The 71,463-nt window shown below is 44.6% G+C and overlaps 3 protein-coding genes across 8 annotated transcripts in view; all 3 read left to right on the forward strand.

Moving 5' to 3' along the window:
• Positions 1-404: 404 nt before the first annotated feature.
• On the forward strand, positions 405-13,994 carry LOC146502337 (sorting nexin-9-like). 3 transcript variants are annotated; one of them, XM_085133181.1, is made up of 17 exons: positions 405-534; positions 3,136-3,222; positions 3,299-3,373; positions 5,812-5,923; positions 6,008-6,164; positions 6,715-6,799; positions 6,879-7,004; positions 7,206-7,323; positions 7,399-7,529; positions 7,790-7,893; positions 8,181-8,284; positions 8,379-8,456; positions 8,982-9,058; positions 9,170-9,259; positions 9,505-9,619; positions 13,536-13,627; positions 13,718-13,993. In XM_085133181.1, the coding sequence occupies exons 1-17, from the start codon at positions 523-525 to the stop codon at positions 13,763-13,765; spliced, it is 1,611 nt and encodes a 536-aa protein (XP_084989307.1). In that variant the 5' UTR covers positions 405-522; the 3' UTR covers positions 13,766-13,993. The 3 variants fall into 3 exon arrangements, with proteins under 3 accessions (XP_084989307.1, XP_084989308.1, XP_084989306.1); XM_085133182.1 differs by having other exon boundaries at positions 6,020-6,164; XM_085133180.1 differs by lacking the exon at positions 405-534 and adding an exon at positions 738-2,900 and having other exon boundaries at positions 2,941-3,222; positions 13,718-13,994.
• An 18,479-nt stretch (positions 13,995-32,473) lies between these two features.
• Positions 32,474-38,392, forward strand: ackr3b (atypical chemokine receptor 3b). Of its 3 annotated transcripts, none has more exons than XM_085134375.1 (2): positions 32,474-32,943; positions 35,544-38,392. In XM_085134375.1, exon 2 carries the CDS (start codon positions 35,560-35,562, stop codon positions 36,655-36,657), a length of 1,098 nt encoding a protein of 365 aa, XP_084990501.1. In that variant the 5' UTR covers positions 32,474-32,943; positions 35,544-35,559; the 3' UTR covers positions 36,658-38,392. The 3 variants fall into 3 exon arrangements, with proteins under 3 accessions (XP_084990501.1, XP_084990499.1, XP_084990500.1); XM_085134373.1 differs by having other exon boundaries at positions 32,475-32,876; positions 35,544-38,391; XM_085134374.1 differs by having other exon boundaries at positions 32,875-32,956.
• Positions 38,393-62,893: 24,501 nt separating this feature from the next.
• Positions 62,894-71,463, forward strand: part of mlpha (melanophilin a) — a 17,003-nt gene continuing 8,433 nt past the window's right edge. The window contains exons 1-8 of one of the 2 annotated variants that reach the window (XM_085133713.1): positions 62,894-63,278; positions 64,579-64,692; positions 66,959-67,180; positions 67,304-67,416; positions 67,524-67,568; positions 70,722-70,780; positions 70,863-70,952; positions 71,024-71,126. In XM_085133713.1, the coding sequence (XP_084989839.1) occupies positions 63,118-63,278; positions 64,579-64,692; positions 66,959-67,180; positions 67,304-67,416; positions 67,524-67,568; positions 70,722-70,780; positions 70,863-70,952; positions 71,024-71,126 (907 nt within the window). In that variant the 5' untranslated portion in view covers positions 62,894-63,117. The remainder of the gene's footprint in view (positions 63,279-64,578; positions 64,693-66,958; positions 67,181-67,303; positions 67,417-67,523; positions 67,569-70,721; positions 70,781-70,862; positions 70,953-71,023; positions 71,127-71,463) is intronic. The other variant, XM_085133714.1, reaches the window with a different exon arrangement.

The following is a 71,463-nucleotide window of genomic DNA, read 5'->3' on the forward strand; positions in this document are numbered from 1 at the left end:
TTTTAACAAGTATTTCGTAATATTTTAGCATTTTGTATTTTGTAGTGTTTGTATGTGTATTTTGTAGTATTTTAATGTGCTTCAGTAGTATTTTCAACTGCAGTATTTTTACAGCGTGTAACTGGAGAGTTTTCAGGAGACGCCCCGTGGAATAGCCCTTCCGTGTATGACGTCATATGTACTCAAGGTTTCAGAGCACAAAAATAAACTAACGGAAGCGGACTTTCAAAATAAAAATTAATAAAACTAAGCGAATCTGTGATTTATTTACCGCATTCCTGTATTTTATTATATGAATTCAACTTGCCTGTGTTCACAGTTTCTTCAGACGTCACTAAAGTGTCGTCACTAAAGGTGTCGTTTTATAGGTTTGTTTGCCCTAGAGCTACTGCGGTGCTTTAATTGTGAAACGCCACAGCGGAAGTGCCGTCCTCGCGCTCCCTACCTTGACGCAGCGGGGCTCAGGTCGGTCCGCGAGCTGACGGCAAGAACCGGGATCGAACCTACTCCTGTGACGTCACCATGGCTGCTCAGGTAAGACCATCGCCTGCACGCGTACCTATCTGCGGTGACCTCTGACCCCGCGGCTGGCTCCAATCAGCGCGCTGAACCGAACCGGATTCGGGGAGCAACAGAACGGCGGGGACACACCTGAGACACGGCAGGTGTCAGCAGACAGGTGCAGCGAGCGGCACGAGGAGAGGAGGGGGACACAGGGGAGACACGGGGGAGACAAGGGGGGAGGGAAGAGCCGCAGACACGGCTCGAACAGCCGTGGGGAGAACTGCCAACATCCAGTTGGGAAAATAGGAACGCACAGGCTGCTGCTGCGCATGTGCAGGAACACCAGCCCACATTTAAAAGTTGTCGGAGAAGCTCAGAGGAGGGTCAAAAGTCACAGACCTGCTGCTGAGGAGAGATCGATGAGTGTTATTGATCCCTGTGGTGATCAGTGAGGCTGCAGGCGATATATCAGAAACTTTAGATTCTGAGGAACTCAGAGATCGTCAGTGTGAGGAGGTCTCCGTGTTTCTCACAGCACAATCCTCTGACACCAGTGGCGGTCCTAGCCTGTTTGGCGCCCCGGGCGAACACTCCCTCTGCCCCCCCCCCCCCCCCCCCCCCCCCCCACACACACATACATAAAACATATTAAGGATTATACATTACCATAAAACTGTTGTCGAAACATACTGAATTTTGCCAGAGAAACACACATATGAAGAGAGAGAGAGAGTGTGCATAGTACGCAAACGGCTACCAAACGGCCATCATGATTCGTCATACAATGAGAACAGGACAAATCAACAATTGACAAAGACTAGAATTTTGAAAAAACATCGGTGCAGATTATAAGTCTGTATCATGATGTCTGGTGTTTTCGTGTTTGTTGTTTTGTTTTTATTTTGTTTTATTGCGAGTTGGTTATTAGACGCTGCTCTAGCCGGCCAGTAAATCCCCCGCCGCCCCTCCCTCTCCTCACTGTGCCGAAAGCAGCAGGTGCACCTCGCTAACGGAGGGCGCCCTTACTCCCAGCAAATGGGCGATAGAAAACCGATCGGTGCCTGTGCCATTCCCAATATGCGCTGGCTGATGTCGGGGCAGCATGAGTACGAGCATTTTTTATTTATTGTTGATGCCCGTGATGCCGCCCCCCCACCACGATGCCGCCCCGGGCAATCGCCCGTGTCGCCCGTATCTAAAACCGCTACTGTCTGACAGTCAGAGAACTCAAACTTATTGATTTATTTAAAATAACGCTGTCATGCCTGGGTCTGAGCTATCAGCTGTGCTGCAGATGGAGAGCTGAAGCTCATAAAGACCTCAGATCGTTTTTAAACTCTAAGCGCTTCATGATATGAGTGTACCTGCCCAGCACCCACACACCTGGATGTTGTCCACGCTTCAGGTTTATTACTGGCTGTGGAAATCACGGCTCACTGATCTCTGCGTGCTGCTGCGGATGTTCCCATTGGCTGGTACTTGTCTATGAAGCCCTGCTTGGCCTGCTTCTTTCTTACCTTCGTGTTTATATGTGTAACAACCAACACGGCCTTCGCATTCACAGCATCATCCAAATGATCGCCCCGGGAATCAGACAAAATCAGGAATTCAAATGTGCTGCTGGTGTTTCCAGGAATAATCAAACATCTGTGCCTGTTTGTACTTGATGTCTCGTTACCTGTTGTGTCTGCTGCACCTTTGCTGGTGTGGTGGGAATGAGAGCCTGGATGAATAAATCAATCAGACATCTCATGTTTACTCTGATGGTTTCACTGAAGGATGGCGTCCTGATCGGGGATCAGTGATGCGAGGGATGAAACCATGGTAACAGTTTAACAATGAGGGAGACGTGGTGATGGGTCTGCAGCCTCCACCATCACGCTTGGGGCAGAGACTGAGCTGTGGGCGTGGGTGGTGCTGCAGGAAGTGATGGTGTGTTGGAGTGAAACAGACCTGAGGGTGATGGGGACCGTCGTTGTCCTCAGGTGGGGGTGTGGCAATGGAAAACTCACATGATCATTTCTACTGTGAGTAGAAAGAAGTTGTAATATAACAATCACAATTACTGTAAACAGTGAGAGAGTTTGTGACGGTCTCCACAGAGTAAACTTTTATATGACTGACTTGCAACGACGTAGCGCTCCTGCATCAGCGTTAGTCCTGAACTCAAATATGACTTCAAATTATTTTGTGACTGTTCGGCTCTGCAGACATGTCAATGCGACAAGCAGAAATCATATTTGTGTTCATGAATAAACGTGTGGAGGCAGGAGACTACGTTTCGTCGCTGCACATGTGTGTCTCTGTGTGAGCTTCTCTGGAAAGGAAAACCCAGAAAGCCTGGAAGTTCCTGATATGTGGATGTCAGGAAGTGCTGTGGTCCAACAGGAAGTGCTGTGGTCCAACAGGAAGTGCTGTGGTCCAACAGGAAGTCAGGTTCAAGAGTTTGTAGTTTCACTGACATCCAGACGTTTCCTCTGAGTCCAAACCAGAGCTGGTTCCTCTGACTGTCCCTAAACTTTAGTTTGTACCAGTCTGAGCTCTGTGTGTGTGCATGTGTGTGTGTGTGTGTGTGTGTGTGTGTGTGTGTGTGTGTGCATGTGTGTGTGCATGTGTGTGTGCGCTCTCCAGGCTCTGGTTCTGTACGACTTCACAGCGGAGCCAGGAAACAACGAGCTGTCGGTGAGAGAGGGGGAGACCATCACTGTGACAGACCAGGTAAACACAGGTGTTTCCACTGCACACACTGCAAAGAAAACACGGCTCCACCCCCTTACGTGTCCCTGTTCTTCAGACTGTGGGTGGAGGCTGGATCCAGGCCCAGAACTCCAGCGGACAAACCGGCCTTGTACCTGAGGGATATTTACAGGTGAGCGCTGTGACATTATTTCATGTCGTGTCAACACAAAGAGGCACAGGTCAGCGAATTTCACCTTCATCAGTGTCACACTGCTCCTCTGTCCAACACTTAGCTTTGAGTTTAGTTTTTATTATTATTTGACTGTTTGTTTGAATTCAGCTCAGTTTCAGTGAGATTCCAGAACAGAGGCCAGAAAATCAGTATTTCAGTGAAAACAAGCAGCTGACTCACAGGCTGATCAAACATCAATAAATACGTCCATCAGGGCTTCACCGGGCAAACTGCAATCATTTATTTTACCAAACCAACAGAGACTAAAACTGAGGATATTTCATCTTTATTTGATTTCAAGTTCACAAAGGCACAAACACTTCACAGAGATACTGAAAATCACAGAGTGATAAACCCACCGTGGAGACCATTGGACCACACAGTGTAACCTCTGCAGGGCTCTAGACTAACTCTTTGCCACGGTTGCACTGGTGTGCCTAACTTTTTTTCTTAGGCACACCAGCACAAAAGTTAGGCGCACCCAAATTTTTCAACCGCATCACTTAACACCGCAGTTTTACATGTGCACTTTTTTTTAGGGGGGGGATTGCTGTCCATACAGACAATATTGATTTGTAAATGATTAACTAACAATCTTGTCAACACAAAGTTCTTTATTTGGAGCTCAGTTCTACCAGAAAGATAAGTTACTGGAAAAGTGCTTGAAGTGTTTCGGCACTCTTTGGTAATACTGTAGGCAATGTTAAACCTAATCATCACATCGGCCTCCTCTGACGACCTGTTTGCTGCTGCCTGCTGCTGAAAGGCAGTGGGGAGAGGGGACACTTGGGCAGTGCATTTATTGCAGCATATAATGTGTTTTCTGGATACACTGCTGCTTTTTCAGCGTTCAAAGATTGATGGCTCCATTTCAGAGCACTGGCTATGAATTTCAGACGGATCAGGCCTTAACAAAAAATGTATCAATAGTTCTTTTCATCTTTTCTTATTCAATTCAATTTTATTTATATAGCACCAAATCACAACAACAGTCGCCTCAAGGTGCTTTATATTGTACAGTAGATTGCACAATAATAGATACAGAGAAAAACCCAACAATCATATGACCCCCTATGAGCAGCACTTTGGCGACAGTGGGAAGGAAAAACTCCCTTTTAACAGGAAGAAACCTCCAGCAGAACCAGGCTCAGGGAGGGGCGGCCATCTGCTGTGATTGGTTGGGGTGAGAGAAGGAAGACAGGATAAAGACATGCTGTGGAAGAGAGACAGAGATTAATAACAGATATGATTCAGTGCAGAGAGGTCTGTTAATACATAGTGAGTGAGAAAGGTGACTGGAAAGGAAAAACTCAATGCATCATGGGAATCCCCGGCAGCCTACGTCTATTGCAGCATAACTAAGGGAGGATTCAGGGTCACCTGGTCCAGCCCTAACTATATGCTTTAGCAAAAAGGAAAGTTTGAAGCCTAATCTTGAAAGTAGAGATAGTGTCTGTCTCCTGAATCCAAACTGGAAGCTGGTTCCACAGAAGAGGGGCCTGAAAACTGAAGGCTCTGCCTCCCATTCTACTTTTAAATACTCTAGGAACAACAAGTAGGCCTGCAGAGCGGGAGCGAAGTGCTCTAATAGGGCGATATGGTACTACAAGGTCATTAAGATAAGATGGGGCCTGATTATTTAAGACCTTGTATGTGAGGAGCAGGATTTTGAATTCTGGATTTAACAGGAAGCCAAAACAGGAGAAATCTGCTCTCTCTTTCTAGTCCCTGTCAGGACTCTTGCTGCAGCATTTTGGATTAGCTGAAGGCTTTTCAGTGAGTTTTTTGGACTTCCTGATAATAATGAATTACAGTAGTCCAGCCTGGAAGTAATAAATGCATGAACTAGTTTTTCAGCGTCACTCTGAGACAGGATATTTCTAACTTTAGAGATGTTGCACAAATGGAAGAAAGCAGTCTTACATATTTGTTTAATATGTGCGTTGAAGGACATATCCTGGTCAAAAATGACTCCAAGGTTCCTCACAGTGTTACTGGAGGCCAAGGTAATGCCATCCAGAGTAAGAATCTGCTTAGATACCATATTTCTAAGGTCAGTATTGAACAGCAGAAATTAAGCTTTCTTGTCCAAGGTCATTTAAGTTAAAAAAAAAAAAGAGTGGCCGACAGCGCTGACTATCTCTGATTGGTTCAGACCACGATAGGGGCATAATGTGTGTCTGTTGTTGACCACACGGAGACCTTCAGAGTTGCTGAGGCTTTTTTTTGTTCGTACTCGAACAGTTGGTCACACTGGTGATTTTTTTTAGTCGCACAATTGAAAAATTTGGTTGCATTTGCGACCAAATTGGTAGCACCCTGCTCTGTGATGGCTACAGTAAAGTCTGTATCGTCTGCAGGAGCATCTGTTTGTTAAAGATGTTGTCATGTTTCAGATCAGAAACACTGGTGGTGTTGGAGGAGGCGGGGACCTGGGCTCAGGGGGCGAGGCTTTTGTCAGTCACACACAGGGATGGGACAGTCGAGGATACAATCCCACACAGCACGGTAACATACGCTTGTTTTCAGCTCATTTTCACGTATAGTGTGTTACTGTGAGGAAAAAGGTTTTACATCAGGAATGTCGAGCAGTGTCCCTATCAGCTGTTCAGGATGATGACGGCGAGTGGGACGACGAATGGGATGACCAGTCGGTGAGCAGTTACCATGACAACAATCAACCGGAAGGGGAGGCCGGAGCCTCAGGACGAAGCGCCCATGGACCCAGTGTTAAGATCTCCCTCAATAAGTACATATGTTTCTGAAATATGCAAATATAACAGACGACTCACAGTAGAGCTAAAAGTAGAGTCCAGTAGATGTCGGTCCATAGAGCAAAGTGGTAGGAGTCAGTGGAAGTCAGGGAGTGTCAGTCATTAGATGTCAGTCACAGTGGTTAGCAGTTGGTAGATTCCTGTAGAAGACAGTAGAGCTTACTAAACATCAGTTGAGTTCAGTAGATGTCAGTAGATGTCAGTAGTGATAGTAAACCCTAGTAGATTTCAGTGGAAGGGAGTGAATGTTGGTGGTTGTTAGATATTATTAAAAATTAATGGAAGCAGATGTCAGTGGAAGTTGGCAGAATTCGGTAGATGTCAGTAGAAATCAGTAGAAATGAGTAGATGTCAGTATAATTTGGTAGATGTCAGTAGAAATCAGTAGAAACGAGTAGATGTCAGTATAATTTGGTAGATGTCAGTAGAAATCAGTAGAAATGAGTAGATGTCAGTATAATTCGGTAGATGTCAGTAGAAATCAGTAGAAACGAGTAGAAGACAGTGATGCCTTCTTGTCTTTAGGTTCTCGTTCTCCAAAGGTCCGAGTCCAGAAGTCTTCATGTTAGCCCGCCCTCCGGCTGACAGCAGAGAGAGACTTCCTGTCTACGTGAGTCCAACATTTCTCTCTTGGTTAATGATGTGTGGTGTCGATTGCTCTGATTGGCTCTTGGTCCTCGTCCAATCAGATGGGAGAAGTAGGCCCCGTCTGGCTGTACTCGACGTCTCCTCTGGACTGTGTGATTGCTGATCCAAAGAAAGAGTCCAAAATGTACGGACTGAAGAGCTTCATCGAGTACCAGATAACACCCAATGTGAGCTTAGTAGAACTTTTTTTTAAACTTGCTTCTGTTGATTTCTATTTTTAGGTTTTAGCTTCTGTGAAGCACTTTGTGATTTTTATCTCGAAAGGTGCTATATAAATAAAATTTTACTTACTTTACTTACTCTGTAGTACTTAGTAGTACTTGCAGTATCACTGGGTATCAATCTCAGACTCCTCCCTCTTCCTCCAGACAACCAACAGCCCTGTCAATCATCGCTACAAGCACTTTGATTGGCTGTACGAGCGTCTGCTGGAGAAGTTTGGGTCCATACTGCCCATCCCCTCACTGCCTGACAAACAGGTGACAGGTGAGCCATCGCCATAGCTACCCTGTATGACCCAGCAAACACCTTTGACCTTACCAGTCTGACCCGTGCTTGTAGGCAGGTTTGATGATGACTTCATTAGGATGAGGATGGAGGGTCTGCAGGCCTGGATGACTCGGATGTGTCGGCACCCCATCGTCTCTCAGAGTGAAGTCTTTCAGCTCTTCCTCACCCACAGAGATGAGAAGGTAGGTGAAGCTCCACCTCCTGCTTTACATCTTTCAGGTAACCTGAGAACCTGCTGTCTAAGCCTCTGGGACGTCCTTTTTGTTTACTCACAAACAAATGAAAGACTGCAAACACAAACCAGAAGGCTTCAGGTACAGAACAGACCCACAGGTTATAAATGTTTGTATGGTCTTTTATGGAGATTATGTTTGAGCCAGTCAGGTGTGATGATATCTGATGCTGCTTTCTGATTGGTTAAGGCTGTTTGTTGTTGTTTCAGGAGTGGAAGGCGGGGAAGAGGAAGGCAGAGAAAGACGAGACGGTGGGTCCAATGATGTTCAGTTTGGTTGAACCTGAAGCTGCAGAGCTCGATGTCATCCAGGTGTAAGTCACTCAGTCTGGGTCTGTACCCTGGGTTTGGTCTGTCAGGCTACCTCTGATTGGTTCGCTCATTAGGGTCGTCTAACTCGTGTCTGTCAAATGTCACATGACCAGTCATCAGACGTCAATCCCTTTTTTAGCTGTAGCTCACTGGGAGTGCCACAGGGCGGTGTACTGGGCCCATTACTGTTCCTTATCATAAATGTACTTTCACTGTTCTTCCATCAAACAGCAGCTCAGTTTTTACCTGTGGCTTTTTACCTTTGTGTGACCTCTGAGTGTGTGTGCAGTGAACAGAGGTGTGAACACTACAGCCGCTTTACAAAGTCCATGGATGACGGCGTCAGAGAGCTGCTGAACGTCGGGCACACGCACTGGAAACGCTGCACCGGACGTCAGTGCATACATTTAAAGTTATTCCGTGTACATGTACACAGAATACTTACAGCTGTGATTGGGTGGTAATGTCTTCATCTGTTTTTAACCAGCGCTTCCTAAAGAGTATGAGCGCATCGGCCAAGCCTTCAGAAACCTGTCAACTGTATTCATCACCAGCAAATATCCAGGTGAGCGAGGGAGGAGTGTGGGGGTGGAGGGTGGAGGAGGGAGGATAGAAGGAGGGAGGAGGATAGAATAGGAGGGAGGATGGAAGGATAGAAGGATGGAAGGAGGGAGGGGGATAGAATAGGAGAGAGGATGGAAGGATAGAAGGATGGAAGGAGGCAGGAGGGTAGGATAGAAGGATGGAAGGAGGGAGGAGGATAGAATAGGAGGGAGGATGGAAGGATAGAAGGATGGAAGGAGGCAGGAGGGTAGGATAGAAGGATGGAAGGAGGGAGGGGGATAGAATAGGAGGGAGGATAGAAGCAACACTTAAACAGAAGAGGAGCAACTTTATTGGCTGACCAACGGTTTTGTTTACATTCTTGGAGAACTTGAAGCTCTCCCGCGGTGCGTTCAGGGACTCTTAGCTCAGTGTGTTCTTTCTGAACCATTTTCCTTAAAGCTGGTTTCCATTGTGAAATCCGTAAATATCCAGTAAACATCTATTATGTGGTATAAGTACAGACTTTTAAGTGTCTGCGATGCAGGTGAGGCGACGTTGACCGACGCTCTGACGGCTGCTGGAAAAACCTACGAGGAGATTGCTGAGATCGTCGCCCAGCAGGTAAAAACACACACACCTATGTATAAATACACAGTATACTGTGTTTTCTCAGTCTTACAGTAATATTTGTTTATTTTCTTACTGCATTCTTTGTTGTGTTGATGTTTCCAGCCTCAGAAGGACCTCCACTTCCTGTTGGAGACTAACAGCGAGTACAAAGGGCTGCTGGGATGTTTTCCAGACATCATCGCTGTACACAAGGTACAGCAGAACTACACAGTGACTATACTACACACAGTACTGCTACACATAACTGCAGGTACACACAGAGAATGTCTGAAAACATGAAACAATAAAACAGACTGAAGCTGGAAACTGAGGCTTTTATTTTGGAGGTTTTTATTCAATTGCTGTCAGAGCAACATTAATTGGGGAATGGGAGGGGCTCCAGGTGTGCTGAGGAGGGCGTGGTCTCACCTGTGTGTGTGTGTGTGTGTGTGTTTCAGGCTGCTGTAGATAAAGTGAAGGAAGGCGATCGTTTGGTTTCTGCAGGAAAAATTAACAACAGCGACAGGAAGTGCATGAACCAGCGGCTCAGCTGCATGAGCTACGCCCTGCAGGGTGACAGCACACACAGACACACACACACATACACAGACATACACAGACACACACACACCCACAGACACACACACACACCACCCAAAAATCCCAGCAAACCCAAAGGTCAAAGTAATCTCTTTGATAAAGTTATCAGCCCCTGGTGAAATTTAAAGCTGTCATGCTTTTAGTAGAGCGATGGATTTTCTGCGCAGTGTTTCTGAACATGCTTGTTTTATTTAAAAAGCATAAATCTGTTTACAAACAATGACAGAATAATTTCAGAGAGACAAACATGACCACAGTCAGTTTGTCCTCCTGAAGAGCTGAGCTTGTCATTGACCCACAGCATGGACCTGCTGTGCAATGACCTGCGTTCACTCTGTAACACTCAAAGATGTTAAATTAAGACCATCCATCCATCCATCTTCATCCGCTTTATCCGGGGCCGGGTCGCGGGGGCAGCAGCCTAAGCAAAGAGGCCCAGACCTCCCTATCCCCAGCCACCTCCTCCAGCTCATCCGGGGGAACACCAAGGCGTTCCCAGGCCAGCCGAGAGATATAATCTCTCCAGCGTGTCCTGGGTCTGCCCCGGGGCCTCCTCCCGGTGGGACATGCCTGGAACACCTCACCCAGGAGGCGCCCAGGAGGCATCCTTGTCAGATGCCCAAACCACCTCAGCTGGCTCCTTTCGATGTGGAGCAGCAGCGGCTCTACTCTGAGCCCCTCTCGGATGGCCGAACTTCTCACCCTATCTCTAAGGGAGATGCCAGCCACCCTTCGGAGGAAGCTCATTTCCGCCGCTTGTATCCGCGATCTCGTCCTTTCGGTCACTACCCACAGCTCGTGGCCATAGGTGAGGGTAGGGACGTAGATCGACCGGTAAATTGAGAGCTTCGCTTTTACACTCAGCTCCCTCTTCACCACGACGGACCGGTGCAGCGTCTGCATTACTGCAGCTGCAGCCCCAATCCGTCTGTCGATCTCCGGCTCCCTTCTCCCGTCACTCGCGAACAAGACCCCGAGATACTTGAACTCCTCCACTTGGGGCAGGACCTCATCCCCGACCTGGAGTGGGCACTCCACCCTTTTCCGGCTGAGAACCATGGCCTCAGATTTGGAGGTGCTGATCCTCATTCCCGCTGCTTCACACTCGGCTGCGAACCGCTCCAGTTCGCAGCTCTCCTTTCCAGCACCCTGGCATAGACTTTCCCGGGGAGGCTGAGGAGTGTGATCCCCCTGTAGTTGGAACACACCCTCCGGTCCCCCTTCTTAAAGATAGGGACCACCACCCCGGTCTGCCAGTCCACGGGTACTGACCCTGATCTCCACGCAACATTGCAGAGGCGTGTCAACCAGGACAGCCCTACAACGTCCAGAGCCTTCAGGAACTCGGGCGGACCTCATCAACACCAGGGGCTCTGCCACCAAGGAGTTGTTTAACTGCCTCAGTGACCTCGCCCCCGGAAATTGGCGGGTCATTCCCCTCATCCCCAGACTCTGCTTCCTCCTCGGAAGACGCGTCAGTGGGATTAAGGAGGTCCTCGAAGTATTCCTTCCACCGCCTGACAATTTTCTCAGTCGACGTCAGAAGCGCTCCGCCAGCACTATACACAGTGCAGGTAGAGCACCGCTTTCCCCTCCTGAGACGCCTGACGGTTTGCCAGAACCTCTTCGAGGCAGTCCGAAAGTCTTTTTCCATGGCCTCTCCGAACTCCTCCCACACCCGAGTTTTTGCTTCAGCCACTGCCCGAGCCGCATTCCGCTTAGCCTGTCGATACCTGTCGGCTGCCTCCGGAGTCCCACAGGCTAACCAAGCCCGATAGGACTCCTTCTTCAGCCTGGTGGCTCCCTTCACCTCTGGTGTCCACCATTTGGTTCGGGGATTACCACCACGGCAGGCACCAACCACCTTGGGGCCGCAGCTCAATGCAGCTGCTTCGGCAATGGAGGCGCTGAACATGGTCCATTTGGACTCAATGTCCCCCGCCTCCCTCGGAATGCTGTTGAAGCTCTGCCGGAGGTGTGCGTTGAAGATCTCGCGGACTGGGGCCTCTGCTAGTCGTTCCCAGCACACCCTCACTATGCGTTTAGGTGCACCAGGTCTGTCCAGCGTCCTCCCCCGCCACCTGATCCAACTCACCACCAGGTGGTGATCAGTTGACAGCTCAGCCCCTCTCTTTACCCGAGTGTCCAGAACATATGGTCGCAGGTCTGGTGATACGATTACAAAATCGATCATCGACCTACGGCCTAGAGCGTCCTGGTGCCACGTGCACTTATGGACACTCTTATGTTCGAACAAGGTGTTCGTTATGGCCAAACTGTGATTAGCACAGAAGTCCAATAACAAAGCACCGCTCGGGTTCAGATCAGGGAGGCCGTTCCTCCCAATCACGCCCCTCCAGGGTCCCCCTGTCGTTACCCACGTGAGCATTGAAGTCTCCCAGCAGGACAACAGAGTCTCCAGGTGGAGCACCTTCCAGCACCCCCCCCCCCCCCCCCAGGGACTCTAAGAAGGCTGGGTACTCCGAACTGCCACTCGGCGCATAAGCGCAGATGACAGTCAGGACCCGTTCCCCGACCCTAAGGCGCAGGGAACAAACCCTCTCGTCCACCGGGAAAAACCCCAACGTACCGGCAGCAAGCCGAGGGGATATTAGAATACCCACCCCAGCCCGCCGCCTCTCACCAGGGGCAACTCCAGACTGAGACAGAGTCCAGCCCCTCTCCAGGAGACTGGTTCCAGAGCCCAAGCCGTGCGTAGAGGTGAGCCCGACTATATCTAGCCGGTACCTCTCAACCTCACGCACTAACTCAGGCTCCTTCCCCACCAGAGAGGTGACATTCCATGTCCCTATTGCCAGTCTTGGCAGCCGGGGATCAGTCCGCCAGGGCCTCCGCTCCTGGCCGCCACCCGGCACACAATGCACCCGATCCCTATGGCGCCTCCTGCGGGTGGTGGGCCTGCGGGAGGATGGGCCCATGTCTCCTCTTCGGGCTGTGCCCGGCCGGGCCCCATGGACTAAGGCCCGGCCACCAGACGCTCGCCCTCGGGCACCCTCCCCGGGCCTGGCTCCAGGGCGGGGCCCCGGTAACCCTATCCCGGGCAGGGTAAACTGTTCCCTCTGTGTTTTTTTCATAAGGGTAATTTAGACCAAACCAAGGAATTTCTCCTCACACATCTGTGAGGGTTTGATCTGACGAAGCATCGTCCCAAATCCAAAGACACTTTATAAATCACTTCAGACCTGAGGAGAAGAGTGAAAGTTATCACAGTGTCTCCAAGTGTGGACAACAGGAGTGAGGAGAAACTCAGAGAGAACCACGACGATCCTGCTGAGGAACACGCTGCAGGAGACCAAAATGGGCGTTAACACCACCCACTCAGAGCCCCAACTTTAATCTTTGGCCTGAGCCGAAGACCAAGATCCCCATCAGGACACATCACATCTGGAGGAGCTTCAGAAGAAGGAGGAGAGGCCGCGGTCACTCAGGAGACGAGAGAAGAAAGGACACACAGCTGACCTTTAGCATCACAGGATCATTCAGTGACTTCATGTAACCCTTCAAAATAAAACTGTCTTGCTCTTTCTGACAGCAGAGTAGACGGTCACATATACAAACCCGGTGAGGGTGTTTCCTGCTCAGCTCGCGTCAGACACTCAGCTTTAGTCACCTGCTGCCTTTTCATGATGTCATCGCGTTACCTCATCACCGGTTTAGTTTCAGCTGTTTCTGCTTCACATGTGTATGAAGAGATGATGATGTTGGGTTCATGTCAATCCCACCAGAATAAAAATCCAAGAACGACTGATCTAAGAACTAAATAATAAAGTAAATAAAATGATACGACAATAGTATAAAGTTAATGTTTGTATGTTTAATAAATAAAAACATGTCCGAGGGTAACTCGCCGCTGTCTGCTCTCCTCCAGCTGAGATGAACCATTTCCATAGCAACCGTATCTACGACTACAACCGAGTGATGCAGCTTTACCTGGAGCAGCAGGTCACCTTCTACCAGCAGGTGAGCGCCTGGCGGGAGGCGGGGTGGGCGGAGTCTGGTTGCGTGTTCAGGTTTGTGATGTCGTCTCCCCTCTGCTCTCTGATTGGTCAGATCGCAGATAAGCTGAGAGAAGCTCTGAGCCAGTTCACCACGCTGTGAGGACGCCGCCGCCACCATGTGATGTCACATGTGACATCACAGCCTGAGTCACTGTTAACAAAATAAAAGCCTCATAATCTTTATAGTGTAAATGTTGATATGATAATGATTAATGATGAGTTTCCTTCTTTTTCTGCTTTATTTAAAAACTTTTTAACAGTTGATTTTACACGTTTAATAAAACTTTCTACGCCTCCACCTGGCTCTACCTCGTCTTTATTGATATTATCAGTAGAAATTATTTTACTGTGACAGAAAACTTGTTTAAATGTGTGCGGGATAAGCTGCTCAGTTTCCATCGAAACTGTAAAACAGGTTTTTTTCAGCTGCAGATCTTTTCAGGCTTAACATCACAATTTCCTGCTGACTTAGCATCTCTCTGTGACCCTTGACCCTGACTCAGGAAGCTGCAGGAACACTGGCTATATCTCAATTCAGGGTCTGCAGCCTTAGAGTACGCAGCCTTAACGGTCCACAAGGGCCGCATACTCAAAGACCGCTAAGGCCAGAAGTGCGAGGCTTGTGAAATTGGAAGTTATTTATATTTCCTATCACCTTATACCTTCACTCAAAGACAAGTATCTTTGACAGTGTATATATAGATGTATTATATATGAGGGACAAATATTGTTCTTTTAATATGTTGGCATTACTAAATTTGGCTCAATGCTGACATATATGTGTAAAAAGAAAATGCACGAGCTGTGATAACTGTGTCTGATAGAATGAAGAGTAGACTGATATATGAAATATTCCTTTATTGGGTGAGAAAATCAGACCATGCCATAACTGCTTTAAGTCACACAGAATAGATATCAGAGCCTTAAACAGGCTGACTTCTGCTAAAAGTTCCCGGAGGTACTTGATTCAGGATCGGACAACGACGTGAGTCCTCTTCTGCGCCATTGTCCAGCGCCATAATCTTGCAATTTACCATGAGACACTTTCAGGTCATGACCTGAAAGGCGGTGAAGGGATCTGACTACCTGAAGACAAGGAAGCTCCATTTCAAAGAAGATCTCTCTCCTGAGGACCGAGAGAGATGCAACCACTTATGGCCACAGGTGGAGAAAGCACATAAGGAGGGGAAAATTGTCTACTTCGTCAGAGCCCGTGCTTTCATGAACAGAAAAGAAATTCACTGAAATGCCTTTCAGTCCTGTTTGCGCATGTGCCTCAAGGTCTCTTTTCCTTATTGTTCGAAAGACTTATAGTATGCTGTTGTTGCTAAAAACGTTTTTGAAGCACTCTTTTAGACAGAGTAGTTCTGTTCTCTCTGAAGCTTACACACTCTTCTCAGGGTAAAACATTAATTTACTTTTCAAAATTTCATCTCTATCCTTTAATTCTTTTAATGCTCGAGGACTAAGGGACAATACCCAAAGGAAGGCTCTGTTTTTATATGCTAAACGTTTGAATACTGACTTTTGTCTCATACAAGTATCCCATTCTGAACCTAAGGACGCTAACTTCTGGAAATCCCAATGGGGTGAAGATTTATGGATGTCTCATGGCACAAACCATCCAGCGGGAACTCATTCTGAAAGTTTAAGGGAAAAATATATCTTCAGAAACTGATCCGAAAGGACATTTTATTTTGCTGATGATCAGACCCTCTTACTGGGAAACATTTACGGCTACAATAACAAACAGGAGAGTACTGACCTAATACTTATAGTAAATGAAAAAACGAGTTATTAATGAGTAAATTTGCTAATCTAAAGATTATATTAGGAGGGGACTGGAATCATTCACTCAATAACATAATAGGTAGATGGCCGAGTAAAAGTCAGGAAAGTAGCAATTATATGATGGATTTTATAAAGGAAAGAGACCTAATTGATAACTGGAGACTTAAAAATCCAACAATTAAGGAATTTTCATGAAAAAATAGATCAGATTTCTTACAGATTATTGGTTAATTTCTGATCCTTTATCCAAATGTTTCTATATCAAAAATGTTGCCAACACCCTTGACAGATCATAAAACTACTTTTTTGAAGATATGTTTGTATGCCAGTAATCCGTCTAAAAGAGTGAATTCATATTGAGAGTTAAATAATTCTCTTCTACTGAAGGACTCTTTGGTAAAGGAAATTAAAACAAAAATAGATGAGTATTGGAAAAGGCATGTGTTGAAAATGCTTTTAGTAAAAATCGGGAGTTCATGACATTTGAATTGAGGTCTCTTTTAATGAGAAGAGGAGCTGAAATAGTTAAAAATAGAAAAATGATGGCTCTGTCAAGATCACCTGATAATTTATCTGAAGATAACAGGAACAGACTTCAAATTTACATTAAATTAGAAAATGTATATATTTAAAAGGCAAAAGGTACCTTTGTGCAGTCAAGAAGGAAATGGCTCTAAGAGGGAGAACAAAAACTCAATTTTTTCAAATTATAAAACATCACAATACACTTGGCACCATGACTAAACTTTGTTCAGATGGTGTCATCAAAGTGATTTCCAAGACTTGTGAACTTTTTTATAAAACTTTATATAAATCTATTTTTTCTACAGAAGTCATGAAAATTTTATAAACCTTTCAACTTCACTGAACATGTATTCATGTTCAGAGCACTTGATATTTTTGGTTTTGGAAATATGTTTAAAAAATCCATTCAAACTTTATATGCAGATGCAAACAGCTCAATCAAACTCCCGTATGGTACAACGAAAAGATTTGATATCAACCGTGGGATCCGTCTGTTAGGAGTTGGTGGGGTTTCTCTGGTGTGGTGTCACGGGGTCTGCTTCTGTTTTCAGCTCAGGTAGGCGGGGTGGTGTGTCACGGGATGCTGACACACCGGCGGTGCATCAGACGTCATTTGATGGAGCGTTACTTAGGAGCAGCGCGACTGACGTCTGGTGTCGGAGTATTGCCACCTCCTCAAGTGACGAGTAACGTGTTTAATTCTCCGCGGTGAGCATTACGGTCAACCTATGTCTTGGATTTTGTTTGCTTACCTGTTGTCCTGTATCCTCAGTCGGTCAGGTGTTGTGCCAAAAAGTGATTGCATGCCAAAAACTGATTTCCAATGTTTCCGTGTATTTTTTATGTGTAATATCTTTACGTATGTTGGTAAATAGACTTCGGTGAACAGCGTTTACAAAGGGGTTATATATAGAATTAAAAGATTATCTGTTTTTTCAAGTATCTTTATAACTCTGTGTTATTGTACTCACATTATAAACAATCCGGTCCTTTATCTCCACTTAAAATATTTTTACAGAACTATTGTAATATTTGCTGCCATTTCTGCTGTCCTCCTGGCCAACTTACTCTTACAAAAGACATTTTTAATGTTAATGAGATTTTTTTAACTGCATAAATAAAGGTTCTATAAAAGTCGCTGCCAAAAACTGATTGCGGCTTCTACCTTGTTACACGAATGTTGTTTGTGGCTCAATATGACTTTGTGTCATCCATGAGGGATGCATTTGACATATGTTTCACATATTATAGGCCAACAAGTTACTTATAGCAGTTTAAATACGAGCAATCAGTTTTTGGCAAATACCGGAAATCAGTTTTTGGCAGACAATCACTTTTTGGCACAACACCGGATCCATCACCCGCTTACCTGTCAGCTGTTTGTGAAGCCGCATTTCCGGGATCACTACGGAGATCATTTACAGCGTTTCTCCCACATCCCGAGAATCCTCGCCCGAGCCCGTACAGCCAGTGTGACAAGTGAGCTCTCCAACTCTCCCCATGTTTATTGCTGTTTCTTACCGGTGGTTTGGCATCTTCCTCTAAAGTTTCGTTTTTCTTTTTCTTATAGATCCACCCTGCGTGCGCGGGTAACCCCTTTCCCTCCGAATGCATGTCAGCCTCCTCCCCTGGTTTCCCTCTCTTTGTTCCTCTGTATAATCTCATCCCGTGTAAATAACTTTGACACAACAAATAAAGAGCACTCCCTGCATTTTCTGCGCTTCTGTGTGTTCTGTCATAGAGTCCGTTCACTCAGCATAACACCGTCAAAACACCGTATCTTTTCCTTCTTCCTATGCAGTTACTTTCTATTAATTTTAAAAACAGCAGTGTAATGTTGCTGGCAGAACTTTATCTATTACTCAACTAGCGGATGACTTCAAAGGGATTTATCCATCAGTGGAAGATCCTTGGTAGCCAAAGTTGAAGGCCTTTCCAAACTTTCCCTTTCCATGATGTTAAATATGGACTTTTTTTTTTTAATGGTACCTGGTTTGTTTTCTCCCTGTAAACACACAGGACTGATCACACCTGTGGTTCAGGTAAATACCTGAGTGATGACATGTTTCTGAGTCTCAGGTGAGTGTGAGGGAGCTCTGCTGCCCTCTAGTGACTGTTCACCGGGAACACATGGGCGGTGATTTATTTAAACTTTATTTAAAAAGTGAGTGACAGCAGACACTGATAAACATAGTTGTTAACATGATGTCTCATCAACATGAATCGTCATTGTTGTGTCCTTGAAGATAAAACAGGAAACCCACAGTTGGATCTCTGTGACGCAGACTTATGTATGTTGATCTTTCTGGTTGTCGTGACTGTATTTCTTCTACGTTTAGTGTTTGTATTTTCTGCTTTTAGGTTTGTTATGTAATCTTTAGGTTTATGTCATCATGTCTGCCATCTTTACTGCCTCTTGTGTTTCTCGTGTTTGATGTTCTCTCTCTGTCTCTCCTGACCAGACTTCATGAGGGTGGTCTGAGGGCCCGACATCCTCTAGTGCAGTGGTGTCAAACTCCAGTCCTCGAGGGCCTGTGTCCTGAAACTGTTAGTGTCCCTGCTACAGCACAACTAAATAAAATTAGTAGGTCATTGACAAGAATTTGACTGAGGTGGCAACCTCCAACCCTACTCAAGTACATTTGAATAAATGTAAGTGATTGGAAAAATGCACATCTAAAAGTAGTCCTTTTGCACCATGACAAGCTGTGACATGAATCAAATGACTGAACTGCCACTTCAGCATGCAGGCAAGTTCTATAGCAGGGATGTCCAACTCCAGGTCCCAAGGGTCGGTATCCTTCAGGTTTTAGATGTGTCCTGTTCTTCCAACACAGCTGATTTAAAGGGCTAAATGACCACTTCAACATGTATTGAAGTAATGAACTAATCACTCAGGTGGTCTATGTAAAACCTGCACGACACCAGTCCTCGGGGCCTGGAGTTCCCACCCCTGTTCTACAGAGTCTTGCAAATGACCTACTAATTTTATTAGTTAGAGTTAGGTGAGCAGAGGGAAGCAGTTTCCCCCTGATGAGGTTTATCAGCAGCACATCCACTGAGGTGGACTTTCTAGGGTCAGTTAGGATTGTAGTTTTGTGGAAGTCCAGAGGAAGTCGACACTCATCCAGACCATCAAAGATGAACACAACCTGGAAGTCTTCAAATCTGCAGATTCCTGCTTATTTGGTTTCAGTAAAGAAGTGATGAAAAAGTCCCACCAAGCTGAACTTTTCCTCTTTCAGCACATTCAGCTCTCTGAAAGTGAATGGAAATATGAACTGAAAGTCCTGGTTGGCTTTGTCTTCAGCCCAGTCCAGGCTGTATTTCTGTGTTAAGACTGTTTTCCCAATGCCAGCCACTCCCTTTGTCAGCACTGTTCTGATTGGTTCATCTCTTCCAGGTGAGGCTTTAAAGATGTCTTCTTGTCTGATTGTTGTTTCTGGTCTGTCTGGTTTCCTGGATGCTGTTTCGATCTGTCTGACCTCATGTTCATCATTGACCTCTGCAGTACCTCCCTCTGTGATGTGGAGCTCTGTGTAGATCTGATTCAGAAGGGTTGGGTTTCCTGCTTTAGCGATCCCCTCAAACACACACTGGAACTTCTTTAGTTTTGATTTGAAGTTAATCTGACACTTCCGAAGAGCCTCTAAATGAATAAAAGAAGAGAGGTTAAGATGTCAATGGCCAGAAACATTAAAAGCATTACTACCTGGCCCGAAGGTCCCGAAGCTTCAGTAGTTGCAAATACATTACAAATTTGTTTAATATGTGCATTGAAGGACATATCTTGGTCAAAAATGACTCCAAGGTTCCTCACAGTGTTACTGGAGGCCAAGGTAATGCCATCCAGAGTAAGAATCTGGTTAGATACCATATTTCTAAGCTTTTCAAGGCCGAGTACAATAACCTCAGTTTGATCTGAATTAAGAAGCAGAAAGTTAGCGGCCATCCAGGTCTTTATGTCTTTAAGACATTCCTGCAGTTTAACTCATTGGTGTGTGTTATCTGGCTTCATGGACAGATAGAGCTGGGTGTCATCTGCATAGCAGTGTAAATGTATGCTATGTCTTCTAATGATGCTGCCTAAGGGAAGCATGTATAATGTAAACAGAATTGGTCCTAGCACTGAACCCTGTGGAACTCCATAATTAACCTCAGTGTGTGAAGAGGACTCTCCATTTACATGCACAAACTGGAGTCTATTAGTTGGTTATGATTCAAACCACTGCAGCATGCTCTTATCCCTCTAATAGAAGATTATTGATTGATTATTGAGAAGATGCCATCAACCTCACCGTGCTTAGCTGATGAACCGGAGCATAAACCCAGCTGAGAGGAGAGAGTTGGATCTCTGGTCTGAAGATGTCTGATCATTATGCCGCTGGCTTTGTCTCCTTTCTTCTTCACTGCGTCAATGATACAGCCTGCCTTATCTGCTGTAACCCGGTTCTTCTCCATAATGCTCTCTTTCTCCAAATCCTTAAACACACCTTCTGCAACCAGGGCCTCGAGGAGCTGTATGAGGATTTCTTTTGACACCCTCGACACAAACTCTGTCCGCATTTTCCCAAGCTTCTCCTCTACAGGAAGGAGACAGAGGCATAAACATGCATCACACTCAGAAATCTGCAAACATTAAACATGAGCCACTGATCACTCACTCTTCGATATGAGTGAAGTCTGGTAACATTTCTTAACTCCCCACATGTCCTAAATTTGACTGATGTGTTTCCCTGTGATTTATATACTGCTTCCTGACAAGTTGCTCAAAACTTCGTCGCAACTTTAGAGTCAAGCATTTTCTGGTTAAAGTGAACAACTGTGAGGGGCTGAATAAGAAAAGACTGATTATTTTTAGACCTTAGACTTTTTATCATCATTGTGCAGTTTCTTGCACAGGGAAATTAGGTAGCTGGAACACAAAGGTGCAAAAGTAAAGAAAACAATATACAATGAGGGAAAAAAAGCAATATGTATCTATACATATATGTGAGTAAACTACTGTATATATATGGTGTATGTGTAGAAACATTGAAACAGAAACATTGTGGGGCTGTATACAAGGGCAGTTATATAATATAATAAATAAATAAGGGTGGAGGGGCTATGGTCATTTAGGGTGGGGATGGTAATTCCACTGAGACCAAAATATTGCACATTGGATGGCAGCAAAATAGTTGATCAATAGCAAAATATAGAAGAAAAACACACAGTTTAAATTCCGACAACGTCTCAAGAGTAAAGAGCTTTCTGTGAAAGGCTGGATTTTAGGTTTTAGTTATATTAATGGAGCAGATTCAAACTCACAATGAGCAGCTACCTGAACGCTACTCCAACAGAGATCAGTTATCTTGTTAATAATTTTGCCTCCTCACTATGTATGAAACTGGATATTGTAGCTCCTGTGAAAAATAAGGCATCAAATCAGAAGTATTTGACTCCATGGGAAAACACACGATGGATTCACAGGAGATTCATAGGAGAAAAACAGACAGACCAGTCACTAGAACGTGAGAAGACACGACTTAAATACGTATAAATATATAAGTAAAACATTAACTCATGGTCTTATGAACGCTCTAGGTATTTCAGGTACTGCACTACAGTGGTTTGTATCATATCTACCTAATAGACTCCAATTTGTGCATGCAAATGGAAAGTCTTCTTCACACACTGAAGTTAATTGTTAGTTAATTAGTTCCACAGGGTTCAGTGCTAGGACCAATTCTGCTTACATTATACATGCTTTCTTTAATAAAGCTCCATCTTATCTTAATGACCTTATAGTACCATATCATAGAGCACTTCACTCTCACACTACACGCTTACTTAAATCAATCAATCAATCAATCCCCCCCGACCTTACACACACAACACAGACATCACATGGGGATACAGGTTGGAGATTGGTAGCGTTACCGAAAAAAAAAACCCCACTGAAATATACACGACAATGGGAAAGTACAAGAGGAAAAAAAAGAGACCTCTACTCATGCTGGGCTCCTGGGAGGACAGCATGAGAACAGGAAACAAAAAAACTCCTCTGCACAAAAAAGCACATAAATGTCCACAGCACAACAATATGGATATACATATTATTGTTGGGTGGCTGTAGCTCAGGTGGCAGTAGCCTGTAGCCCCATGTTTGCCTACTGGTGGTGGTCAGAGGGCCCGGTGGCGCCTGTGTCCGGCAGCCTCGCCTCTGTCAGTGCGCCCCAGGGCAGCTGTGGCTACAATGTAGCTTGCCATTGCCTGTGTGAATGGGTGAATGACTGAATGTAGTGTAAAGCGCTTTGGGGTCCTTAAGGACTAGAAAAGCGCTATACAAATGCAGGCCATTTACCATTTGTTCCTAGAGTATTTAAAAATAGAATGGGAGGCAGAGCCTTCAGTTTTCAGGCCCCTCTTCTGTGGAACCAGCTTCCAGTTTGGATTCAGGAGACAGACACTATCTCTACTTTCAAGATTAGGCTTCAAACTTTCCTTTTTGCTAAAGCATATAGTTAGGGCTGGACCAGGTGACCCTGAATCCTCCCTTAGTTATGCTGCAATAGACGTAGGCTGCCGGGGATTCCCATGATGCACTGGGTGTTTCTTCTTCACTCACTATGTATTAACAGACCTCTCTGCATTGAATCATATCTGTTATTAACCTCTGTCTCTCTTCCACAGCATGTCTTTATCCTGTCTTCCTTCTCACACCCCAACCAATCACAGCAGATGGCCCCGCCCCTCCCTGAGCCTGGTTCTGCTGGAGGTTTCTTCCTGTTAAAAGGGAGTTTTTCCTTCCCATTGTGCTTGCTCATAGGGGGTCATATGATTGTTGGGTTTTTCCTCTGTATGTATTGTTGTAGGATAATTTAAAGTGCTTTGAGGTGACTGTGTGACTTGGTGCTTTATAAATAAATTTGGACAGAATTGAATTTAATGAATATCTCTTTTAATCCAGCTCAGATTTTTTTCTTCTCAGAGTTTCTATGAGAAAACTGTGTGACACCCTCTATGGAGTTAGCGCGTCTCCAGTCCGGCCACCCTGACATTAAGGGTCTGAGTGATGAAGAGCAGCAGGTTCTCCATGGAAACAACAACAGCTATGACTGGGTAGCTTGGACTGCATGTGTTTCTGCCTCATTAACATGTACTGAGACAAACTACTTATCTCCTACCTGCTGATCCCATCTTCTTCTCCTCTACAGGTCCATCCATCCTTACAACATAAACCTAAGGATGATCCAGTGTGAACTCTAATGCAGCGGTGGATGTCGGTAGAACTGCTGAATGCTCTGATGAGCATGAAGATGAAGTGCTGATCTCAGCTGAACACCTGTGGGAGATTTTGGAGTGACATGTTAGACAGCATGCTCCACCAGCACCATTATCCAAACACAAAGTAAGCCCACAGGGGTTTTTATTTTAATGGCATTCACACACCAAGAGAGTTCAGATACTTTTAAGTGAACACCATTGAGGCCTGAAACTGGTCTATACATCCCTCCATTCATAATAATGGACTATATTCATATAGTGCTTTTGTAGACACTCAAAGCGCTTTACAATACCACTATTCATTCACTCTCACATTCACACACTGGTGGAATGTGAGAGTGGTGGAGGCAAATCACAGTTGTAGCCACAGCTGCCCTGGGGCAGACTGGCAGAAGCGAGGCTGCCATATCGCGCCATCGGCCCCTCTGGCCAACACCAGTAGGTGGTTGGGTGAAGTGTCTTGGGTGAAGGACACAATGACCAGGACAGACAGAGCTGGGAATCGAACAAGCAACCTTCCGGTTACCAGATGAGCTTCCCAACATCCTGAACCATGGTCGCTCCATCCATCCATCCATTGATCCATATAATCCAGGGTCCCTTCAGTTATTGTCACTAAGTCCATATCTTTTTCTTTTTTATGTTTTTAGTTCTTGTCTACCCCGGGCTGTGGAACATCAGTGCCTGAAGACATTAAAATAGGGATGCACCGATACCGATACTGGTATCGGGTATCGGGACCGATACTGTAAAATGTGGTATCGGTTAACTCGTAAAAGTTAACCGATACCACGAACCGATGCTAACTTATTTCATTAATCAGAGGGTGGATTGTCATTTTTGTTGTAGTTTTTTAGATTGGCCACTAGGGGGACATCCCGCGCTAAACAGGCACAGGGTTAGACGAGTCAGACTGGCAACTCCAGATAAAAAAGAGAAACTGGAGGCTGCTGTAGCTAGGCTAAACAAAATGTCAGCAGTGTGGAACAGCCAACTTTAACTCAGGTTTTGGTAAAGCGATGAAAAATGTCAAGAGAAAATCCACGGGCAGTTAAAATAACAGAGGCTCTGACTCATTTTATCGCTCTGGATGACCAGCCAATGCCGGCCGTGGAAAGCATAGGATTGCACCGTCTTCTCAGCATACTCGAGCCGCGATATGAAATTCCCAACCGCCCACACATCAGGGAGATAATGGTGCCAAAACTTTCTAAAGAGGTAAAGACAAGCAGTGTGTGCGATGTCAGTCCTTGGTTTAACGGCACAGTGGACTGATGATCCACGGGCAGATGGGGAGTTCGTTCGTCAATGCCAAATACTTTCGTTATTTTGTTTGTTTGTTTACAATATGGACACTCTGCAACAATTTAAAAGTTTATTTTATTCTCAAACCTAATTTGTATTTATTTTATTCCAAACAGAAGTGTTTATTTATTATTCTGAAAGCTCGAGACAGTGCCAATAGTTCAGTGATATTTTGTTAAATTACAATGTGGAGACTCTGCAATAATTTAACAGAAGTGCTTATTTTTCACTTGAAATTTTTTTGTGGTCATTTTTATTAAGATATTATTTATTATTGGCAGAGAATAAAATAAAACCTGTCTTCCAATTCATTGCATTTGTGTGTGTGTGTGTGTGTGTGTGGTAGAAGTATCGGTTTTTGTACTCGGTATCGGCAAGTACTCAAATCCAAGTATCGGTATCGTATCGGTTTGAAAAAATTGGTATCGTTGCATCCCTACATTAAAATGACTTTAGATAATAACATGGACCCCCGGCTCCTCCTGCTCCCACATCAGCAAATGAAAATTCCATCCATCCATCCATCCATCCATCCATCCATCCATCCATCCATCCATCCATCTTCTTCCGCTTTATCTGGGGCCGGGTCGTGGGGGCAGCAGCCTAAGCAGAGAAGCCAAGACCTCCCTCTCCCCAGCCACCTCCTCCAGCTTATCCGGGGGAACACCAAGGCGTTCCCAGGCCAGCCGAGAGATATAATCTCTCCAGCGTGTCCTGGGTCTGCCGCGGGGCCTCCTCCCAGTGGGACATGCCTGGAACACCTCACCCAGGAGGCGCCCAGGAGGCATCCTTGTCAGATGCCCGATGTCGATCTGGAGGAGCAGCGTCTCTACACTGAGCCCTTCCCGGATGGCTGAACTTCTCACCCTATCTCTAAGGGAGAGGCCAGCCACCCTTCGGAGGAAGCTCATTTCCGCCACTTGTATCCGCGATCTTGTTCTTTCGGTCACTACCCACAACTCGTGGCAATAGGTGAGGGTAGGGACGTAGATCGACCAGTAAATTGAGAGCTTCGCTTTTACACTCAGCTCTCTCTTCACCACGACGGACCGGTGCAGCGTCCGCATCACTGCGGCTGCAGCACCAATCCGTCTGTCGATCTCCGGCTCCCTTCTCCCATCACTCGCAAACAAGACCCCGAGATACTTGAACTCCTCCACTTGGGGCAGGAACTCATCCCCGACCCTTTTCTGGCTGAGAAGAGAGGCGTGTAAGCCAGGACAGCCCTACAATGTCCAGTGCCTTCAGCAACTCGGGGTGGACTTCATCTACACCAGGGGCTTTGCCACCAAGGAGTTGTTTAACTGCCTCAATGACCTCGGCTCCGGAAATTGGCGGGTCGTCCCCATCATCCCCAGACTCTGCTTCCTCCTCGGATGAGGTGGGATTGTCAGTGGGATTAAGGAGGTCCTCGAAGTATTCCTTCCACCACCCGGCAATTTTCTCAGTCAAAGTCAGCAGGGCTCCGCCAGCACTATACACAGTGCAGGTAGAGCACCCCTTTCCCATCCTGATGGTTTGCCAGAATCTCTTCGAGGCAGTCCGAAAGTCTTTTTCCATGGCCTCTCTGAAGTCCTCCCACACCCGACTTTTTGCTTCAGCCACTGCCCGAGCCGCATTCTGCTTGGCCTGTCGGTACCTGTCAGCTGCCTCCGAAGTCCCACAGGCTAGCTAAGCCTGATAGGACCCCTTCTTCAGCTTGGTGGCTCCCTTCACCTCTGGTGTCCACCATTTGGTTCGGGTGTTACCACCACGACAGGCACCAACCACCTTGCGGCTGCAGCTCAATGCAGCAGCTTCGGCAATGGAGACGCTGAACATGGTCCATTTGGACTCAATGTCCCCAGTCTCCCTCGGAATGCTGTTGAAGCTCTGCCGGAGGTGTGAGTTGGAGATTTCACGGACTGGGGCCTCTGCTAGACGTTCCCAGCAAATGAAAATTCAAAGATTTAAATAATCTGACACGAGGCGGTAAAACAATCCAGAAACAACAGGAATCTGCAAACCTCTCAAATTTGAAGTACCTGACAAGCTTTGGTAGTGTGTTAACTGGAACCATAGTCTGGAAGGAGAGATCCCGGTCTCCATAATAATTAGGTTATCACAGAAGAAACCCTCAGATATGTCAGGAGAAGAGTGGTTTAACCTGCTTTCAGTTTAAGATCAATGAAATGTGTTCAAGTAAAGCAAACGGTGTACCTATTGTTGCTGCGCCTGTTCTGAATCTGTCCTGTGATGTTTGGAAAGCCTGATCTGGATTCATTATGATGAATATTGACTGTGTGCTGGGATAATGTGACTGTTCACATCAACAATAACAGAAAGGGCTTCATCAGCAAAGTAACATATCCACAAAGCCAAAGGTCGCCACTCCAACCCTTCATTTATAACGTTTAAATTAAACAGCTTGACCACTAATCCTCCTCACTCCTGTGGGTAACTCAGTCTGCCACTAGAGGGCAGTGTGAGCTAAGAGTTATTCAGAAGAGGACAGTGCTGCTGCTGTCTGTTCCTGTCTGCAGGTGAACATCTGTCTGTGATGTTTCAGGGACTCTTTGATCAAACATGTCCATGCTGATTGTCCTCAGCATTACTGTTTTACTGCTGCTTCTTTTCTGGAAGTGAAACTTCAGATCTGAGTGGTTTTCTGATAAAGTTCACTTTAGTCTCTCATGTTTGACAGCTGGAGTGTTGTTTATGGTAAAGTGTCAGCAGTCTGTGGTCTCAGTGAGCACTGAGCTTGGTTTGCTGCTGTTCAAAATGAGAGCTGAATGATCAGAGACTCCCAGCAGTGATCCTGAGTCCTGACATGACAGAAAGGTGGGCAGGAGCGGGAGTAAGGAGCTAGGAAAAGAGAAGAGCGGTGACAGAAGCACGCCACAGTGAAGATCACATTGTCATATCAGAATGCTGTGATTGGAGGATCACAGCCTGAGCCTGAAACATAACAGGAATGAACTTCTGTGATCCAATCAGAGGAACAGATCAAACCATTATGGTGGCATCTTTGTCCCACACCGTTGACAGACTGAAGATAAGAGCATCATAGATGAAGATGTTCTGCTGCAGAGTGAAGCGCTCTCATGTGATCATCAGCTGTGTGAACCAGGAAGGGACAGACGAGGGGCGGAGTCAGAAGGGCGGAGTCAGTCTGTGTTTATATTTTGAAATGTTGGAGCATAAATATATTGACATTGACATTTTCTCTGCTCTCAGCATCAAAGTGAATGCGGAGCTGTAATGTGAGAGACATTAAAACATATCAGAGGCATATTCATAAAAAATCCACATTTGTGATAATTCAATGAGCTACAATTCATTAATATTCCCAAATAAAACATGAAGGATATGCACAAATATGTACACACGTGCACATATTTACCAAGATTATTTTCAGAGTCAGAGTGTCATCTGGAATCAGACTATGTGCTGATGATTTCTGTGGTACAGATGGTCATATTTGCTCCATCCAGCAAAGTAACAAACAAAGTACCCGAGTAAACAAAGTATTCTTTATTTTTGCACCACTGAGAAATATAAATATTTCAAAATGATTTCATGAGGTGTCTTTTACAGTATGAAGATTTTTATTAGTGTGTTTGCTCACACCTGGGACTTTGCAAGAGTGCTGGACGCTTTCAGTACTCCAACATTTTTCATGCATCTGTCCCAAAGGACACATTTAATAATTGAAAATTTCAGGCTTTCATGGTTAATGTTTCTGTCCTGGTTCACAGTCTGATGCTAACAGACCAATAGAGAATCATCAGAGACTTACCACAGTGACCTGGTTTCCTGAAAACTGCTGAGGTCGACCGCAGTCTTTCGAGTCCTCCAAGTCCTCCAAGTCCTCTGATCCACAGCTGCTTGTAATCTTATTGTCTTAAACGGGGGGACGGGGGGGGGGGGTGGCTGCCTCGTGTCTCCGTGTGCTTCACTGAACTATGGAACTGCTGTGACATGAACTCTGACTGTGATGTCTGAGATAAGCTCACATGAGCATTCCTCAGCAGAGACCAGCATGAAGAATGACTCACAGTCTGGTGGAGAAAAATCAGCAGAGTGAAGAAAACAAAGTGTCTAACAGGACCGAGACACCCAGTCAGCATGAGAGGAGGGAGTCAGTGGAATCACTGAAACATGTATGAGAAAATGAAACAGTCCTTCTACCACACAGAGGACTCCACAGGAGAAAGTCAACAATCAACCAGAGTTTGTTGATGTTGATTGTTGACTGTTTGTGGAAGCTGTTTACTGCAGCAGGGCTCTGATCTCCTCCTCTGTTCTCCTCATCTGACTCTCTGATTAAATCAAACTCCTTCAGGATGTCTGGACCTGAAACACGACTGTTCTCCGTCCCACAGATCCTGAGGAGCCCTCAGTGAGGAGCCCTGAGAGGATGAATGTATCCCACTTGGGTGGCATCCACACCACCCACAGAGCTCCGTGAGTCCGATTCACTGAGACGCCTCTCTGACACAGTAATGGCGGTCTGCCTGTCTCACCTCTCACAGTGTACAGTCAGGGACGCTCTGTGAGTGATGAGTTTTAACTGTAGTTCCTCTCAATGAAATGGTCAATGGACTGATTCTTATATAGAGCCTTTCTACTGTCACGGGCAGTGTTGGTCAAGTTACTTGAAAAAAGTAATCAGTAACTAATCACTGATTACTGCCCCAAAAGTAATCCCATTACTTTACTGATTACTTGCTTTCAAAAGTACTTAGTTACTTTTTAAAAACGTAATTTTAACGTAATACTTGAAATGTGCAATTCACTTGTATTTTTATTTTTTATTTTTATTCCTATTTATTCTATTTATCCCCTTTGTATATTTTATCTATATATGTCTTTGTATTTATATATGTGTGTATATATATATATATATATATATATATATATATATATATATATATAATATTCTTAACTCTGTAACTTCTGTCGGTGCTGTGCTTTTTGGAAAACAAATTTCCCAGAGGAACCCACCCGAGGGATTAATAAAGTTTTATCTATCTATCTATCTATCTATCTATCTATCTATCTATCTATCTATCTAATTTACAACCAGAATAGGTAATAAAACAATAGATCTTTCAGCCCAATTCTACTTTTTCTGCATAATCCATCAGATAAAATGTAATCAGTCGCTTACATCATTGCCATGAGACACTCTCGCAAATGAAATCACTGTTTGGTAACGCAGTAATGCAGCATGCTTACGGGAAAGTAACAGTAATCTAATTATCTTTTTCAATAGTAATCCCTTTACTTTAAAAAGTAATCGGTATACAGTAACATGTTACTTGTGACGCGTTACTGCCCATCTCTGGTATGGAGCACACAAAGATATACAACATGCCACATTCACCCAGTCACTTACTTCTAAGCTAAACTCCGATGGATAGTATGTTGCCCAAGGATACTTGGCATGCATACTGGAGGAGCCAGGGATTGAACCACCAACCTTCAGCTCAGTAAATGACCTGCTAATTTATGATATATGGAGGAAGTCACAGTGTGTGTGTGTATTTGAACATGTGTACGTACTGTAACTATAGCTATAAACAAATAATCTTATTATTGTTGTTGTATGTGAGGTGGAGCAGCCAGCAGGGGGCAGCACACACTGGGTTCTCCACACTGAGCAGCAGCAGCAGTACCTGTGGTGCTGTTAGCACTGTGTGAAGTACTGGTACTAAGTACTAGTAGTGGTATAATAAGTATTTGTTAGCATCTTGGTGGGTCAGAGGCAAAAGGTGAGGTCAGGTGAGTCTGTGGCAGCTCTGTGTGCACACGCTGACTTCTGTTCCACTTCCTGTCGCACACACACACTCAGAGGACCAGGTGTGTGTGTGTGTGTGTGTGTGTGTGTGTGTGTGTGTGTGTGTGTGTGTGAAGCTTCATTTTCTCAGGACAAGGCAGGAAGTGCTCCAGGTGCAGCTGAATGAGCACTTCCTGTTGGGAAACGTCAACTTCCTGCAAAGGACGGCGTGCAGCTGGACAATAAAATCACAATAATAAACACAAAAATCCGAGACAGCCTGAGGCGACCTCGCACATCATCATCATCATCATCATCATCACTACCATTATTATTGTTATTGTTGTTCTTATTAATCAGTAGTACTGTATTTTATTATCATCTTATTTTAATTGTCATTTTATTTCTTCTGTTTTCTGTGTTTGTTTTATTTATTTTTAAACTTCCTGAATATTTATATTTATTTTGTGTTTTTCTCGTGATTTTATTGACTTTTTGTCAGTTATTTTTTATTTATTTGTTTTACTTACGTTATTTGATTCATTATACATTTATAAATAATTATTTTTCTATTATTTCTTTATTGTTATCTGTTTTATGTTTTTAAATGTTTTACTTCTTCTTTTTTAAAATATTTTTCTTTCTGTGAATATTTGTATTTATTTTCATGATGACTGATGATTATTGATCATTGATTATTGGGGGCATGACCTTCCTGCTGCCGTCTATAGCTGCAGTTAATTGGCTGTGTTTGGTCAAACTGCTGCTGCTGACATGAGCTGTGTGCTGCAGGTCAAAGGTCAGACAGGGCTCGCTGAGCTCCTGTGGTCAAACCGAGCCCTGGAATCTGGATACCTGAAGACCTCGGCCTGTTGCCACAGTGACCAGCAGGCCCGGGAGCCCCCCCTTCCTCCTCCTCGTCTGTGGGAATCCTCTGTGTTTGTTCCTCTGAGGGAGCGGAGGAAGACGAGGAGGAGGAAGCTCACTATTTTTATGAATAAAGTTTGTGGATTCAAATACTCAGCTGTGTTCATTGTTTGGCTTCCTGTTTGTAGAGTTTACACTCAAACCTGCCTCAGACGCCTTTAACAGCACAGCACACCAGGGCCTGTGGTTTTATTTTAAAATCCTTCACTTTTAAAGCTGCAACAGTGTTAGCTCCTTCACAATAAAAGCCTGAATGTCTGAAGCTCCGTTTTGGTGAAGTTCTTGGATTTTATTTGGATGTTTCTGAGTACAGCTCAGAGTCTATGAGTGACAGCCATTTTTAAAATACAGTCTGGACTTTACTTTGAAATTCTGACCCAAATCACTCCACACTGTGGTTCACACAGAACCTGGTTTAATTTGATGTTTTTCAACTCAGTCCTGAAAAAGTTGTGAAACGTTTCAAAGATGAATAACAGAGAACATTTTATTCACATTAGAAGAAAGAAAACTGAGCTTATTTTGAACTTGGTGGCTGAAAAATGTCTCAGAAAGTTGTAACCAGGCAACATAAACTTGTAAAAGTAGGTGGGACTAAGGAGAAACAGCTGTAGAAACATTTAGCAGCTGAAAAGGTTATTTGGCAGCAGGTCCATACTGTGATTGGGTATAAGAAGAGCATCTTAGATGGAACAGTTTCAGTTTTAAAGTCTCGTCATGTGTAGAATGTCATTTCATCCACAGACAGAAAATCTGGAGGAATCTCTGTGTGCAGGGATCAGTGTTAGATGCTGCTGATGGTGCTGACAGCTGGCACATCTGGAAAGGCTCCATTAGTGCTGACAGGAGTGAACAGGTTTTAGAGAAACACCTGCTGCGTGCAGACGTGTTTATCAGGGAAGGCCTTCATGTTTGAGCCCACACAGCAGAGGGGGGACTGCTGAGAGGTTAGAAGCCCTCTGTGAAAGTCCAGTGACCATAGGTCACAGACTGGCACGGACTGATGGTCCAAGCTACAGACGCCATCAGAGCTTTATTAATGTGGTTCATTTAACATGTGAAAATAAAAGATGAATAAATATGCAGTAAATTATTGATGATACTGATAGAAAACAATCATATCTATTTTATTTTTTATTATTACCATGTAGTTCTTGGATAGTATTCAATTTTAAATATTTTTTATGAAATTTAATTTCACTTTTAATAAAAACAAGATTGTTATGCATTTATTTGTAATGAATTTATTTCTTTTGTTATATTTTATTTGACCAGTTTTAATAGTGGATGTTTTATTTCTTCCTGATGCTTATTTCTGCAGCGGCTGTCACGTTTAGCCAGACTCGGTTTAAAAAATGTACTATTTAAGTTTAGTGTTCCTTCTTCCTTTCCTCCTCCTCTTTGTTTTTGGCGCTTTCTCTCACGCCTCCGCAGTTTCATTGTTCCGCAGCTGAAGCTGTAATAAATCACGCACAGTGGGGCTGCCTCTGTGGGCGTTTCTTCTTCTTCTCTCATTTAAACCGCAGAGTGTGGGGGGACCCGGGGAGAACGCCTGCAACCCTCTGCCGGACTCTGTGCCCTCTGACCCGCCGTGGATCCGGACTGATCCGGACCGAGCCGCCCTTCTTGTGCTGTAAGTTGTGCAGCGTTCAGGCTTATGTCCGCTCCAGGGTCCGCTGGGAAAAGGGACGTTTTTACAGGTTAGGGTTGCAGGTAAAAGCTGATTATAGCATCAGGTGTGACTCCGAGATGAACGGGCAATGAAGCAGAGCGGACTCTGCGCCGACAGGAAGCCTGTCATCAGTCTTCTTAAATATTACTACTTTACTTTTCACCATTGAGCAAACAATTCTTAAATCAGGCGTTTTTTTAAACGGAGTTCGTTATTGCTCCAGTTTGTGCTCCACTAAAGCCGATCGGAAAAGCTTATTTCTGCAGCGGCTTTGCCAGACTCGGTTTAAAAAATGTCCTATTTAAGTTTAGTTGTGCGGGCACGTGCACGGTCTCATGCATGCGGACGGCTAAAAGTTCCCACGAGCCGCTGGAGTCGTCCCGTGCCTTCGGCATGCGGCTTGTCCGTTTGCGAACACTCGTGTTTGCATTAGGCAGGTTGTGTTTACCAGCAAACTTTACTTAGCGGACGTTTTAACGCATTTTTAACCCGCAGTACTCAGTCAGCTCAGCGCGCGTGCACACAGGTAGCTAACGTGTGCACGCGCCAACATGAGCTGTTTTTGTAGCGTGCACGTGCCTGCAGGTGAGATGATTTCAGCGCGCAGGCACGTGAACTGCCGTGGATCATAATGAGATCTGCGCCTGCAGTAGGAAGATTAATTAAAGGGTTAAAGAGTGTGTCCGTGCAGAGCTGTGTCCACGGCGCCTGAGCCAGTTACAAAGGGGGCTGTGCGCGCGCTCAGGCCTCACACTTCATGCTGAAATGCCTCAAACTCCAAACAAACCTCAGGGGATTTTTGAACGGACTCTGAGGGCGCTGAGGCCAATTTATGGCCCTCTGATTGGTGGCTCACCCTGCGTTCAGGGACCTGGATTTCCTTTGAATGGAGCTCCGTGCTGACTGTATGTATGAGGACTATGTACGAGGCAGGTAAACACAGGTGTGACCCACGTTGCTTTATTACACAGACACGCCGTCACTTATTACAGATGTAACAGTGTGTCTGTGGCTGGAGGTTCATCCAGATGTTTCAAACAGCTGTGCTGAGCCTTGTTGGCTTCCACTCTTTTAAAGCATCAAAGCTGGTGCTTACCTATGCACACCTGTGTGTAAGTCACATGATAAAGAGCTCATATTTACTGTAATGCATTAAAGCCTACCGAGGTGTGTGTGTGTGGATGGGTGCTGAGCTCAGCTCTTAGATGCTTTTATTTTGGTAAAATCTGAGACTTTCTGTCTAAAAGACACCGGTTAGAGTTTTATTGGAGAGCTAATTGACTCTTTGTCACAGCGCTGCAGTAAAATTTGATTTTGAAGGTCATGACCTTTCAGTCTAAAGCACCCTACAGAGTTTTTATGTGCAGCAGCAATAAAACACTCCTCCTTTTCATCCTCCGTCTGCTGTCTGAGGGCTCAGTTTTCTTCTCTGGTTTTAATGTTCTCAGAACAAACGTGGACTCATAAAGATCAGTTTTAATCTTAAAATATGCTCTGAGTCCACAGGAAGAATTATTCATAGTAATGTTGATCTGATTAAAAAGAACTAAAATAAGAAAGTAAAGCTTTCGATGTTATGATGTAGGAGTTTTAGAGGCAGAAGAATGAGACGTTTAAGACCATTTATTCATGATGACTTTTTAACTAATAAAATATGACAGGTTTTTGATCTTCACTAACATTTTGTCAGGAATAAGCTGATATCTTATAGATTTTATTCCCTCCCAAACATCCAAAAGTCAAAGAATCCTTAAATCTGAGAATTTTTTAATGGAGTTTGGTGAGAGTTTCACTCGCAGCAGAAGAACAGATTATTGATCCAAACAATCAGCACGTGTCTTGTTTCCAATATTAGTCTTTTATTATTTCCTGTGTTAAATCTGTGTTCACTGCCAAATCAAACTTATTGATCTTCAGTTTGTGATTTTGCACCTGATGAATTTCCCGAGAGTTAGAACAGGAAGACGTGGTTATCTTTTTTCTGCTCAGGCGGGAGCAGGAAAAAAAACTCAGCAGTAAAACCTTCAGACCTCTCAGCACTGATCATTCACATGTTATTGATCACTGGTGATCACACACTGACGTTATTGTTGGTTCAGTCACTTCAATTTGTTAATGAAGTCTGGATGCGTGACCTGCTCTGACGTCCGTCCATCTGTCCAGCTGCTGGTGTCCTCGGTGTGTGTGGGCGAGTTGACGGAGTTTGTCAGCAGGAGTCCTGAACCTGCTTGTAATCAATACGCCTGATACGACCTCCCGTTCATCTTTGTCCGCTTTAATCTTTATTTGTGAGCGCAAAGAAAATTCTTAAATTACAGAATCTTTGAATGGAGTTTGGTGGGAAACACTGTTCTTATAAACAAGCCTGAGGTCTGTGGGCCGAATGGACATCAAGATTTTAATTTGAATACTTTCAGAAAACTTTACTTTCACATAGTCAAACACAGTTTGTACATTTTTATGAATTATGTTGTTTGGGGGTTTATTTACTCATTATGACATTTTCATATTATTTATTATTATTTTTATTATAAGATTTATTCAGTGCATTAATTTAAATGTCTTGTTATCAAAAATACATCTTTGTTTTTTATTTATTTAATATTTCTGACTTTCCCTGTTTTCCAGGTGTAACCTCGTCGCCATGAGTCTGAGTGCTAACGACCTCTCTGAGCTCATTGAGCTGTGGGAGGAGCTGAACCTGACCTCCGCTGACCATAACCTGTCCCACGTGGAGGCGCTGAGGTGTTCGGGCACCGTCAACCAAACCGCCTTCCTTCACACCCTCTCCGTCCTCTACGTCTTCATCTTCCTGGTGGGCCTCGCCGCCAACGCCCTGGTGGTCTGGGTCAACCTGCGATCCGACAGGAACCGCTACGAGACACACCTGTACATCCTGAACCTGGCCATAGCTGACCTGTGCGTCGTGGCCACGCTGCCGATCTGGGTGACCTCACTGCTGAAGGGAGGTCAGTGGCCGTTTGGAGAATCCGTCTGTAAGCTTACTCACCTGGTCTTCAGCGTTAACCTCTTCAGCAGCATCTTCTTCCTTGCCTGCATGAGTGTCGACCGCTACTTGTCCGTCACGCTGTTTGCCGACACCCCCGACAGCCGCAGGAAGAAGGTGGTGCGCCGGCTGGTCTGTGTTCTGGTTTGGATGATGGCGCTGGTGGCCTCCATCCCAGACACCTACTTCCTGCAGGCGGTGAAGTCGGCGCACTATGATGGCGCCGTCTGCCGTCCAGTGTACCCGCCCAGCAACCCGAAGGAGTGGATGGTGGGCATCCAGCTGAGCTTCTTTGCGCTCGGCTTCGCCATCCCCTTCCCTGTCATCACCATCTTCTACCTACTCCTGGCAACGGCCATCCCTCCCACCTCAGACCAGGAGCGGCGCGTCAGCCGGCGGATCATCCTCACGTACGTTGTAGTCTTCCTGGTGTGCTGGCTGCCATTCCACGCGGTCCTCCTGCTGGACACCCTGTCCCTGCTGAATCTCCTGCCCTTCAGCTGCCGGCTGGAGAACTTCCTGGACGTGGCGCTGCACCTAACACAGTGCTTCTCGCTGGTCCACTGCTGTGTCAACCCCATCCTGTACAACTCCCTGAACAGGAACTACCGCTATGACCTCATGAAGGCCTTCATCTTCAAGTACTCCACCAAGACCGGGCTCACCAGGCTCATCGATGCCTCGCATGTCTCAGAAACCGAGTATTCAGCAATGACCATGGACAGCCCGATGTGAACTTCAGAGCCCTCCAGGACTCTTTCAAAGACTTGTAAATAACTTCCACCCACCCCAGTTGGTGGCACACTTAACTTCATCCAGAGGAACTGCTACAGCAACGCCGAGTAGGCCTTCAGACCTGCACCAGGTTAGGGTGTGCGTGCTTTAGCAGTTTTAATGGACTGGGCTGGCTCAACTCGTTCAGGACCTGCAGTCGGTTCCTCCATCTGCTGGTGCTAGCTGCAGTCTTTCCCAGCTTGAGCCAGGTGAACCGCACCAGCTGATTCCTGGATGGTTTATTGACCTAATGGCCAATGTCCTGATGTCTCTTGGGAATGCTTTTTGAGTCATTAGCTTTTTAGGACTCGGGAATGCATCCTAACACCTTTCTGACACATCGTATGTTATTGAATCGACTGGTGACAGAAAGACATTCTGGCCATCAGATAATCATTTGTATCTATAAAAAAGACTTTTCTTTGCTCTGCTGTATCTAAGTAATCAAAACAAAGACAGCACAAAGGTTTGTGGAAGCATGACTAAACGTGTCAGCGTTGCTCCGATCAGCTGCTTTAACTCACTGAGCTTTTACCTGTTTCTTACACACGCTCTGTATTAAATACTCCAACATAATGTACTGAATGTGAAAGCCATGTCCTCCTAGATGATTATAACTCTCTTACGTAGAAAATGCATGAAGGCTCAAACATCAGCAGGTCAGTGTTCGGTGTCAGCTACTCGCTGAGCCTGGCTCAGACCCTTCACCACCTAACCGAAGTTCAGAGGTCAGAGGAACACTGGAATATGTAGAGTGAGCATCCACAAACCTGACAGTCAGAGCTGAGGGTTGAAACTCGCCTGAGAGACGACCTGAAGAACGTGAAACTCACAGGATCACCTGAAGGCAGTAAAAAAAAGTTGGTTTTTTCCACTTTATATGAATCAGAGGTGGAAACATGATGGAGAAAAACATTTTTCACCTTCAGAGACGACCCTGAAATCTGTGGACGTGTTTCTGTCCAACAATCTGGAAACTATTAACGGGAAATTCTGGGTTCAAACTGGCGAATGACGCACAAACATCATTAACAACAAAATATTAGGAAGAACTTTCTGTCTCTGGCAGAAATTCTTGTTTTCTGTAATGTTTTTGCCAAATATCCACATGCTCTTTCCAGGAAACTTTATTTTGAAACTCAGAAAGAAACAGAAAGGTTTTTTTGTTAATTATCAGCATATTTAATCTGTCTGCTGTCAGATTACCAGACTGTGACGATGTGCTTCATTTCTGTATTACAGCTCCTGCACGAGAACCAATGATTCTGACCAAACTCTGTGTAAAAACAGGGAGTTTTAACTCCGGTTTCCTGTGTGATCTCCTGCTCGTTCCTGCTTGTTTCTGCTTTGGGTTCACTCTGTAATAAAGATGGAGATGAGATGAGTGTGTGTGTGGTTCATGTTTGTTGTTGTGGTCATCATGTTTTCATGTCTCCGTGTTGCCAGGATTTTCTACGTTTAAGGTTTTGCTCTTTGTATTTTGTGTTCAGCATTCAGTTTTCCCAGTTTAGTCCTAGTTAGTTTCCCCCAGTGTCCGTGTGCCTTTTGTTTTTATCGGCCTATTAAACAGCTCACTTTTTGTTACACGTTCCTTGGTGTCTGCATTTTGGGTCCTCTTTGCAAATTCATACAGTGCTGCATACTGTGACAGTCCGAGGGAGACTCGGCGGGTAAATTCTCAGTCTCATTCACTTCATGAACATGAACAGTCTCTTCATAGCTCATGCGGTAAGCTGCGGTGATGACGTGGGCGTCGCCCACCTGGAAGCCGTGGTGGTGGAGCCTGGTGCTGCTATGGCTGAGGTGGATGTGGTGCTGGAAGCAACCACCGGTTGCGATGAGGAAAATGCAGCACTTGTCTTCTGCGGGATGGACACGGAGACAGGCGGGAGACTGAACACGCCAACCTTTACTCCCGTAGCTGGCGAAGGGAAAGCAGCATCACAGAGGGGCTGGAGTGATTCAGCCTGCATGGTGGGGGGCTGCTGCTTTGGCGGTGAATGTGAAACGCCTATTGTAGCCAAAACAAAGTTCTTGTGACGCTCCAACTAAACGCTCCACAAAAAGCGGAGTGGCTGTAGCTCAGGTGGTAGAGCACCTTCCAGTTAGTGGCTGTAGCTCAGGTGGTAGAGCACCACCTGAGCTACAGCTACTAACTGGAAGGTTGGCAGTTCGATCCCAGGCTCCACCAGTTTGAAAATATCCTTGGGCAAGATACTCTCCAATGCGTTCATCAGATTATGAATGTTAGACAGTAAGCACTAAACAGTTTAGAAAAATGTGCTTGTGTGAATGAATTAGTTGTATAAAATGCTTTGAAAATAATAATGGATTGCATTTATAAAGTGCTTTTCGAGACCCCCAAAGCGCTTTACAATGTAGCTGCCATCACCAGTGTGTGAATGTGTGGATGATTGAATGTGTAAAGCGCTTTGAAGTCCCTAGGGACTAGTAAAGCTTTACAAATAATAATGGATTTATATAGCGCTTTTCGAGACCCTCAAAGTGCTTTACAATGCCACTATTCATTCACTCTCATATTCACATACTGGTGGAGCTACAGGTGTAGCCACAGCTGCCCTGGGGCAGACTGACAGAGGCGAGGCTGCCATATCGCGCCATCGGCCCCTCTGGCCATCACCAGTAGGTGGTGGGTGAAGTGTCTTGCCCAAGGACACAACGACCGAAACTGTCCAAACTAGGGCTCGAACCGGCAACCTTCCGATTACAAGGCGAACTGCCAACTCTTGAGCCACGATTGCCCAATCGTTGAGTGCTCAGATAGAGTGGAAAAGAACTTTGAACCAGCCCGTTTACCATGAAAACCGACTGTGTACAGTCCTGAGTCACCGTGGTTACTGGAAACCTCCACCACACACTGCAGCCTGGAATGATAAACAGCTGCTACCAGAAATATTACAAATACACAAGAAGCGTGTCAAGATATGTGGAAAACACGCTGCACTCACAGGGAAACATGCACACAGACATGTGACCTGCGTGTATGTGTACGTGCACTGAAACCTGTTTTTAATAACAAACCTTTTATATTCTGAGAGGAGTGAGGATGACTCTTTCGTGGCATACATTTTTAATTTCTCTTTGCTATTTGGGCTAATTGGGACCTGGTGTAAAAACAAAGAATGATCTTGGGCTACGAGGGCCTGATATCCACACATATCTTTAAATTTCGTTAGAACAGTGGCAGTGTAACGTCCTCGTAAGTGGTAATCAGGCTACTACGGCCCGAGGCCATAAGATGTTTGTGTAGCTGCTGTGTTTTTTACTATGTTTAAGAGTCTCTGCAGGTTATTCCTCTCAGGAAGAGCACCGGGCTGCAGATTGGATAACCATGACAATGTGACCGGGGTTTAAAGCCGCTCTGACAGCTTCCGGGAGAGAGAAGCGAGTGAGTGCGACAGTGAACCGATTTGACAGCAGACTCAAACCTGGTCCTGGCTTCCAAATTCGTTGTGTAATTCTTTATATGTGTAAGCGTGCTCTTTGAGAGCCGCCAAAGGCGTGTGTTTAAGTTCAGTGCTTATTTGTGCATAAGCTGAAGGGGTGAGCCACTTTTTCTTTTTTCTCCTGTTTCTGGGCTAGGGAGCGAGGGGGCTATTGTCATTTGTTTGTTTTGTTTTTTCTTAGGATTTAGTTCGTCTTCACTGACAGGACTTGGTTGGTTTTGTTTATTATTTTGTCCTGGGTTCACCCTGAGGTTGTGCTTCTTGTCACTCAATAAAATCACCTATTTTTTTTTTACTCATAACCGGGTTTGTGGTTTGTTTTGGGAACTAGGGCGGGTACGTGGTTCTCTCTCCTCAGAATCTCATGTGCGTCTCAGCACGCCTAGACTTGGGGCGTAACACAGGCCCGTGTAGAGCAGAATTTAGTGGTCTAGACAACCCAAAATGTGGTGTCCACATATGTGGACGTCAGGTCCTAGGAGGTTAATAATAAATATATAATTATAATGTTTCATTACTACACCAGTGAAATATAACTGTTCAGTTATTATTTCCTTTAAAATGAAAGTTGCAGATTAATGAACTCAGGTCCATCAGGTCCAATGAACCCTGCAGGCCGCTGAAGACAGGAAGCATATCAAATTTGACAGTAACATGAAAATACAAGGTATCGGTGAGGCTTTGTGACACCTGCAGCTATTTTGATGTGCATAAAAAGTCTTTATTAAAATAGCTTTAGAGTACATAAAGTCAGTATGTTTGATCTGATTTGATTTGTCAGCATGTGTTGACCTTGTGACCTCTTCCTGACAGCAGGAAGTGGGTATTGAACAGAAGGTGTGGAAAGCCTGGAGTGAAAGGTCTGGTTAGGTTTTGTGTGCAACGCTCTCAGACTCACCTTTTTTCCATCCAGGTGAGCCTGAGAGTGCTGTGGCTGCTGCTGGTGTCAGTCACGTCTTCCTCCAGCATCAGGATCAAAAGACAGAAAGGAGAGGAACAGATGAGCAGAGCTCAGGTAGCAGGTTAGCCGTGGATTATCCATCAGCAGCTGCAGTTGGGCGTGTTTCAGGTGTCATGTGTCAGGTTACTTTTAACAAGCATCCATCTTCTTCCGCTTTATCCGGAGCTAAGTTGCGGGGGCAGCAGCCTAAGCAGAGAAGCCCAGACCTCCCTCTCCCCAGCCACCTCCTCCCGGTGGGACATGCCCGGAGCACCTCACCCAGGAGGCGCCCAGGAGGCATCCTTGTCAGATCCCCGAACCACCTCAGATGTGGAGCAGCAGCGGCTCTACTCTGAGCCCCTCCTGGATGGCCGAACTTCTCACCCTACCTCTAAGGGAGAGGCCAGCCACCCTTCGGAGGAAGCTCATTTCTGCCGCTTGTATCCACGATCTCGTTCTTTTGGTCACTACCCACTGACCATAGGTGAGGTAGGGACTGTGAGATCATTATACTATCTTATGCCACGTTATACCTCTAATTAAAGATTGTGAAATCATTATGTAGTTTTAGGTTGTTCTCCTGACTCAGAAGAAGGTGATAACTATTACATTTATTAGACTGATTTGTATTACATTAGACTGCTGATTTATTGTGAATGAATTACATTGTTTATGATGCAGTATAATTCAATTCAATTCAATTCAATTTTATTTATATAGCGCCAAATCACAACAAATGTCGCCTCAAGGCGCTTCATAGATACAGAGAAAAGCCCAACAATCATATGACCCCCTATGAGCAAGCACTTTGGCGACAGTGGGAAGGAAAAACTCCCTTTTAACAGGAAGAAACCTCCGGCAGAACCAGGCTCAGGGAGGGGCGGCCATCTGCTGCGACCGGGTTACTGCTGAGTTATAAGAAATGCTGTTTGTGTAGAATCATGGCCTTTCTTTTCTGATTACAATGAGAACAGAACATGCTGTAGAGGTTTTCTGCCCCATCTCATAAGGAGGAGATGAAACAGGAAGCCAAGGCATCACTTAGGCGCCGTAAGAGAGAAAGAATGTGAATGCTTAGTGTGGAGGGGGCCAAAGCTATGAGAATGTGAGAAACGGTCAGACACCCGCCTGTCCACATCTTCCGTCTAGACGTTTTAATGCTCATTGTGTTTGTATGGAATATGGAATAAAGAGATTGTTGATTGAGCATTTATACACCGAGTGTTCTTCCTTCAGCCAAAAGATCAAAGAATTGCGATATTTATCAGGACGTAGATCGACCGGTAAATTGAGAGCTTCGCTTTTACACTCAGCTCCCTCTTCACCACGACGGACCGGTGCAGCGTCTGCATCACTGCAGCTGCAGCCCCAATCTGTCTGTCGATCTCCGGCTCCCTTCTCCCATCACTCGCGAACAAGACCCCGAGATACTTGAACTCCTCCACTTGGGGCAGGAACTCATCCCGACCCAGAGTGGGCACTCCACCCTTTTCCGGCTGAGAAACATGGCCTCAGATTTGGAGGTGCTGATCCTCATTCCCGCTGCTTCACACTCGGCTGCGAACCGTTCCAGTGCGAGCTGGAGGCCCTCACCCGATGAAGCCAACAGAACCACATCATCCGCGAAAAGCAGAGATGAGATTCTGAGGCCACCAAAGCGAAAGCCCTCTGCCACTTGGCTGCGCCTAGAAATCCTGTCCATAAAAGTTATGACCAAGGGTCGGTGACAAAGGGCAGCCCTGGCGGAGCCCATCACCCACCGGGAACGAGTCCGACTTATTGCCGGCAATGCGAACCAAGCTCTTGCAACGGTTGTATAGGGATCGAATGGCCCGTAGCAATGGGCCAGACACCCCATACTCCCGCAACACCTCCCACAGGACACCCCGAGGGACACGGTCGAATGCCTTCTCCAAGTCCACAAAACACATGTAGACTGGTTGGGCAAACTCCCATGCACCCTCAAGTATCCTCGAGAGGATAAAGAGCTGGTCCAGTGATCCATGACCAGGACGAAAACCGCATTGTTCCTCCTGTATCCGAGGTTCGACTGTTTGTAAGAAGATGGCGCCGGGTGTCATGGCACGCCGACTCTCGGTTCGGCAATGTTTATGTTTTATGTTCTTAGTGGTGTCCCTGCTAGCTTTAAAAACCCACTCCCTGTTGGTGTATGAGCGACAGACGCTGCTTAATATCCGTGACTCACTACTGAAGCTCGCCAGCGTTAGCGAGCGATGTGGAGGACTCCCTCTGGCGTCGGTACCGGAGGAACTGCATCGCCGTGATTCCCCCTGGAATCCTTCGAAATGGAAGCGCTGGAGAAGTGGACGAATGCACGGCACGCGCTCTGGGAAGCGTGTTCGGGTCAGAACTTGGATGCAGTGGGTCATTACCATCGGTGACGCTGGCTCAGACAGCGCTGCCTTCCTCCTGTTTACCCGACGTCATCGGAGCACGCTCAGCCGAGGCTGCTTTATTGGTCGCCATGCCGACGGGATACGAGGGGAGGTGGAGCAAATATGAACAACCTACAATTACTGCCTGCTACTACGGATGGACAGAGAGTTAAATTAGCTCTCTTAAACGCAAGATCTGTATCAAATAAAACTCATGTTCTTCGGGACCTTTTTGGTACTCATAAGCTGGACGTCATGCTCCTAACTGAGACATGGCTGCGCGCTGGTGAAGTGGCTCCTTACTGGAAATTTGCCCCACCGATGCCAGCTTCTTCAGCTCCCCCAGGTTGTCTGGGAGGGGAGGCGGGGTAGCCTCTATCATCAAAGACTGTATTTGTCATGTTTCAGCTGTGTAAAGGCAGGAGAAGGACCCAAACCCACAACAACAAAATTAAACTGAAAAAGCTGCTTTTTGCAGAATGGCATGGAAAACTAAACTAAACTGGGGCATGGATAAACTGACACGCAAGGAAACACAGCCATGATGGAGACTACGACACTGACAAAGAGAAACACAGGGCTTAAATACACAGAGGGATAACGAGGGAATGAGACAGAAGGAGAGCACAGCTGGGAGTAATCAGGCTGGACGAGACAAGGGAAGCAAAACTAGAAACACTCACATGAGACATGGACCTTCAAAGTAAAACAGGAAACACACTGACTGAACTCTAGACATGCAAACTTAACAGCAACTGAGAAGACAGAACATAGGGACCAGAAACATGGGACAGAAAGGCAAAGTAGACACAACGTGGACGTAACAATGCCACAGGGACAGAGTAAAACAAAACACAGAACCTCTTAGAAAATAAAATAGGAAACATAATGAAACGCAGACATGAACTTGACAACATAACAGACATGAAACACATGAAGGGCAAGGGAGACTTAACAGGGGTTGGAAGACACAAGGGGAATCTAATAACAAAGAACTAGAAAAAGTCATGAGCTTAATCATATAAACATCCAAATAAACTAAACTCAACCCAGGATTGTGACAGTTTTAAATGCAAACAGATACAAAGTCCTGGTGCTTTTACCTCATTTGAGTCCCAACTGCTGACTTTAGGCTGTCCCGTGGTTCTAATAATAGTCATCTATCGTCCACCTAAATATAATGACTTGTTTATTTCGGAATTTTCAGACTTCCTGACATGTTTTATTATTAAGGATTCTTATAGTGGGGGACTTTAATATTCATCTGTGTTGTGAGGATAAACCCCTGGTCAAAGATTTCTTAAATGTCATTGATTCCTTAAACTTCACACAATTTGTGTCTGGGCCAACACGTAAGGGCCACACTCTAGACCTTGTCTTGGGCTACGGGCTGAATGTATCAATGACTAAAAATTGTGTTTTACCTATTTTAGACCACTCAGCAATATTATTTGATATTTTAATCCCTAAATCTCCAGCTTCTGAGAGGGGAAACTGCCCCTCAGATCATCTTGTTATATTAGCCCTGAAGCATTGCCTGGAGTTAAATTACATCTACCTGATGTGTTGGATCCCATTTTTCCCCAGGAGTTATGTGTGGACACCTGGACTGCGAATCTTAATAATACACTTCTTGAACTACTGGACTCTGTTGCTCCTGTAAGGAAGTTAAAATGTCAAAAAAGGAACCCTATGCCTTGGTTAAATGAGGAGCTCTTGAACTTGAGAAGAAATTGTAGAAAAGCAGAGCGTCACTGAGATCTTCCAGACTAGAAGTATTTCTCCAGGCTTGGAAGGACTCATTGTCTTCTCTTCAATCAGCGATGTCGACAGCGAAAGCAAATTATTTCTCAAATCTCATCATGAGTCATAAACATAACTCAAAACTCTTATTCAGCACAGTGTCGCAACTTACAGAGAGTAAGTCAACTCTCTGCTGTTCTAATTTGACAGCTCATGACTTTCTTACGTTTTTCAGAGACAGGGCTGCAACACTTAGGAATCAGATTACTCCCTCCTCAAGCTGTTCTCAGACTACTCAGCTGCTTTGCCTGTTGGTGCTGATAAACTGTTCTCTGACTTCAAGGTTATTTCTCTGTCTGGATTAACTAAGGTTGTAAAAGCAGCTCGATGTACAACCTGTTCTTTGGATCCTCTACCAGCCTGGGCTATAAAGGAGCTGTGGTCAGCATTAGGACCCTACATTCTGTTTCTTTTAAATACTTCATTGACGACCGGAGTCTTTCCTGAATGTTTTAAATCAGCTGTGGGAGTGCCGATCTTGAAAAAGCCTGGACTGGATGTTGACATGGTCGCAAACTATAGACCCATCTCACATCTGTCTTTTTTTATCTAAAATCTTTGAAAAAGTGGTTTTTAAGCAGCTCACTGAGCATCTGTCAACAAGCAATCTGTTTGAAGCATTTCAGTCTGATTTTAGACCAAATCACTCCACAGAAACAGCTTTAAGTGGTAAATGATCTGCTGGTAAATGCAGACAACGATTGCACTTCAGTTTTATTACTGCTGGATCTAAGTGCTGCGTTTGACACTGTGGATCACTGCATTTTATTGGATAGGCTTGAACATTTTATTGGAATTACAGGAAATGTTTTATCATGGCTGAGATCTTACCTGTCTGGGAGGTCTCAGACTGTTTGTTTTAAAAATGATCTGTCAGAGACCTGTGCAGTGAGGCATGGGGTCCCTCAGGGCTCCGTAGTTGGACCACTGCTGTTTTCTATGTACCTGCTGCCTCTTGGTGTTCTTTTACGTTTTTTAATGTAACCTTTCATTGTTACGCTGATGACCTGCAGCTTTATGTTCCTTTAACCATTGGAAATTGTGCTGAAGTCTCTAAACTAGAATCTTGTCTATCTGCAATTAAGGGCTGGTTATCAGATAAGAGTTGATGGTCATTGGGCCACACAAATTTCAGCACTTGTCCCAAAATTTCATCTTGAGAATTGATGACAGTGTCATAAATTGCAGGAACAAGGTAAAAAACAACATCGCCAGAATCAGACAAGTTTTGTCAAGCGACACTGCAGAGGTTCTTGTCCATGCATTTGTGTCCTCACATATTGATTATTGCAATGCTCTTCTTTCTGGGCTACCAAAGAAAAGTTTCAGATGGTGCAAAATGCAGCTGCTCGCATTTTAACAAGAACTGGGAAATTTGAGCACATTACCCTGTTCTGAACTCTCTGCATTGGCTACCTTGTCAGGGTCGAGCAGATTTTAAGGTCCTGCTGCTCACCTACAAGGCTTTAAACGGATCGGCACCTTCATACCTCTCCGTCCTTTTACACCTTTACGTTCCATCTCGTGCTCTCCGATCTCAGGACTCTGGCTTTCTAAAAGTTCCTAGAGCCAGAAAAAAGACAATTGGAGAGCTTTTTCTTTTCGTGCCCCATTTCTGTGGAACAACCTCGCTCAAGATATTCGGCAGGCTGCTCTGTGGAGGTTTTTAAAACTAAGCTGAAGACACATTTGTTCACCCGATCCTACAGGTCTTAATTCTGTGGCTTTTAGTTTTTACATTTTTACTGTTTTTAACCTGTATTGCTATGTATCGCTTTTATTTTATTTATCTCTTTAGTTGTACAGCACTTTGTTTGAAAGCGCTTTATAAATAAAGTTATTATTATTATTATTATTATTATTATTATTATTATTATTATGAACTCTCCTGAGGAGGAGGAGGCTGAGGAGTGTGATCCCCCTGTAGTTGGAACACACCCTCCGGTCTCCCTTCTTAAAGATTGGGACCACCACCCCGGTCTGCCAGTCCAGGGGTACTGCTCCTGATCTCCACGCAACATTGTAGAGGCGTGTCAACCAGGACAGCCCTACAACGTCCAGAGCCTTCAGGAACTCGGGGCGGACCTCAACAACACCAGGAGCTCTGCCACCAAGGAGTTGTTTAACTGCCTCAGTGACCTCGCCCTCAGAAATTGGCGGGTCATCCCCCTCATCCCCAGACTCTGCTTCCTTCTTGGAAGACGTGTCAGTGGGATTACGGAGGTCCTCGAAGTAGTTATTCAGTCGAAGTCAGCAGCGCTCCGCCAGCACTATACTCAGTGCGGGTAGAGCACGGCTTTCCCCTCCTGAGACGCTGACGGTTTGCCAGAATCTCTTCTTTAACCCTTTAAAACCGGTAGGAGCGGGCACGCTCTGTTTTGCGTAACTATTTTTAAATCCCGGTAGCTCTGCAACCACGTGAACTAGCGCAATATTTTTTTTTGCATATGAAACCTGAGGAGTTGTACTTACATCTTATGCCATCAGCTTGTCCTAAGTCACAGTTTCCTTCCACATATAGCTTTGCAAAAACTGCATAAAAAGTGCTTGCAGCAACAAAAACATAATATTCCAGAAACACGCTTTGCCGATCCGATCAGCTGTTTGTAACACTTCCTACATTGGATTAGACGGCAGCGCGAACTATCGCATGTCCGGCATGACCTGCCCGAAACCGGAAGTGACGTCATTTTCGCGGAAATGTAGTTTTTTACGGTCCGTGCCTCAATGAGCCTATACTGGTGTTTTTAAAAGTTATGTTTGACTTTATGACTTTCTGTGTTGTTTCTGGGATGCTTAGGACTCATATTGCACTGCTGGAAATAGTTTATTTTGATGCATATGCTGCTTGTTTGCAAATTTGCACTATAATATTTATTTTCGTTTTTCCTGCAGTATATAAAAATTGGTGTATTTCAAAAATAAAACTATGAAGGCACTCAAAATAAATTTCCTGTGGTGGGAAACTATTTTGTGCAACTTTTTTGTATTTACAGTTTTGAGGGATAAGCCTCTTAAATTTCTCTAACTAGAAATATATGTTAAAAAAACAAAAACGATTTTCAATTTTTTTTGTAGTTTATTGCACTTTTTTGCAATTTATGTAATCACTATGCACTTAATTCCTACATATTATTAAAATCTAGGCTGTAATGGTTGTATTGATGTATAGCAACTTGAAATGCTCCCAAAAATGGCACTACAGCATGTAAAAATATAATATAAGCTCTGGCGGACTTGGTTCTATGGTAGGTCTTAAAGGGTTAAAAAGGATTTTCTTTTAAAAACATCAAAGACCAGAAGAAAGTAAAAAAAAAACTGAGAGACACTAAAGCAACAGGAAATTATGTAACTGTAACCATGAAGACGCGTGGGCCAATCAGAGGCTCACAACCTGCGTGAGGTCAAAGCCTGATTCTGAGGGCAGGTACATCCACACCTGTTTGAGAAAAAGTGGGAGGAGCTTCTGACCCAACTGTGGACCTAAAACACTTTAAAACGTCCTTCCAGGACCTCTCAGCGTGGGTCAGGAAACCATTTTCTGAAATCCGGATCATTTTTACCTCTCAGGAAACATCCTCGTGAGGTGAGGAGGAGCTGTTCATGCGCAGCGGGCTCTGGCTTAAATCGAGCGTTTTGTGAATGGACTTCTGTGAGCGGCTGATCTGCAGATTATCTGAGGATTTGAGTGAAGTAATGAGAGCAGGTCTCACCTCCAAACAAAGAGAGTGCTGAGGTCACAGAGACTGAGTGTGCTCGGCGGGTGAGAGGAGGTGACCTCTCTAAATAATCACAGAAAGCTTAAAACGCTGCCGGGCCTCTCTGCGGATACCGTGCCGGACGCCATGGCAACCACTGAAAGAAGGGGAGGAGAAGCAGGAGGAGTTTCAACAAGCCTGAGAGGGACCCGAGTCATCATGGCGACGGCTCTGAGCATGCTCAGACCTCTTCATGCCTTTAAGGACCTCTGTAGTCTGATCCAGGATGAGCCAAGGAGTTTCAAGACCTTTCAAAGACCCCTGGAACATCTGGAAAACCAGACTCCTCAAACCCTCTCTCTGCTTCATGCTCACACACTGAGTCACCATCAGACTTACAGAGGCAGCTCAGGGCTGGAGGATCCTTCAGGACCTCCTAGACCCCCTCAGAGCCCCCCCAGGCCTCTTCATACCTCCTCAGACCCCCTCACAGCCCCTCGGAGCTCCCCAGACCTCCTCCTGTCTGCACTCACTCTGATGCAGATTATTTGCCTCTCAGTCTGAGGATTTTCAGGTCAGCCTGTGGAATCTGTGACGTCAGTAAGCAACCTCACAGTGTGTGTGTGTGTGTGTGTGTGTGTGTGTGTGTTAATAGTAGCTGGACTGTGTTTGTTGTCTTCTGGTCTTAAATCAAGCATTTTTTGAATGGACTTCTGTGAGCAGGAACGGTCATCAGCAACTCCTCATGTTAAAGGAACCAATCAGAGCAGGCACAGAGGCTCACACTGAGCATGCTCAGTGGGGTTTGCTTTATTGATCACTGATTACCGGCGATCATAACGACATGAGTATTAAAAGCAGCAGCTTCAAAAAATAAGCTCAAATATGACTGTGTGTGTGTGTGTGTCTGTGTGTGTGTCTGTGTGTGTGTGTGTGACGCGCTAACCTTTGACCTGCTGCATTTTGCCACCACAGAAGAAAAAGACAGAAGAAGTGACCACAGTTGACCTTTGACCTTGTGTGTTTACCTTCAGCAGATCAGCACATTCCACACACACACACACACACACACACACACACACACACACACACACACATTATTTTTGATCACAGATTTAAAATATATAAAATATATAAATTATTTTCGTAACAGAGGTAAACCACAGCAGACACACGAATAAAAATATGAATTATAAACTCTGCAGGTCATTTTTTAAATAACAGAAAATACAAGAAATCAAAAATATTTCAAGAAGAAACAAAATTTCTAAGACAAATTTCAGAATAAAAATATTTTATTTTTATATAAGACAGTAAAAATATTACAATAAAAATTTGAAAGACTTAAAACATGTTTGTGATGAAAACAAGAATATTTATTCTCACGCTGAAGTTTAACAGAGGAGGAGGAGGAGGAGGAGGAGGAGCAGGAGGAGGAGGTACTCCCTGATGAAGAATCTGAGCTGCAGCTGCTTCCTCAGGTATGTAAACACAGGCTTTTATTGTGGAGGAATGCAGGCCCCATCAGATAAGCTCGGTCTTTAATTTTGTAAACACAGAAACATCACTTTAGTGAGTTTGTTCATCATAAAAGCCCTTCAGCTGCTGGCAGCATGGAGGTCAAAGGTCAGCCTGGACAGAGCTTCTGTGGATCCTCCCTGTGTGTGTGTGTGTGTGTGTGTGAGTGTGTGTGTTAAACACAGGCAGTCAGAGTAAACAGCTCCCCCTGCTGGCCACGCTCAGCGTTACACTCAGTGAGCCAGATGTTTCAGATGTCTCCAGATGTTTCAGATGTCTCCAGATGTTTCAGATGTCTCCAGATGTTTCAGGCTCTTCGTCAGGATGAGTGGGGTCCTCTGGCACGCGGTGACCAAAGGACAGGACAGGAACTACCTCCTCACTACGTACGACTCTGGATACTGTAGCTCCAGTGAAAACTAAGGTCTCTAATCAGAAGTACCTGACCCCACATCTCTTGGGTCTGGGTGCCGTTTCCATCTCTGGGGGTGAGGATACCTGGACCCGGGGTATAGAGTATGTTTGGGGAGTGTGATTGTGTGTACATGTCCATTTACGTTTATTCCTGCGTTGGGTGAGTGCTGAGTGTTTGTATATGTGTGCATGAGGGTGGGAATGCATGTCTGTGTCTGTGTGTGCCTGTTTGTCTGTGTCTATATGTCAGGTCGGGTCTTAGACTTCACCTCTCTGGGAACTCCAAGGCCCTCCAAAGTGTGGAGGCCTATCTCCCCTCACCACACTCCCTGCCGGTGACTGATGCCCTCAGGGGTCGGTGCGTTGGTGGTTCTTGGTGTCCGGGGCTGGGCGCTCAGGTATGTACCAGCTCACTCCCGGTGACTACTTGGCGGGGCCTGGCGCCTGCTGCTCGGTCAGGCCTCTTCCGGGGCGCGGGGGGCCCTCGGGCCTCCGGCCTCTGTGCCTGCGGCTTGGTTCACTCTGGCACAGCTGGCTGCCGGCAGAGCCGGCGGGCACGCCGGTGCAGCCCCCTCTAGCTTCTGCCCGGTGGCTACTGGGTGACCCCTCATCTGGGGATCCTCAGCCCTTCCCATGAAGGTGGCACGGATGCCCCTCCGGTGGTCCTCCTTGGGCTCTTGCACTCTGGGGCCTCTGGATGTCTGGGGCCTGGATCTCCTCCATGCCTGCTTCATGCCCTGGGGGACGGGGCTATGGCTCTCTACATCCTCTAGCAGACCATTACATGGGGAAACCATTTGAATACAAGCGCGCCGATCCACACAGGTGTGCACATGGGTGTTCACTATTCGTAGACTTAAATCACACCTTTCTTGGCTGCTACTTCAAAGCACATTGTGCGCTGTCTGTCCTGCGTGCTGCACAACAACATTCAATATTTAGTATTTACTGCTGTTTACACTTAGCTAGATTAATGCGATGGTGTTGTGTATAGTATGTTGCATTGTTTTGTTTTGTTTTTTGCTTGTTTTCTATTCTTTTTCTCTCAACAGGTGATCCCGGAGATATTTTTTCTTCCCCCCTTTCTCACTGTCCCTCTCCCCTTCTGTTTTTCTTTTCCTTCCTCTTTCTTTCTCCCTTTCCTATCCCTCACTCATGTCTGTCCCGTCTGTAACAACTGAAAATAAAATAAATAATAAAAACAAAGGTCGATCAAATGGACCAATACGGCAATGCCATGATGATCCATTTGGCAAAATAAATCCATTGGGTATCCTTGTTGGTCTTCAGACAACAATTCTGACGGCTAAAGAACCAAATGGGACAGGCGGAAAAAAAAAAAAAAAAAAAAAAAAAAAAAAAAAAAAAAAAGAAGTACCTGACCCCGTGGTATAATTCTCAAACACGTACCCTAAAGCAGATGACTCGTAATCTGGAGAGGAAATGGCGTGTCACAAATTTAGAGGATCATCATTTAGCCTGGAGAAATAGTTTGTTGCTTTATAAGAAAGCCCTCCGCAAAGCCAGAACAGCTTACTACTCATCACTGATTGAAGAAAATAAGAACAACCCCAGGTTTCTCTTCAGCACTGTAGCCAGGCTGACAAAAAGTCAGAGCTCTTTTGAGCCAACCATCCCTTTAACGTTAACTAGTGATGACTTCATGAACTTCTTCACAAATAAAATTTTTATCATTAGAGAAAAAATTACCAATAATCATCCCACAGATGTAATATTATCTACAGCTACTCTTAGTTCCATTGATGTTAAGTTAGACTCTTTTTCTCCAATCGATCTTTCTGAGTTAACTTCAATAATTACTTCCTCCAAACCATCAACGTGTCTTTTAGACCCCATTCCTACAAAACTGCTCAAAGAAGTCCTGCCATTGATTAATTCTTCGATCTTATATATGATCAACCTATCTCTAATAATCGGCTATGTACCACAGGCCTTCAAGCTGGCTGTAGTTAAACCTTTACTCAAAAAGCCATCTCTAGACCCAGCAGTCTTAGCTAATTATAGGCCAATCTCCAACCTTCCTTTCATATCAAAAATCCTTGAAAGAGTAGTTGTCAAACAGCTAACAGATCATCTGCAGAGGAATGGTTTATTTGAAGAGTTTCAGTCAGGTTTCAGAGTTCATCACAGCACAGAAACAGCTTTAGTGAAGGTTACAAATGATCTTCTTATGGCCTCTGACAGTGGACTCATCTCTGTGCTTGTCCTGCTAGACCTCAGTGCAGCGTTCTATACTGTTGACCATAATATCCTATTAGAGCGATTAGAACATGCTGTAGGTATTACAGGTATTGCACTGCAGTGGTTTGTATCATATCTATCTAATAGACTCCAATTTGTGCATGTAAATGGAGAGTCCTCTTCACACACTGAGGTTAATTATGGAGTTCCACAGGGTTCAGTGCTAGGACCAATTCTGTTTACATTATACATGCTTCCCCTAGGCAGCATCATTAGAAGACATAGCATACATTTTCACTGCTATGCAGATGACACCCAGCTCTATCTGTCCATGAAGCCAGATAACACACATCAATTAGTTAAACTGCAGGAATGTCTTAAAGACATAAAGACTTGGATGGCCGCTAACTTTCTGCTTCTTAACTCAGATAAAACTGAGGTCATTGTACTCGGCGCTGAAAAGCTTAGAAATATGGTATCTAACCAGATTCTTACTCTGGATGGCATTACCTTGGCCTCCAGTAACACTGTGAGGAACCTTGGAGTCATCTTTGACCAGGATATGTCCTTCAACGCACATATTAAACAAATATGTAAGACTGCGTTCTTCCATTTGCGCAACATCTCTAAAATTAGAAATATCCTGTCTCAGAGTGACGCTGAAAAACTAGTTCATGCATTTATTACTTCCAGGCTGGACTACTGCAATTCATTATTATCAGGATGTCCAAAAAACTCACTGAAAAGCCTTCAGCTAATCCAAAATGCTGCAGCAAGAGTACTGACAGGGACTAGAAAGAGAGAGCAGATTTCTCCTGTTTTGGCTTCCCTTCATTGGCTTCCTGTTAAATCCAGAATTGAATTCAAAATCCTGCTCCTCACATACAAGGTCTTAAATAATCAGGCCCCATCTTATCTTAATGACCTTGTAGTACCATATTACCCTATTAGAGCACTTCGCTCCCGCTCTGCAGGCCTACTTGGCCGCTCTGCAGGCCCCTCTTCTGTGGAACCAGCTTCCAGTTTGGATTCGGGAGACAGACACTATCTCTACTTTCAAGATTAGGCTTAAAACTTTCCTTTTTGCTAAAGCATATAGTTAGGGCTGGACCAGGTGACCCTGAATCCTCCCTTAGTTATGCTGCAATAGATGTAGGCTGCCGGGGGATTCCCATGATGCATTGAGTTTTTCCTTTCCAGTCACTTTTCTCACTCACTATGTATTAACAGACCTCTCTGTATTGAATCATATCTGTTATTAATCTCTGTCTCTCTTCCACAGCATGTCTTTATCCTGTCTTCCTTCTCTCACCCCAACCGGTCGCAGCAGATGGCCGCCCCTCCCTGAGCCTGGTTCTGCTGGAGGTTTCTTTGTGTTAAAAGGGAGTTTTTCCTTCCCACTGTCGCCAAAGTGCTGCTCATAGGGGGTCATATGATTGTTGGGCTTTTCTCTGTATCTATGAAGCGCCTTGAGGCGACATTTTTTTGTGATTTGGCGCTATATAAATAAAATTGAATTGAATTGAATTGAATTGAACTCCTGGTGCAGCAGGTGCAGTCTGTCTGAGCGCGCTCAGTGACGCTTTGAATCTGTGTTGTGGACGGCAGGTCTGAGTTGAGCTGATTGGCTCACAGCGATACAGATGTTTACAGATGTTTCTTCTGGCTGTGGGGGAGCTTACAATTGGGACTGCTGTGGTTGAGAAGAGGCTGAGAGCATGGCCTGCACAGCTGTTTGACCTTTGACCTCTGAGGGGGGGGGGGGGGGGTCGATGTGCACAGCTTCTGCAGCACTATATGCATATGGCCAGTATTTACAGAACAAATATAGAAAATGTGCAAATGTACAGTTGCATAAAGAAGAAAACAAATACGTAAATAAATAGTATGTACAGTTTGGGTTATTGCACAGTGGTGGGATATAGGGGGAATTCTTGGAATGGGGGGTAGAACTAGGATGTCTGCGCTGCCTTGACGACACTCTGAAGTCTCGCTCTGTCTGCCTTAGTGCAGCTGCCGTACCATACTGTGATGCAGTTTGTTAGCAGGCTCTCATTGGACGAGTGGTAGAAGGTCAGCAGCAGGTTGGATTTCAGTTTGTACTTCCTGATGACCTATATTGATTTGGTATCCCGGCAACCAGTCCATCATGTGACCTCTGCTCCCAAAGGCTCCCTTGGTGTCTGAGCAGGATAACACAGTGGACCAGCGTGATGTCAGCGTGATGTCAGCATGATGTCAGCGTGCTCATCTGACCACCTGATCAGCGAGCAGCTCAAGTGTCTAACCCACAGGAGCTCGGCTTGGACAGCTGACTGAGAATGATGACCTCACCCTCTGTGAGGTCATCACATGTCTGAGGGTGGTCTGAGGATGATGATGATGAAGGGTGGGCGATGTGTGAGCTCCAAACAGGTCAAGCTGCACATTAAACACACGTCTCCATCCAGCTGCAGGCTGATGTTTCTCTGACGACAGGAAGAAACCAGCCTCTGATCAATACACGGATCCATGATCAGAACACTGATGACGTTTGAGAGTCCACACCTGCAAAGTTCCTCTTTAGCCACTCTGTGCTGTTCAGACTTATTAAACAGGAAGTGAAGCTTTATTCTGGAGAAATCAATAATCTGATCAATAGTTCTCCCGGTCCCCGTGGAAACATCAAAGTCTTAAAAATCAATGACATTTGCTGGACTTCCTGTTTCAGATGGTGAGCAGGACGTCCAGCAGAGGGCGATGTTTCCCTGCACCTAGCAGCTGACACAGCTGTGAGGTCACCACAGCTGGGGGAGGGTTTAAAGCACACCTGTGCTGAGCCCACACCTGCCCCACACGCTGCACTGACACGCAGATGTCACACGTGTTTGGTGTGATGGATGTACGGAGGCTCAAACATGCTGAAACGAGTTTGACCAAAGTGGACAGAGTCCAGCATCGTTGGACAAGTTTGTTTAAACAGCTTGGCGTCTTAGTACATGTAAACTTTACATAACAAAATCTAAGGAGTTTTACACAAACACACACACACAAACAGACACACACAGGTTTGGGGTCAAAGGTCAGTCCTTCTCTGTGTGTTTGTGTTTTCTCACTTTTATATGTCTGTGAAGGTTCTCAGTCATCCAGGTCATCGTAGTCGAAGGAGCTTGCAAAGAAAAGCGTCTGGACTTCTTTAAGTTGCTTGAAGACGTTTCACCTCTCATCCGAGAAGCTTCTTCAGTTCTAAGGTCAAATGGTGGAGAGTCCCAGATTTAAACCTAGTGGGAGTTTCCCCCCACAGAGGGACAAAGGACCCCCTCATGATCGTGGGACGCTTTTCTTTGCAAGCTCCTTTGACTACAATGACCTGGATGACTGAGAACCTTCACAGACACATTGTTGACAGGTTTTCTAAAGCTGTCCATTTCGTTGCCTTGTCCAAGCTGCCTACGGCCCTGGAAACCGCTCACCTCCTCACCACGCATGTATTCCGCCTCCATGGAATTCCGGAGGACATTGTGTCTGACCGTGGCCCCAGTTCACTTCACGGGTCTGGAGGGAGTTTCGCTCCACCCTTGGCGCAAAGGTTAGTCTGTCCTCTGGCTTCCACCCACAGACTAACGGGCAAGCTGAGCGGCCGAACCAAGAGCTGGAGGCTGCTCTGCAGTGTGTGGGGTCCACAAATTAAACGACCTGGAGTGAACATCTACCATGGATTGAGTACGCCCACAATTGCCTGACTTCCTCAGCCACTGGAGTTTCACCTTTTGAGGCGTCATTAGGGTTCCAGCCTCCGCTCTTTCCAGCCGTTGAGGGTGACCTCTCTGTGCCGTCTGTCCAACACCACCTGCGTAGATGTCGCCGGGTGTGGAGAGCCACCCGAGCTGCCCTCCTCCGGACAAAGGCACATAACAAACAGCTCGCGGACCGCCATCGGTCGGACAAAATGTATGGCTCTCCACTCGCTATGTGCCCATCCAGGCGGAGTCTAAGAAACTCACACCAGCTTTTATTGGACCATTCAAAATCGGTGCACTTGTGAACCCTGTGTCTGTTCAGTTGAACCTTCCATGCAACATGCGTGTCCACGACGTTTTCCATGTCTCCCAGATTAAGCCCGTGCTCTCCAGTCCTTTGTGCCCTCCTCCCAGGCCCCCGCCTCCCGCCTGGGTCGTTGATGGGCTGCCGGCGTATGACGTCTCCTGCATTATGGACTCCTGGCGCTGGGGGAGGGGGGTTGAGTATTTGGTCGATTGGGAGGGCTACGGGCCGGAGGAGCGCTCCTGGGTGCCTCGCTCGGCTGTTTTGGATCAGCGCCTGCTCCGTGACTTCCATCGCCGGGATCCTGGTAAGCCCGGTGGGTCGCCGGGAGGCACCCGTTGAGGGAGGGGGTACTGTCAGGGTCCCTGTGCCTGCCCGGTCGGCTCAGTATGGCTACATTTGTTTTTATATTCTTTTTTTTTGTTCCTGCTCTCTCCCTTCCCCTCTTCCCCTCCTCCCTCTGCCTGGGCGGAGCTCACCTGTGGGCTCCTGCCCTTGGCCCACGCACCTGGTCGCAATCACACACCTGTGGCTCATCACGAGTGTTCCAGCTCCTTTATAAGATGGCAGCTCTGTGTTTCTCATCGCTGGACCGTTGCCGACCCTCGTCAGTGTAACCCCAGCTCAGTTACTTCTAGAGTGTTTTCACAGCGATTTGCTTTATAATCCCTTCGTGTCTCTGTGTGCAGATTACCTGGACCAACCCCTGTGTTACCTGAGTGATTGGAGTGTGAAGAGGAGCGTGAGGAGTGGACGGGGTGTGTGTGTGACTTTCGGCGTCGTTCCCGTTCGTGTGTGGACCCCCGGAGCCCGGCCTTCCCCTCACTTTTGTAAATAATCACCCGGTGTATCGTAATAAAGACTCTTGTGCTTTCAAGACCTAGAGCCTGCGCGTGAGTCCGTTCAGTCCCGCTGTGACACTGATGGCTTAGTTCTGTAGTTCTGTTCTGTAGGTCCTGAGTACTGTTTACTTAACAAGTATCTACCTGGTTTGTGTTTCACAATCTTGAAATATATTTGTCAAATAGGCTTATTTCTCAACAATAGTGGGGATATAGTTTGAACCTTAAAGTGTGTGTATAAATATATATATTTTTTTCTTTTTCTTTGTATACTTTGCTTCAGTTCTGAGGTACAATTGTGGAATATATTGATAATTGCCCTTCAGGCTGCAGCAATGCTAAGTTAGTGAGTAGTTGCTATTGACATAGGTTGGAGTGTTAAGAGAAGGAGAGGGGAACTTTCTTTAAATGTTGCTCGAGGTTAAAGCTTTAACTGTTTAAGGGTTAATGTTCTAGTTGTGGGTTATACAGGGGTAAGGATAATGTTTTTTTAAATTTCTTTTAATTTGTTTTTCTTTTTTTCTTTTTGATATTTTTCTCTCCTCTTTTTTAATTTATTATTATTACTAATTCACCCTCCCAAGAATGGCTATTTTCATATTTTTAGCTTTAATCCACTGCAGTCGACTTACTATCTATAATTATGTCCCAATCTATGAATATTAAGATAACATCCTGGAATGGTAGGGGTTTAAATAACGTGAGTAAGGGGAAACAGGTATTGACTAGACTGAGGAGGATGCAGACAAATATAATCTTTCTCCTTTTGACTAACATACAGGTAATGACTAGAAGGTGGCAGGAACCTACTTTTTCAGCACCTTATAGCTCGCATTCACGAGGAACTTTGATTCTTTTAAATAAGAACATCCCTTTTGAGATGACTAATATTATCAGAGATGTAGCAGGTAGATATAATAGTACAAGGCACTCTCTTAAAGTCTAAGTTCAATTTAGTCTGCGTGTATGGTCCTAATGAGGACAACCCCAAATTCTTTAAGGACCTGTTTCTATTACTGTCTACATTGGAGGTAGAAAATGGAGGGGATTTTAATGTAGCTTTGGACCCTGTTAAGGACAGGTCCTCCGATTCTACTGGCCCTTCACATCCTCATGCGAGGAAGAGCATTAATCACTTCATGGCTGAACTAAATCTACTCAAAGTCTGGTGAAAGCTAAATGCAAATAAGACAGTATAAACCTGCTACTCAGCTACACATAAGTGCTATTCTAGGATAGATAGACGTAGGACCTGCTCAAAGGAACACACAATGGTAAGTATAACCAAACTACATAAACAAATGAAAGATCCAAATCAATTAATTATGAAGTGACATTTAGCTTTAAGTACATTTGCACAGATGAAATGAATATAACCAATGCTACCACAAACAGACCTGGGATAGTATGTAGAGCCAAGGTTACATGTACTGTGTTTACATTAAAGCATTATGATAGACTGTCAGATAACAGAACACAAAATAACAATATATGCAAGTGACGAATGGCAAATGAATTCTGTCCTAGCCACTTTGTCACAGTCACTCATACTTACAGACATATCTTGTCCAAGGCGACAACATTTTAAGGTCCGTACCAGCTTAGAACGATAACATTATGGCATCACTTTCCGCCATCTTTGATTTTTTCACATTTTCATTTTTTCTTTCCCAAAGTAGTCAAACTCATATTACAAAGCAGCCACTAGAGGGAGCTCTAGGACAGTGTACAACCGTAATATTCAGTTTAAGTTATAAAAGGCAGAACAGGCACGTTTATTTCATTCCTTTCTTCGTTATTAATATTTGCATTTGAACTGCAAATAAAAGTCAAGGCAATAAAATCTATGTTTTAATAAAGTCAATGAGTAATTCTGTTAATCAATCTAAAATAAGTTTATTATAACTAAGCAACCTTGCGTGACTTGGACATTCACAATTCTATAACAGTTTTAACACGGAAGCTTTTCCAGGCATTCATACTTTCTTCTAAGTCCTGTTGTTCTACTCATTATACTTGCCTCTTCCAGAACAGTGCATATACTACATCACCAGCATACATGAACTGCCCCTACACATCAGGAATTCAGCAACCAAACATGCAACACCCATGAAGGTTCTTATCGAGGTCACATATTTTGATGTTGCCTAGCACCCACCTCCTATTACAGGGCTAAATTTACCCATTTGGTTAAATGGTCAAATGACCAACCTGTTTGTGTATCAGGCTGTAAGCTTGTTTACTGCAACATGGGCGGCTAACTCACTGCTGCCCCTGCTGGACGTCACAGGAACCGCAGCTTCATGTTTCAGCCGATTATTTATACGACAGCAGGATCATTTAAATTAAATAGTTATATTTAAAGTACTTTTAATCTTAAAATAAATTAAAACATCTGTGTTTTAAGTGTTTCCAGTATGATAATAAGACTGTTTTTAATGTTTAAATGTGTTTAGGTCACTGATTTTAAATCTTTATGAATCGTGTTGTGAGTTCATCCATCCATCCATCCATTCACTTCCGCTTATCCTTTTCAGGGTCGCGGGGGTCGCTGGAGACTATCCCAGCTGGGATAGGGCGAGAGGCGGGGTACCCCCTGGACAGGTTGCCAGTCTGTCGCAGGTGGTGTGAAGTGCAACTGCTATTGCATCATCTGTAGATCTGTTGGCCTGTAGGCAAACTGGAGCAGATCAAGTGAAGCAGGGAGTAAGGATGTGATATGAGCTTTGACTATGCGCTCAAAGCACTTTATGATTACATAGTGCAGTGTGATAGATGCAGATCACATTAGTTTTCTTAGGGACAGGGATGATGGTCCTCTTAAAACATTTTGGGACAGCAGACTGGAGCAGGGAAAGGTTAAAAATGTCTGTGAAGACATCTGCCAGCTCGTGGGCACACGCTTTGAAAGCACGACCTGGAATGTTGTCCAGGAGCTTTCCGAGTGTTTACTTTTCTGAAATATTTACATACGACTGCCTGAGATATCTGAAGAGGGCAGCTGTCCTCTTCCAGCAAAAGCTCCTGAGATATATGTTTGTCAAAGCGTGCATAGAAGGTGTTGAGCTCGTCAGGTAGAGAAGCAGTTACCTCCCTCACTCTGCCGCTGTTTCCCTTGTAGTCTGTGATGGTCTTCAGACCGCTCCACATGTTCCTGGTGTTGGAGTTGCTGTAGCAGAGTTCCACCTTTTCTTTGTACTGTCGCTTGGCCGTCTTTATTGCTTTCCTGAGTGCATACCGGGATGTTTTGTATTCACCTGGGTCTCCGGATTTAAAGGCTGCAGTCTGCGCTCTGAGTGCTGCGCGGACCTCTCTGTTAACCCACGGCTTCTGGTTAGGTTTGTACAATAGCCCGCAGTACAACGTCATTGATGCATTTATGAATACTAAGCATAATTGTTGATGTTGTTGTTCGCGCAGTCCGGAAGACTTCCCAGTCTGTGATGCTAAAGCAGTGATGCATAAAGTCTGACAATAAACATTTTATTGGGGAAAAAAAGTTTCAATCAATCAATCAATCAATCAATCAAGGCTTTATTCGCCACATGCAGGTTGCCCTGCAGTGAAATGGGACCCCCCCGACCGTACACACACAACACAGACATCACATGGGGATACAGGTCGGAGATCGTCTGCAGTACAGAAAAACACTGAAATATACACTACAATGGGAAAGTACAACAGGAAAAAAGAGACCTCTACTCATGAGAACAGGAACAGGAAAAACTCCATTGCATAAAAAGCACATAAATGTCCACAGCACAACATTATAGAGCACGTGACCAGCAACAGCATTGGGTGGGGGGTGAGGAGCAATCCGAGGCAAACACAGCAGCCATCCTGCCCAGCGCTACCATTCCCGCGTGGGCCCAGACCCGCCGTGTTCTCCAGGAGGGAACACACATCGAAGGCGTTTGGAAAGGGAGGGGGATGAGTGAGTGCCTATCAGTGTATGTGTGTGCGTGTCCAGAGTTCAGCTGAGACAGTGTCCTTCGCCCTGCCAGGCTAAGTAAACAGTTTCCAGCCAACCCAGGAGGCCTTGCATGGAATGGGAGGAACAGTCTAAACACAGTCGTTATCAGGGTGTTGTTGTTCGGCTCCAGCCTTGAGCCCACAGCTGGCGCTGAAGGGATAGCCACATTATGATGGTGTTTTTTTTCTTCTTTAGTGCGAACAACTCATGAGAATTTCAAGCTGTTTTTAACAGTCCGACACTGGTCTCTCTCTGGTTTCAATCCCAGCGGGCAGCCTTGGGGGGTTTGAACAGCCGCTTTCTTAATTCTTCGATAAGCCAGGGCCAAGCCAGCTCCGATCAGCCAGAACCATGTTACCATGGTAACCATAGGTTCCAAATAGGTAGATATCTTCAGCGTCTTCGATCGACAGTCCCGCCAGGCACACGATTATCCATTGCTGCCACCCGTCCATCGTGTATCCGGCAGGGAAAGTACCTCCAGGAAACTCAGGCTCTCCCGAGCCCAGACTTCTTGGTGTCTGGGTGTCAATAGCATTCAGGGACCAGTTGATCGAATCCATAATTCTCTTTAGGTTTTAGAGAACAGACTGTGGGAGAGTGTTCAGGGAAAAGTAATACAAAAATCACGGGACTAGACAAGGACATAAGAGCTAAGCAGGAAAGATAAGGGAGAGGAGGAGAGGAGAAAAGTGCGACCGCCTTCGCCGAGAGCCAAGACAGAAAACCTTGTGATTTTATGACATCATGTTATAAGACATTAAATTATTATCAACAACATTATCAGATTCTCTCCATATCATGTGTATTTATGTTTGTAAGTGACTTACAGTCACATTTATTATTATTAAAGATAAATACACTCAAGTTCATGCAGAATAAGTTTTTTTTGTATTTATTATCTTGTTATCTAGTATTAAGTCTTAATATCTAATGTGTGTTCAGTCATATCTTCGATGTCAGAATAAAAGTCTTCACCGAGCGTTTGATGATGTCAAATGATCTCAGGTCTCATGACCTGCTGTTGGACAAACTGAGCTCTGAATACTTCACACTTGTCACACTTTTAATTTCAGTTTGTGTCCCTGATGTTTGTCGTCTTCACTGTGGATGTCTGATTTCGTTTTTCAAAGTTTAGCCTGCAGATGTGTTACAGTGTTTGTGTGAATGTGTGTGTGTCTGTATGTGTGTGTGTGTGTGTGTGTGTGTGTGTGTGTCTGTGTCAAGAGGTGTTGTCATGTGATCAGCTGAGGTTCTCAGTTCAGTTTCGCTCATCTCATCATCGAGCTGCAGACACAACCATCGGGTGAGTTTTTACTGTTTTTCACTGAATTTTAATCTCATTTATGAACTTTAAATTTAAACAAATTAGTTTTTAAATCTAATCTGAGCTTTGAATGAAGCCTCTGTCTCACACAACATATCACACAGCGCTCACTGAGTTGTCTTTATTTAACTTCATACTGCGGAGAAGCTTTTATTCTGAAGGCACATAAACAGTAAATTATTGTTGTTTTTAGCCTGGCAGACTTTTATTTGGAAAGTCTTTTATTGTAAATATTTTTGCAGATTGAGGTTTAAATTTAGTGAGAGTTTAGTCTGTGGGTGTGGTGACAGACCAGCAGCTGACACTGAACCATGTTCATCTCATATGTTTCAAAGTAAAAGAGACTTCAGCAGCTGGACATCCTCAAATCTGATTATTTATAATTAGAGCAAAAATCAAGCTTAATCTTTTTGAAATTGTGAGTTGTGTCAACAAAAAATAAATTTTCTTTTATGGGTTTTTTAAATTTAATTATAAAACAAACCAAATACTTATGGAAAAAATAACAATACACATTCAAGAGAAAATTTTAAAGTATTTATTCTAATTTTTGATTTTTACTTTATTTTGTTTATTATTTTACAGCAGGGGTGCCAGCAGCTTTATAGCTTCTAACATGATCAGGTCCAAATGATCTGCCTACTTTAAAAATGCTCAATACATAGTTATTCATACATATTTTTAATTAAACAATATATGTCATGTGATCTGCCCACGATACCTTTGTGAGCTGCGGGTGGATCGACAGACTCGGAGTGTTTGTGGATTTATTATCATTGTTTTTCTAATAATTATATTTTTTCATGTCAGTTTGAATGCATGATGTTCTTTTGCCTCAAAGTATTTCTAAATTTATGTTTAAATATTAAAGACTTACTATTTATTTATTTACTAAGATATTGTTTTCAAATTTCTCATTATATTGAATTATAAAACCTTCATTTTAACAGGATTTTGTTTGTCTAAAATGTGTTATCACAAAATCTTGTTCTAAAGATTTGTTAAGTGAAAAGTTCTTTTTATCTGAAAACTTTTGTCTTTTTCATGCTTTTATTATCAAAGTATTATATATGCACGATATTTTTCTAAAATATTTTATTCATTACCTCAAGTATTTCTAGAATATTCTTACATTTTAACAAGTTATACAACTTAAAAAAAGAAAACCTTGTTACTAAAAGCAGAGGACCAACAACGAAACCCTGAAGAACTCCACAACTGCCACCTCATATGACTGTTTGATTGATTGTTTGATTGATTGATTGAGTGATTCTTTTAGTGTCATGGAGCACAAGCTGGATCTTTCCCGTCTAACGGACGAAGAGGCCAAACATGTTTGGGAGGTGATTCAACGAGATTTCAACCTCCGCAAGAAAGAAGAAGAGAGACTCAGGTACTTTCATGTTTTCATGTACAAATATCAGAAACATTACTAAAGTTTCAGGGTGTTTTTCAAACTGAAGCTGAAATATCAGCATTAATAATATCACACAGAACATTCTTGCTGCAGAAATAAAACAAAATAAATAAAAAATGCTTTGAAGCTTCTACACATTTTGATGGAAGTTTGAATATTGTATGTATTCAGTGTTATTAAAAATTGGGCAAAAAACAGGCAAATCAAAAATCAATCAATGTACAAAGAATCAGAGAGTGAATTAAGTCCTTTTTAAAACTGATTAAGCATCAAATATGTTGCCAGGTTAGTGAAACAAAAGTAAACACAGTAAAAACAAACAAACTGAAATGAACTTCAGACATTATCTCAGTGAATTTTGAGCTGTTTTTGGCTTTCCTCTCAGAGTTGATATGAGTCTTAGATCAGGGGACTCCAGGCCTCGAGGGCCGGTGTCCTGCAGGTTTTAGATCCCACCCTGGGTCAACACACCTAAATCAAATGATTAGTTCATTAACAGGCTTCTGGAGAACCCCAAGACATGTTGAGGAGGTCATTTAGCTATTTAAATCAGCTGTGTTGGATCAAGGACACATCTAAAACCTGCAGGACACCGGCCCTCGAGGCCTGGAGTCCACTACCTGTGTCTTAGATAAACCCCAGACTTTCCCAGACTTTCTCTCTGTGACTCTGAAGCTAAACTTTGTGTGAGTCCTGGAGTTTGAACTGTTTTCGTTCATGTGAAGTTTGCAGGAATTCCAGCGTGAAAGACGTTGTTGTTGTTGCACTCGATCACGCCCCGGTCACACGGAGTTGCCTCACAAAGACGCTCTGTGTCTCTTCCAAACACTCCAACTCCCATCAGCCCCAGGGGGGAGGGAGCAGCCTCACGGGGACTCATGACTGGAGAGAAATCATCAGGAACATGTTGTCATCTTCATCCTTTAACAAGCATACAAAACAAACCGAGAAATCAATAAAAACTGATCAGAATTCCACATTTAAAACTATGAAAGAAGCCAAAATGAAATCTGTAAGAAGACTTTTTTGTACTGTGGACTCATGAACAGTCCAGTTCAGATCTCCTCACCTGAACTGGACAGGTGAGGAGATCAGACTTTTGGGAGGGATTTGGACTAGAGTTCAAAAGAAGCACACTGCCAGCTCCTACCAGGAGGAGCAGGCCTGATGTAGATCCGGGACAGCAGGAGAGATTAGATCCTTGGGCTGGCCTGGGAAGGCCTCTGTGTTACTCCAGATAAGCTAGATGAGGTGGTTGCAGAGGGAGGTCTCTCTCCGTTCCTGTCCCTGTGACCCATTGCCAGATAAACAGATCTGACTTGCAGTTGTGGTCGTCGCATACTCTGAAGGTTTCTGTGGCTCAGCCCCTCTCAGTCTGAGGCTGGTGGGCCTCCATGTGGACATTGCTAAAGTGATGGATCACATGAAGCAGGGAGAACACACGATTCATTCAGAGCCAGTTAGTGAGGGGCTGTGGGTGAGTCACAGATTGGTCATTTATCGTCTTTATGACTGCTGTTCCCTCTCTTCTCTGTGAAGATGTAAAGAACCGAAGTCTCACGTTGGTTTTTTTTTATCAGTTTAATAATTAATACCTTCACCCAACAGTCCATGGTAGCTCCGTCTCCAGAGGGAAACAGCTCCTTGGTTCTGGTTCTTCTTCCTTTGTTTTTTATTCTACCTGTCAGCGAGGGTCAAGGTTTCTATAAGACCAGCTGGAGTGGAATTTGAGTTGTTGTTTGCACCTTGTGATCTGGAGCTTTGGATATTTGGCATCAGCCGACCTTTCACAGAGGTAACCCGTTTTTGTGGAGCATGCTGCTGAGGTTTGATCCTTTGGTGCTTTACTCTGATCACGAGCCTGATTGAATAAAGATCTAGGCACTAACCAAACATAGCCAAACATCTCAAGCACAGATTTACCTGCTCTTTGTTCTGGAAAGCAAATCCATCACCACACTGTTCAAACGAAATGTCAACGCCTTTGTTTCTAGTGTTTGATCTTCCAGATCTTCATCATCAGGTCTTCCTTCAGATCCTCAAAATTCCTCAAGAAGTTCTCTGTTATGGTTTTAGTCGTTTGTGCATTCCTTGGATTGGTCAGAGTATTCTACTTTTATGAAATCTATGTTCATATGTTATATTTGTTTAGGGAGCTGCAGCTATTTTTGCTGAAGTTTCCAAACCTCAAGGTCTCTACTCCACGATGAACTCAGGGACTAACTTTTCATGTCTTTTGCAGTGAGCTGAAGAATAAGATTGAGAAGGAGGACTCAAAACGAGACCTGCTGGGCTCTCAGAGCAACTTGTCCGACTCGCTTTGTATCCGCTGCCTGCAGCCCTTCAAGTTCCTGGTCAACAGCAAACGCCAGTGTTTGGACTGTCGCATTTACACCTGCAAGTCCTGCAGCCGCTACAACAAGAAGGAGCACGGCTGGGTGTGCGACAACTGCCGCATGAACAGGTGAGCCTCCGGCAGCAGAGAGCACTGCGTCAGCGTAAGCTCAGAGTTATTTGGTGGTCATGGTAGTTTCTTTTATGGTAGATGTTTATTATATTCTCTATGTTCTGCACTTGTGTTGTTCAGGGTGCTCAAGATCGGGACTCTGGGCTGGTACCATGACAACGTGAGAAACCGTTTCAAACGCTTTGGTAGTGCCAAAGTGATGAGGTCATTGTACAAGAGGCTGAACGGAGAAGGTGAGTTTGCCTTATGTTAAAGAATTCAGAGATAATGAGTCAACTGTGAGCTTTTTAGGGTTTTATTGGGGTTACACGCTAACAGACAACTTGTGTTGGTGCTTCAGGTGGGCTTGATGATGACACGCAGAGTATGCCGGATGTCCACAGTCGTGAGTTTCTTAAATGTTTTACTATTAATAGATTTCAATTGGAAATTTTCTTCCTATTTACCATGCTATTTATATGTTACTGTCAAATGTTCCTGGTAATTATGGGCAAAGGTTCAAATTAATCATGTAAAGGTAACAGCTGCTGGTCCAAAGCTAAGACTCACCAAACATCACCGGGACTTAGCCAATCAAAAGACCGGTTCGAGGCCTGGCTCGGACAGTCTCGGTCGTTGTGTCCTTGGGCAAGACACTTCACCCGTTGCCTACTGGTGGTGGTCAGAGGGCCCGGTGGCGCCAGTGTCCGGCAGCCTCGCCGGGTGGATGACTGGTTGTGTAGCGCTTTGGGGTCCTTAGGGACTAGTAAAGCGCTATACAAATACAAATACATATACAGGCCATTTTAGTATGACTTTGGTAAGCTACGAAGCCACACCGCTTGATGTATTACAGCTACAGTAGTCAGGAGCCTCGCGGGGTAATCTGGGTCCAAAACTACGGTAATTGGTGTGTGTTATGTTTGGGGTGGCTGTAGCTCAGGTGGCAGAGCAGATCAGCCACTAACCAGAAGGTCAGTGGTTCAATCCCAGGCTGCTCCAGTCTGCATGCCAAATATCCTTGGGCAAGATACTAACCCCATGTTGCTCTCTGATGCATCCATCGGAGTGTGAATGTGTATGAATGTTAGATACTTAGCACTTAAGGTTAGAAGTGCTTGTGTGAATGGGTGTGATTGGGTGAATGAATTAGCTCTATAAAGCGCTTTGAGTGCTCGGACAGAGTAGAAAAGCGCTATATAAGAACCAGTCCATTTACCATTGTTATCTGGCTCATAGATAATGTTGTGTGTGATCTGCATAGCAGTGAAAATACATGTCTCACATGTACAGTGGGATGCAAAAGTTTAGGCAAACTTGTTAATAGTCATTATTTTCCTGTATAAATCATTGTTACAATAAAAAATGTCAGTTAAATATATCATATAGGAGACACACACAGTGATATTTGAGAAGTGAAATGAAGTTTATTGGATTTATAGAAAGTGCAATAATTGTTTAAACAAAATCAGGCAGGTGCATAAATTTGGGCACTGTTGTCATTTTATTGATTCCAAAACCTGTAGAACTAATTATTGTAACTGCAATTGGCTCGGTAAGCTCAGTGACCCCTGACCTACATACACAGGTGAATCCAATAATGAGAAAGAGTATTTAAGGGGGTCAATTGTAAGTTTCCCTCATCTTTCAATTTTCTCTGAAGAGTAGCAACACTGGGGTCTCAAAACAACTCACAAATGACCTGAAGACAAAGATTGTTCACCATCATGGTTTAGGGGAAGGACACAGAAAGCTGTCTCAGAGATTTAAGCCGTCTGTCTCCACAGTTAGGAACATATTGAGAAAATGGAAGACCACAGGCTCAGTTCAAGTTAAGGCTCAAAGTGGCAGACCAAAATTTTTTTCCGGGTAGACAGAAGCGACAAATGGTGAGAACAGTCAGAGTCGACCCACAGACCAGCACCAAAGACCTACAACATCATGTTGCAGCAGATGGAGTCGCTGTGCATCGTTCAAACACTCGGCGCACTTTACACGAGGGGATGCTGTATGCGAGAGTGATGCAGAGGAAGCCTTTGCTCCGCCCACAGCACAAACAGAGCCGCTCGAGGTTTGCTAAAGCACATTTGGACAAGCCAGCTTCATTCTGGAATAAGCTGCTGTGGACTGATGAAACTAAAACTGAGTTATTTGGGCATAACAAGAGGCGTTATGCATGGAGGAAAAAGAACACAGCAAGAAAAACAGCTGCTGCCTCCAGTAACATATGGTGGTGGTTCCATCACGCTGTGGGGTGTGGGGCCAGTACAGGGACTGGGAATCCTGCCAAAGTTGAGGGACACATGGATTCCACTCAGTATCAGCAGATTCTGGAGACCAATGTCCAGGAATCAGTGACAAAGCTGAAGCTGCGCCGGGGCTGGATCTTTCAACGAGACAACGAGACACTGCTCAAAATTCACTAAAGCATTCATGCAGAGGAACAAGTACAACGTTCTGGAACGACCATCTCAGCCCAGACCTGAATATTATTGAACATCTGTGGTGTGAGTTAGAGAGAGCTGTTCATGCTCGGAAGCCATCAAACCTGATGAACTAGAGATGTTTTGTAAAGAGGAATGGTCCAAAAATACCTTCAACCACAATCCAGACTCTCATTGTTGGACAACATCTCCCAGCCCATGCAAGAGACTCTGACAGCACTGAGCAGCTCCTTCAGTGGCTGCAGCACCCACGGTGTGGGACGGAGATTTCACAGGTCTTTCCTCCCCACTGCTGTCAGACTCCACAACAAAGACTTCAACTGATTAAACACATCCACACATGTGCAATAACACTAAGTGCAATACTCTTCCTGGCATCATTGTATTTTTACTCATATTGTATATAGCATTTCTATTCTATTTTATTCGACTGTATATAGTATTTTATTTTATTTTAATTTAATTTTATTCTATTCTATTTTGTACAGTATCTTATGGATATATTATTCCAGTGTTTTTTTTTCTTCTAATTTTTCTATGCAACTTTGCACTGTCCACTGCTGTAACAAAACAAATTTCCCACGCGTGGGACTAATAATGGTTATCTTATGTTATTGGAACCTGCAGGAAGCGTTTAGAGGCTGTAATTTCTGCAAAAGGTGGATCTACTAAATATTGATTTCATTTCTTTTTTTGTGCCCAAACTTATGCACCTGCCTGATTTTGTTTAAACAATTATTGAACACTTTCTGTAAATCCAATAAACTTCATTTCACTTCTCAAATATCACTGTGTGTGTCTCCTATATGATATATTTAACTGACATTTTTTATTGTAACAACCAACAATTTATACAGGAAAATACTGACTATTAACAAGGTTGCCCAAACTTTTGCATCCTACTGTATAATGTGAATAGACTTGGTCCTAGTAAAGAACCTTGTGGAACTCCATAATTAACCATGTGGTATACATACAAATGTGTACACATTAATAATGATTTGCTTTTTTATAAAGCACTGTTCAAAATTAACTGTGGAATCAAATGGTTCAAAAGGAGCATCATCTAAAACTAAACCTGGACAGAATAATGACAAAGCATGTTGCATTTTCAGACGCGTATAATGGCAATGAGGATGATCAAGGAGAATTCGAGGGTCAGCGCTACAAAGTGGTAATAAACAGTGATAAAGATGTGATTCTACATCTGTTTTATGAGATAATCCACATTCAGGCCTAACCTGATGTGTTTTCAGATGAGGAAGAACAAACGTCTGCTGTCTGTTCATCCTATGGACTTTGACAGTGAGGATTATCTGCCTCACTCACGCCGTCCGTCTGTGCAGGTAAGTCAAAGTTATGAAAAGCAAACATAAAAACGAGATCTAAAACCATGTGTGTAACTTTGGATTCACAGCAGCAGCAGGATGATCGGTACTATAGGAATGATGTGGACCACGGCCACAACAGCCACAGAGGAAACCGCAGGAAGAGCCTGGACCGATATGCCACGAGACCTGGTCAGTATACCAGCGTACCGGTCTTCCAGCAACATGGTGCAGGTCCCAAAATGCACAACCAATTACACATGTCCAACAAAATAAAGTGTTTAAACCACTGTGGTCTATATGGGGGTTACTGGGGCCCACAGAATCTGTCCACCATGATTGACCTTCCCACAGAAAACTTCTGGGAGTAACCCTATGGAAATGCGGGAATTAATGGAAATGCTGTTTGTCCTGTAGCTGTTTTCACTGGGGCTCCACCTGCTGTCTGTTGGAGGAATCACAGCTTTTGTTTCACAGATTTATCACATCAAACAGAGGCCTTCAAAACAAGCCTGTCAGACTAAATTTT

This window comes from Neolamprologus multifasciatus, chromosome 15, assembly GCF_963576455.1.
Source record: "Neolamprologus multifasciatus chromosome 15, fNeoMul1.2, whole genome shotgun sequence".
Classification (NCBI taxonomy): Eukaryota; Metazoa; Chordata; class Actinopteri; order Cichliformes; family Cichlidae; genus Neolamprologus; species Neolamprologus multifasciatus.

Bases quoted from the DNA above. Each gene is read 5' to 3' on its own strand.
- ackr3b (XM_085134375.1), top strand. From the start codon at position 35,560: ATGAGTCTGAGTGCTAACGACCTCTCTGAGCTCATTGAGCTGTGGGAG.
- LOC146502337 (XM_085133180.1), top strand. From the start codon at position 3,103: ATGTGTGTGTGCATGTGTGTGTGCGCTCTCCAGGCTCTGGTTCTGTAC. The intron at 6,800-6,878 runs GTGAGTCCAACA...TCGTCCAATCAG, and splicing joins GAGAGAGACTTCCTGTCTAC to ATGGGAGAAGTAGGCCCCGT. The intron at 9,260-9,504 runs GTACAGCAGAAC...TGTGTGTTTCAG, and splicing joins ACATCATCGCTGTACACAAG to GCTGCTGTAGATAAAGTGAA.